The 60,948-nt window shown below is 37.9% G+C and overlaps 1 protein-coding gene across 1 annotated transcript; it reads right to left on the reverse strand.

Annotated features, from left to right (window-relative positions):
* Window positions 1-39,334: 39,334 nt before the first annotated feature.
* Window positions 39,335-58,690, reverse strand: RAB38 (RAB38, member RAS oncogene family). Its single transcript, XM_041414112.1, has 3 exons — window positions 58,426-58,690; window positions 50,538-50,818; window positions 39,335-40,716 (listed from the first exon to the last, which is right to left on the reverse strand). The coding sequence occupies exons 1-3, from the start codon at window positions 58,628-58,630 to the stop codon at window positions 40,564-40,566; spliced, it is 639 nt and encodes a 212-aa protein (XP_041270046.1). The 5' UTR covers window positions 58,631-58,690; the 3' UTR covers window positions 39,335-40,563.
* Between the last annotated feature and the right edge of the window lie 2,258 nt (window positions 58,691-60,948).

Consider the following 60,948-nt stretch of genomic DNA (forward strand, 5'->3'; position numbering starts at 1 on the left):
AGGCTGCTTATAGAGGACTAGTTCTGAAACTGCACCTAATTTTCTCCCAAAGAGTTCTGCTGGAGAAATTTTTTGTGCTACAGTGAAAAGAATCAGGTGATATATTTAAAAACGGTGTGTCCATGCCTTTGGCATTTTTCATTAACACTGCAAAAATTCTTGTTGCTATTTGCACGTCTTATGCTTTGAAGAAAGATGCTTTTGTGATTTAGATCAAAGCACTTAAAAAGGTTACAAAAGTCTGAGCAGACACCAGCAAACACCCTGATCAGTTTAACCAAGAGCAAGCTATACAGCAAGGTATTCCATTTCTCCAGACATTTTAACACAAGGAACCAGAAATTTTGTAAAAATCATATAATAATTCCCATATTTTATTAACTTTTTGTAAAATATAGAATTTATATATGGTATATGAGGTCATTGACCCTATTATTACAGTAGTGGGCTTTTGTTGATGTTTCATGTAGGGCTGAAGGGCTGCAGTATTGATAAACTTTCTGAATTTTCATCATTGTTCCTGCTCTCTGAATGATTGTTCTGTAACATGTTTATATCAGAGTATCATGTGAAATGCTGAAATTGTGCACAAAAGGGTTTATATTAAATCCTTTCTTTTTCTTTTGGACAAAGACTGCATAGATACAGGATTAACACAGTACAATGTTAGCACCATTTTAATTTTTTTTTCTGGATGGTTATGATATTACAGAAATCTAATTTATTATGAACTCTTTCCACCCATTGTAAAATGTCCATCCAATAATTATTTTTATTTAAAAATGTAGGAGTAAGTATTCCTCTTTTCCAAAGAGAACTCTGTATGTATCTGGGGCCAAGGGCAAAGACAGGCCATGTGTACTTCCTCACCTGTTGTGTTCATCCTAATTTTCCTTTCCTGCAAGCATTTGGATGGCAAAAACTGGCTTCTGCTTAAATTTATATTATGAATTTTTCATCGCTGGGTTCTGTCCTTTGATCTTCATCGTAACAGAATAAATATAAATACTAACCGGACGGTTTCATTTGAAAGCAAATATTAAATTTAATTTAATCAGCTACAATTTTAGGATCTCTGATTAGCAAATCACTATTCCAAATAATTTCTCTGATTATCAAATTGTCTAAACATATATTTTTTTCTCTTTGCTAAACCTAATATATATTATCAGTAAAGAAATAATCTGCTTTCTCTTTCAGAATTCTTTTCCTTTTCACCTGATACAGACTATTTACAGCAGGTGTCGGCAAATAGAGAAATATTTTTTGACTTTTTGACTGAGCATTGATTTTGCTGGCTTTTCAGTATACACATTTTCTCTTAGGTCAAACCATTTAGAAACATTTCTGTTTGTGATCTCCTATACACAATCTGGAAGCCACAAAGTTATATCATCTGTCTTTGGAATGGTGATTTCCAGGATTGAAAGACTCCAGACTATGTCTTGCATCACAGACTATGTCTCTACACACAACCAAGCATTTTCCCCTTCTTAATTCCAGAATAATCAAAAAGCCTTCTCTGATGTTGTTATTTTCCCTAAAACGTATTTTATTTTTTTCAGTGAAGTGCAGTTTTTGCCCCCAAAAGAGGTATTTTTTAATAGAGATGGAGAAAATTGTGTGGGTGGTTTCATAGTAAAATCGCCAGTCATGGATCTGCGCTGTATCACAGCTTTATACATGTGCTATGAAGTTAAATGCCTTACATGCAGGTTAGTACTCTTTTTATGTTTTCAATACGTTCAAGTAATCTTTCCTTTCCTTTATATCTTGAAAAATCAAAGCAAGCTGCCTCTTTGATTTGTTTCTGCTGCAGAATGCCATAAAAATACTTCTTCCTCCAGCTTGTCCTGTATGTGTCATTCCAGAACAGGTGGAGCAGTTTGCTCTTGGATGAATTCCAAGAGATTATCTTGATTTGTGCATCTGACAGCTGTTCATTTCTCATAGTCTTCTTAATTCCATGCGGGAAATCTTAAAATTGTAGAAAAATCTAAACCCATGGGCTTTTTGGTTAGTTTTGTTAGGTCAAATCCTAGCTGTTTTCAAGCAAAGTGTGTGTCTGAAACCTGATTTTGCTTTGCTGATGTATGTCACGTGCCCAGCATTTACCACATTCCTGCCTGTGGTTGGGATTTTCATAGTTCCATGCTTCAGACAGGGCATGTAGAGGGATTCCATTGGACATCCTGCACCACTGCTGCATTATCAAGCTCACAACTTCCCCTTTGGCTAACTCTCAAGTTCTTTACAGAACTCTCAAGGAGCGCCCCTGGGAAGAATTTATGGACATCTCTCCCATTGCTCCAGGACCTTCCTGTTCAATCACCATTGGCTTGTGTGGGTCATGTAATCAGGAGGTAGCTGTACTTGATTCTTGAATGATGTGGCTAATTGGGGGTTTATGCTGTCCTTATGAATGCCTGTCACTGGAGATAGGCTGGAGATCAGCATGTAACAATTTCAGTAAGAGGTATCAGCCTTTTCTCTAAGCTCTTTTCTTTGTGCATTGTAATTATGCTATGTATATTTTTCTTGGTGCAGATGAAATCTCTGCAGATAAGAAGCAGGTGTCAAAATAAAGACCTCAGTTTGTCTGAAAATAGTACAGCTGAACATATTTTATACTATCATTTGATAGTCAAGTCTTTAGCTTCATAATTAAGCTGAATATCCTGCTATCCTGATTAGTGTATTTTTATAAAAAGAAACCATATACTTTTAAAATTTTTCTTGGTTTTGTTTGACTTATTTCATAGAAGATAACTGCAAAACTTATGGAAAGCAGAGCAGAATATTTTTGTCTGCAAGTTCTTTTTCTGCATTTTTCTATCAGGTTCTTAATATTGCTGGACTATGTTAAATGACTGGAAGGTCTCTATCAATTTTTAATCCCTGTTGGTTAATGTGTCATGAAACCAAATATTAGCTAGTTCTTACGATATAATGAAGATTCCACCTACCTCACTTTTTTGTGGGCTATTTTTCAACATTTAAAATGGTTTATTAATAATGCCTCAAGATATTTCTGATTTGTTTTGCCAAAATTTGAACCTTTGCTGTGTGTAATGCAATCAATACAGTCAAACATCTGCCTTTAAAATAATTATGACTCCATTATTCATTTTGTGCAAAGTCAGCATGCATTGGAAGTAAATTCTCAAAAACATATTTTTCTCTAAAAAGAATAATTTTTCTACATCATGAAAAAGTGATGCAGTTTCCTTATACATATTTTACAGTTATCAAAGGGTATTTGTTCTTAAAAGATGGGTGCAAATGTTTGGACATGTGGGAGAAAATCTCCAGCCTCCTGTTGCCCAGCACGTTCTTGTAGTTATTTTATTCAAAAACTGTCTGTGAAAATAATGTCAGTCAAAGCTCCTGTGATGGTATGGTAGAGATCTTTACATCCAAACAATAAAGCTGAATGTCTTGACCTGCCACTGACTGTTTCTTTTCAATTATGTTTCTATCACTGTTTTCCATTTGCTAGAGTTTGTGTTGCTGACATATTTTCTCCTTATTTCCAAATTCTTTGCTTTAGCCACAGTAACAGCACACACCATAGTTATTCTTCTCTAAGGATTATTATTCTTCTCTATTTATTAACTTTTTAAAAACAGCAGTACTAGGCCAGAATAATAACATGGCATTTTATTCCAGAATTCTGTTTGCAGAAGCTGCTATTTGTCCTAAGTCTGTATTTCAGTAAAGTACTGAATCAACAAGTTGCCTGTTCCTTTATTTGTAGTCTCTTTTGAAGACCTTGAATAAGCATATTGAATAGTCTGATACCTCTTATGCATGTTCAGATGTCTGCTGTCAGGAGTAGTTCATTTAGACTTACAACTTGTCACCAATTTGTCATAAATTGGCAATGTGCTTTTCAAAATTCTGTTTCCTTTAAAAGCAGCATTATGTAAATCTTCCTTGACATATAAAATGTATTTGAAGAGAAAACAATGGTCTTAAATATTTCTCATTCCAGTGACTATCTCTGTGTGCAGTCAACACAAATTGTGAGATATGTCTAGTTTTTCCAGATTTTTTAGTTCTAGCACTGCAAACACATAGAAAATCTAGATATGCAGAAGATTTATAAGTCCTGCACTGTGATCTTGTGCTGCTTTATTGGTACCTAGGATTGTTCCCCAAAGCATAAACTGAATATCCACTTTGGGCAAACATTGCTAGTATTTCCCTTGAACACCATCACCGTCGCTTTTATGGCTGACTGTGGAGTTTTCTTTGCTGTCTTGCTTTGTCACCCTAAAGCTGTTTCAGAAATTTGTTTCAATTTTGTTATTGGTCCCATTAAAAATACACCACCTTACTTCCAAGAAATTGTAACTTTTCTTCCAGTCATACGAGAGATTTGTTCCTCCAAACACCTGACCATACTAGGTCAGTTGTCTCAAAGTCAGGACAATATTCTTGGAAGATTTCGCTTGAGCTCATGACAAAAGAGGTGCCATCATGAACCAGACCAGAAGGATATATTGATCATTGTAATGCTGAAACCACACAGTGGCATTTGGGGACATGGTTTGGTGCTCAATATTGTGTTGTTGGGTTAACCATACATTAGTTGGACTCAATGATCTTAGAGGTTTTTTCTAACTTAATGATTTAATGATCCTGGATTGAAGATTCAACGCCCCTTTTCTAGTTGTTTCCAAATAATTCAGCATATGCTTAATTAGTCTTAAACAGGAATCTGGAGGCACCCAAACTTTCCATGCCTGCTTTGATTTATGATCTGTCTAGATCGCAGAACTCTGAAGGAAGTAGGCTGTCACCCTCTGTATTTTCTATAGAAAGCCAAACCATTTTCACTTGCAATTAGAGTGTGTCCTTTCCACTGTGCCACTTCTCACCAAGATCAGCCAGGAATGTGCCTGGTTTTGCTGACACCTTACAACAAACTGGCTCTGCCTATGGGTGAAGAGAATCTTATTCCTGCCTCTGTGTCTGACAGGTGGCACTTTCATATCCAACCACATCCCAGTGCTTAAGTAACACAGAGATTTCCCATGAAAATGGAGATTTAAAAATAAAAAAAAAAGGAAAACAACAAACCAACAAACTAACCTCTTAACACATTCCTGCCCTATATTTTTGGTCGCTCCTGAGTGAGGCCTAAAAGGAAGTAGAGGGTCAGGAGAGATGACTATAGCAGAGATCCTAAGTGCCCCTTCTGAACACACCTTATGAAATTTCCATGTAAATATCTTTATACAAAATCAGGACCCTGAAATCTGTTTATAGATGATGCAGTACAGTTTATACACCTAAGATGTGACTTCTTAAATCCCACAGCTGGTCAGATGACTCACATAAGTGACCATATCTATTGCCTAAAAAGGAATTCAAAGGAGACATGTTTGAATGCAGACATTTACACTATAGACATCACTAGACAGCTAAATTCACTCCAAATATCTTGATACCACCACAAATATTCCAATGAAGTGGTCAGATGCTGCTTTCCTGCTTGTATGCAGAAATGCCAGTGAACATTTTGTAAGGGAAGCTACAAAGGAACAGTTACTGGGAACAGTATATCAGTGAGGAAATTCCACCACCATCCCCTTTGAAGAAAAGATATTTAAACGCATTTCATTAATATTTTACAGTTTATTTCAGACCTCAAGCTTTAGATGAGAGTGTTTTGAAATGTTAAGCACTTTTTAGTTTTAATAAGTGAGTATGCCTCTAGCTGTTCTGTAAATAACCAGGAAATGAAGGCCAACTGGTTCCCATTTGAAGTCTGAAGCTGGATGAGGTCTGCTTGCACGCTTCACAGTTAGATATGAACTTGCAACATCTTTAACACATTTCCCTCTTATTTCTGGATACACATAGTTTTTTCAGTGGTCTCATGCTTTATAGAAAGTAGACTATAACTTTTTTTCTTAGGTGTGCCTCATCCTTTAGTCTTATTGTCAAATTGAAATACTTTTGGTGTTTGGCAATTAAATTGATTAAATTTTCTTTTCTTTCCCCTTCATTTTTTGTGAGATGCTAACTTATCATCAGAACAGACCGTATCTCATTATTCTCTGGCAGATAAATTTTTTTTCATTCCATAGATATGAGAAATTCTGATACTACATTTCTTATGTACCAGAACATGATTTTGATTAATTACTAATCTTCACAGAAAAGACCAGTTTCTTTTGTCATAGTACAAATAGGTCTATTACATTGCTTTCTGTGAGATATTAAATCAACAAAAAAAAATTCTCCATATTTTTTTTCTGTTTTGAAAAATCTGGGTAGTCACAGACTTGTATGATTTTCCTTTCCCTTGAATCACAATTATCTGCTAAAATTGGATTATGTGGGACAAAAGCTGCAGTCTATATGCATGTGAAATTTTGATAATCCTGTTCTCCTTCTGAGAGAGCAATAATATTGTCAGTATCTTTCTTGGCACTTGTGGCACCATTGAAGATAAAACTTAAGCATCAGAACACAAATCTGTCACCAACAACGTGTGCTCACAGCCCAGAAAGCCAAGCATGTCCTGGGCTGCATCAGTGAGGTCACCAGAGAGGGGTCTCTGCTCTCGTGAGACCCCACCTGGAACACTACATCCAGCTCTGGGGCTCTGCACAGGAAAGGCAACGCTTGGAGTGGGTCCAGGGGAGGCCACAAAGATCAGAGGGTTGGAACACCTCTCCTATGAAGTCAGGTTGAGACATCTGGGATTGTTCAACCTGGAGAAGGAAATGCTCAAGAAAGACCTCACTGTGGCCTTTCAGTACCTAAAGGGAGCTTGTAAAAAGCGGGGAGAATGTTTTTTTATACATGCAGTAGTGACAGGACATGGGACAACAGTTTTAAACTGAAAGAGTGCAGGTTTATGTTAGATGTTAGGAAGAAATTCTTTGCCAGAGGGTGGCGAAACACTGGAATAAATTGCCCAGAGATGTTGTGGATGCTCCTTATCTGGAAGTGTTCAAGGTTAAATGGGACTTTATGGAGCCCCGAGAGTGGGCATCTGGAGAGTGGAATCCCTAACAGTGGTAGGAAGATTGGAGCCAAATGATCTTTAACATCTCTTCCAACCCTAACCATTTTATGATTCTTTTTCATTGTGAAAGGCAGAATTCCATTCCCTTTTATCTGTGGAAGTAACAGCAATGCAGACTGAACTCCTAATCCCTGGATAGATGACTAAAAGCATATGGCTTTGGAAGACAAAAGTCCTCTGGTACTGTAGTAGTATTTCCAATGAGTATTTGTGATATTATGACAGTGTCTTTGCAATAAAACTTTTAGCAGAATAAAGCATTATTTAGAAATGTTTTATTCCTTCTTCAGGAAGTTTATGGAACTCCAATGTGGCCCATTAGGCATCAGGAGACAAATGACTGATTGTCATTCTTGGGCTTTCAGCATTTGTTTGGGCCATTTGACATCAAGTGTCTGGTTCATTTTGTACTTCATCCCTCATTTTTCTCTAGAGTAGAAAGAAGTTTTATTCTGATGTTTAACTTGCATGAGTTTGTTCAAGTGTTTTTTCAGGTATATGAATCTCTACTGTAGACTGCTTGTTAATCTTGACACTGCAGATTCAGAGGGGCTTGTTAGAACCCAGAGGTTTTGTATCATCTCTGTTTTGTTTTAGTATTTGATATAATGGGGGTGACTCAGTGTAGGCTGAAAGAAATTTTCCAACATTACACTTTAATAGTTCAGACTCTTGTCCATTGGTGAAGATGACCATCTGCCCTGGACATCTGGTTTCTCACTGCCAAAATGATCTTTCTATTGTTTTCATGCCCCACTTGGAAGAAAATTATGCACTGGATTTTCTCCCTCAGTTTCAATAGCTACTTACCAAGAAAGGTTGTGATGTAGTCTAATCCACACTGTATCGTGTTTTGCATTGTTTGAACATAAAACAATAGAGCAAACATTTCTGGTTCAAGTATTCAAAAGTTCTTGAATAATGTGTGAAGTCACATTTTGGCAATGTCTGTGTTTACAGTAATTCACTGTAAGGTCTGAATGCAGATTTGAAGATATTTTGTCACACATTCAACACCAGTTGGACTAATTTCACAAAGCCCTTTACTTTCTAGAAAGGAAAATTAGAGTTGTCAAAATCTTTATTGCAATTTAAACTATCATTAGAAGTGAAACACAGGTGTCAAAGATATCTTCAGACAGCAAGTTCAGCCAAGAATTTCTGTGGAAAAATAAAAAATCAATTGGTATTGCCAAATTCCCTGACATGTTTGGTACAGTTGGTATTATGTGTGTTTTCTTCTTTACCCAGTATGTTCACAACTCTGCTTTCTCTGGGAGGCTGTAGTGACTAAACTCTCTTTTTTGTTTTCAGGCTACTTTAGAAAAACCTCCAGGCTGTATGAGTCATCCAGCTTCTCTTTAGGTATTTTATTTGTCTTCTGTAGAAATCAGACAGCACCATTATCCATTTCATACTGCTTTCCCGAGACTGCCTATTCACAGGGACAAAAGCTTCAGCCCTTGAAATCATTATTTTACTCATAAAATATCTTTAATTCACATTGAAAAATGGTAATACATTTTGTTTTGGGAAGATGCCAGTCCTTATTAATTCTCTTTTGTACCCTGAAATGAGAAAAACCTGTGTACCAAGAAATGGTGCACCAGTTTTCCAAATAACCTTTACTAAGAAAAACAGGGGAATTCTCATTTAAACCATCCAACAAGACATTGTATAAAAAATGTCCGTCCTCCCCTCTTATCAACCAAGCTAGTCACCTCATCATAGAAGGTTATCATGTACCCTGCTAAATGCAAAAAGCATGCATTATATTCTGCTTTCCTTACAACATTTCCCTTTCATCCTGAACTCTGCTGCTATCTGTTGTGATTGGAAATCATTGTAGTCCTGGGCAGGGCTTCAGGTGGCCCTGCCAGAGCAGTGAGATTTGAGCAGATGACCTCCAGAGGCCCCTTCCAGCCTCAGCTATTGTGTGATTCTATAATTCTGTGAAAGTCAGAGTATTTTAGATCTTCCATGGTGTTGCATGCACTTCTACTCATTTCTCAAAATCTTTTTTTCCCCTTGGATTCATTATTATTGTCAGATAAGTTTAGGTTACACTTTGTTTGTTACTTGTTATTTTGTCTTTGTGGGACGAGGGAGATAAGAGCTACTATTTCCCTGTAGCTTGCCCCATTTTGGATAGTGAACCTTCTTTTTTAACTATTTGTCTTCAACAAAGGAATAAAAACTTTCCTCAATACTGGTGCTCTGGGGAAGCCAGATTGCACAAAAACCCCTGTGACTGTAGTTTTCATACACAGAGCTGTTTCTCTCTTAGCAATGTCTGCAGGGCCGTACAAAGCTACTCATGGATCTTCTGGCTTCTTTGCTCTTTCACAGAGATAAAGATTTGACATTCCAACACAGCCTATTTTCTTGCACACACTGTTCTCTTTTATGTTGGTATTTCCAATTTTCAACATCCTGAATAGGGGAAAGCATTTTTCTACTGTCTCAGGAAGGCAGGACTAAAGCAACAATGCTGTGGTGGTAACAATTGCTTTCTTTTATCTGCAGGGAGAAAATAATTATTTTTCCCTCCTCCTTTAAGTCATGTCATTGTCTCCATAGTGAGACTTATCTTAGTCCTAAAGCCTTGAATTTTCTACTGTGATCCTACTAGTGCTTGCTCTCCTTCTCTTCTGCTTTACAATGTCCCATTCAAATTTGTTATAGCTAATTTCCACCTAATTCCCAGTTTCTCTATAATGGCATCAGAGTTGCTGCACCTCTGCCTCTCCATTATACCCACCCACCCTTCCCTCCAACACTCATGCTTGCTTCCTTCCTTCCTTCCATGTTTCCCCTTCCAAATCCTTCCCATGACTCATGCAGGCTGACTGACCATGCCTTCTCATTCAGGATCGGAGTGAGAAGTTGACTCCTCTTTGGTCCTTAAGGTACAGATAGAAGTATTTTCCAGTGTTATTTCCTAGAAAAGCAGAATGGCAAACAGACAATGATGAGGCAGATGTCAGCTTTATCTTTCTCTTACGGCTATTAGAGTGCCTTCTCTCTCCTGATCCAAAGCAACTCTGCATGCTGCTGTGATTGGAAGAACTCTCAGGCCCAAAGTCTTTTCATAAGATATTGTTACACCATAAGACTACAGAATGAGATTAATTACACATTGCAAAATATTCCCTTTCTCATTCAGTTCAAATATCCCAAATACTTGTTTAGGTTCTTTTGTCAGGTATTTTGCTGTATGTGTTTGCACATGCATACATTCACAAAGAGGTTTTCTGCAATTAGTGAACTACAGGTCAGATCCATTATATCTCTTTTCTAACCTCAATATAATAACTTTAACTTTATAAATGAGCTTGTTTCCTGAAGTCTACAATTTTAATGTAGGTGCACTAATGACTGTTTTAGATATAGTCTCTGACTGTCATGTGGTACAACTACATCATTATATAGATAGCAGTAGCAAGCAGTTGCTCTGGGTAGAATGAGATATTTATGACTCTAAACAATAATCAATACAGAAAAATTCTGGCAGGCAGATAATGGGGCAAAAACTGGCAATGTAGACTCCACACTATAAACTACTGTGTAATAATCAGTTTTAAAAAATTGTATCTGGAATTGGATGAAACTGGGTTTAGGGTAATGAAGAGAACAAAGAAATAACATAGGTAAAATGCACCTTATATGGTGCATTTGGGTGCAACCTGGTGTTACAGACCAATGAAGAGAGAAAAGTGTAAATACCTGATATGTGAAAAGTGTTTTCTTTTAGACTGATATATTCAGTTTCTAAATATCTTCATGTGAATATAATATAAGGATCTGTAATATCTGATCCATGTTGGAATGAGTTAAAGATGTGGTAGGAGTCTTAGAATGGAAGAAAAGTGTGTCATTTCAATAAGAATGGGATAACAGATTCCACCAGCCTCAATTTTTTCTGTTGTTCACTTCTTAACACAATTGAATGTAGATTGTTTGCTGTATTAATTCTCATTATGAAATAAATCCCAGTTTGTATGAATTACTATGAACATTTTATCCAGATACACTGTGCATTCTGTGCTGCTCTCTGTGTTTATACCAAATAATTCATTTCCTTACGCGCGTTCAATAAAGATGCATTATTATCATGAACTAATTTGAAAATAGAATGTTTATTGCTTGCATTTATTTTGGAACATCAAGATAGAAGCTTTTCTGATTGATTCTCTCAATTTTATACACACCCAAGTTGGGTTGCATTTTGCCGTAATTTCTTCACATTATTTGTATATATGAAATGCTGTATTTTATCGTGCTGACAAGATTGAAAGGAATTTCCTATCATTTTTTCTTCCCAAGGGAAACTGCAACCCATAGAAATTTTCCACTGCTCAATTTTCATAAAAGCACTTGTCAAAAAAGTTTTTATATAATGGTCTATTATAGTAGATTGTTTTATTGCCAGAGAAACAGAAGCAGTAAAGTTATTCAAAGCTCATAACGGCACACTCGTTCTATCTCCCTTCAAATAAGCTGAGTAGAAAGTATTTTTTATTCCCTTTTTAAAAAAGTGAGGAGCCAAGCAATACACACAGAACAAAAGAAATGATCTTTCCACTGGTGTATAGTGCTCTAACTCATAAATAGCTTGTACTAATTCACAGAAGGTATATCAGTCCTGTGTAATTATTTTCTTTCTTGTGATACCTGAACAATGGGAGTGCTCCATTAACCTGTCTGTGTTGGGATGTTTCTTACTGCTGTACAATATGCGATCATGAACTGAGCTACAAAAACAAAACAAAACAAAACAAAACAAAACAAAACAAACCCTCAGGTCAGTTTCACAAGTAGTTGTATGTGTTTGTGTGAATCTGCAAATTATGTGTATATTTTTTATTTCCATATGTCTTCAGTAAGAATGACTATACTTAAATTCTATATGAAATTTCAATTTCAGATAGAATTCCTTCTGGAAAAACTTTCTTTGAAAAATATTACTCTTGTTTCAGATGTAAGCTCAGACATTCCTAATGAATGTGACCAGCTTTCATTTTCCTGGTGATGAAAAACCAACAGCCAACACTCACAGAATGGTTTGTGCTGGAAGGGACCTTCCAGATCATGCAGTTCCACCACTGCCATTGTCAGGGACCCCTTCCACTAGAAGAGGTTTCTCAAGGCCCCATTCAACCTGTCCTCCCTCTGGAATTCTGAAGAAAGCCATCAAGGAAAGAGGTGGGTTTTTTTTGTTTGTTTTTTGTTCTTTTGTTTGTTTGTTTGTTTGAAAAAGCTGACAGTTAAGTATTGTGACATAAACTTGAATATCACTTGAGTTTTGGGTTAAGTTATGCTTAACAGTGACAGAATTTCACAAGATTAAGTGTGAGATTAAAACACTGACCTTTAGGCTACGTTAATATTAGCAAGTAGGTTGTCATAGCAGGAGTGGATCAGCAGTAAGAAATATGTCATACCCAGCTACAAGAAGGGCCCAGCAGAGGACCCAGGAAACTACTGACCCATCAGCCTAACTTCAATTCCTGTGAAAGTACTAGAATGAGTCCTCTAAAAAGTACTGCTAACCAAAGGAAGCAGATTATTGGGAAAAAACCAGGAGGGATTTGGCAAGTACAAATCAAGCCAGACTGACCTGGCTCCCTTTTTACACCAAAATAACATCTTGTACTTCTATGGGAAGTGCAGTGGATGTTGTTTATCTGGCTTCAAGCAAAGGTAGAGACATGATCATTTGACTCTACTCATCATTTTTCAGGCCATACCTGGAGTATTGTCTCTGATTCTGGACCCCAAAAGTCAAGAGAGACAAGGACAAACTGGAGAAGATCTAAAGGAGAGCTACAAAGATGATCAAAGGTCTGAAGAACAGCCCTTTGAGGAAAGACTGAAGATGTTTGATCCCTCCTCTCTGGAGGAGGATCAGGAAGGATCTCATCATGGTTTCCAGTGCTTCAAGGGGAGCTAAAAAGAGAATAGAGGCTCTGTTTTCCCAAGGCAGAAGACAAGGGACAATGGGTAGAAATTGCACCAGTAGTTTTACCTTGGTGTAAGAAAGATATTTTTTGCAGTAAGAACAGTCACTAACTGGACCAAGGGAATGACCATCACCAAGGATGTAGTAGAGCCTCCATCACTGAAAGTTTTGAGCTGCCATTGGACAGAGCCTAGATCATCTCATACAGATTCTCTTTCCCATGAAAAGCTGAACCAAAGGATCTTTTGAGGTCCCTTCCAGCCTCAGCTATTCTATCATTCTACAATATGGTGATGCTACCTCTGTACCTACAGTATTTGCCACTTGATGGGATTAGAACAGACAATTTCAGTCATGCAGTTCAGCTGCTGGTTCAGAACCTATGGTTTATTACAATTTTCATGCTGTCATGTCATTTACATATTTAGAAAAAAGTAAATCTGTTACCCATTGGTCACATCTATAAAGAATTTATTAATTTTCTGCACCAAGTAAAAATAATGTAGTCAAAATGTTACACATCAATTAGACTACTGTACATTTGCAAAAATAGGTAAATAAACCAATAAAATCCATGAACCATGAGATGGCATAATCCTTTTATATCTCCACTGTTATGTATCTCCAGAAAATGGTCACATCCTCTCTATATCTGTCTTTGGTTTGTTTACACTCTAGAAACACAGTTATTCACTCTACGAGACATTAAAAATTGTGTGGTCATCCGACAGCTGCTCTGCCTATATGAGGTCATGTCTTAAATCTACTGAAGTTAATTAGCACATCTGTGGAGAAATTCTGGGAATAAACTTTCTGTCATTGTTATTTAACTTCATTGTCTTAGGCAGCCCTGTCTACGTACATTGAGGACAGTTAACTCTAGCAAAAGAGTTCAAGTACACCATTTTTTAAATGCATGAGACCAGCTGGCAAGAGATAAAATCATCGCTGATTGTGGAAAATTTCTTGATATCCTTTCAAAACAAAGTTGCAGTTATTTTGGCACAGTACCAAATTATATTTTTCAGCTGTCAGTGATACTTCAAATGGAGAAGGAAAATAGTTGAGACAATCATTATCATCGAATCACTGCAGTTTTGCAACTTCACCAACAATAGTTTATTTCATAATATCTATTACTACAAATGAAACATTTGTGAAAGAATCTTTTTCTATCTGACTTCCTGGCTCTTCATTATCTATTTACAAAAGGAAAGGGAAAAACATTCTGAAAGCAGATTTTTTCTATAGCAGCAAAGCATTCTTTCTGAAAATATTGCACATCCACATGTTGTAACTTTTCCCTGAAGACCTTCATATTGCCTAAGGTAACCTGTTGATCAGTAATGAGGATTACTTGGCAAATTGGCATCACTGTTAGACCTTTTGCCAGATGGAGGTGACTCAATTCTCACCTATGAGGAATAAAAACTCTACTGAGAGCACTATCTCAAATTCTCATCGTCCTTTGCAAAGTTGGATGAATCATAAACAGATGTCCTCTGTCTTTTGAACTGCCATCTGCTGCAACTCATTGGAAGATCTCTGGCTATTTCTGTCAAAGTATTCTAACTTTTTTCTGAAAAGACTATTCTTTAGACAGCATGTTTTGAAGAGTAACCCTGGAAAGACAGCAGCTGTTTTTTCAGAGCCTAGCAAGGCTCTGATTCTGTTAATTATTTTCTTTTTCTCCTTTCCTTTTAGAATGGGAACTGGTTGCTAATCTCATTCATCCTGAAAGTTTTAAAAACTTTCCAGGCTGTAAAATTAGGATTTCTTCACAAGCATCTTCTGCTGAATGGTTTGCTACCTGAATCACTGGAATCGTAGCAGATTGAATCATAACAGTTTCCTGAGCCATTATTAAGCTGGTCCAATGACACCAATGAATTTTTGTATGTGTTTGATATGGCTTTTTTAATCCAAGGGTCATAACTTTCTAATTGAAGGAGAACGTATTCTAGCCTATAAAATGAGTTTCATAAGCATTATAGTAGGTATGCACTTTTTTGTGAATGATATACATTCTATGTTAATAAGTCTGTCCACATTATTTCAAACTTTAAAACAAGACTTTCTAAGTGTCACTAACTTTCTAACTTGCAGAGAAGACAGCACAATTTTAGCCCATACCTGAAATATTTTTTAGATCTCAGAACTTTTTGTCTCATATCATTCTGTGTGAAGCTTGTTACCAATGACAGTGCTCTTATTCCACCCAATCTGGGAGACATCAAGATTAAGATGCACCCCTGCTACTGGTTTTCCCTCTACACAGGGAAAGTGATTTTTGTAGTCTCCACTCTTCTTTCTTCCTCTGCTTGAACACCATAAATTACATGACAGGGAAAGACAAATTACAGTGGTTCTTTAATTATGAGTAAGATCACTTGTCATAAAAATTGCCAGTCACTTAAAAAAATTAGTGAGTGATGAAAGTGATGAAAGAAATTACACCTTAACTGCTACTTATTCTCAGCTTTCAAGTAACAGATGCTATGAATACCATATGTCCTCTGTTTTTTTAACCGTTCACAAAAGTATTGCCCTGTGGTCCAATGACTTTGCAGAGCTGCCTGTTTCATTTTCTGAGCTCGGGGAATTACAGGTTATCACTTGCAAAAGCACAGCTTCACACCATTTCCCTACATCAAGTGGGACTACTCAGAAAAAAGGCTGATTCTTTACACCAGGAGAATACTTCAAGGAGCTTGAAGCTCACTTTGTTACTAATTTCTAGCCCAGTGCCTTATCCTGCCTCACTGTACCTACTTTTCTTCTTTTTCATTTTAATTTCAAGTCTGTGTATACCAGAACATTTATGTGACATATATTAATATGCAAAACTGAAAGGTTTTTAATGTGATATGCTAATGTGTATTCTGCAGTGGTCCACATATCTATGGATCTGTTAGTCTGTCCATCCATCCACGCATTCTTCTATCCATGATAGAAGAAAATACAAACAACTTGGAAAGAGAAAGTTGTTTCTTTCCTACACTTACATAATATTTGAGATAACTTACATAGCATTTGACATAACAACAGTAAATGTAAAAGTAAAGACATGAACATGTGAAACAGAGATATGACCCAATAGTGAAAAATGAAGAAAAAAGAAGGCAGAGATTTAAAATGAAGTAAAAAAGGTGTTGTGAATTCATGATGAATTCATTCATGACCAATGGAAAGAAAACGTTGTGCAATTTTATAGTATTCTTTCCTCCTACTCACACTCCTGTGTTAGCAAGGTGAATCACTTACTCCAGGACCAAAATCAATTTGTTTTTCCATTGACAAAGCATGATTGCAGACTTCTAGTTTAAACAATTTTGGATAATTTGTTCAAAGGAAACAACAACAAAGAAGGAAGATAAACATCTGCAAGAGATCACAATTATGTGTTTAACTTTTTGTACCTCCTTCAGGAACCCTGCTTAACTAATGCCTAGAAATGACTGAAAAAAAAAAAAAACCCAAAAAAACACTAGAAAGAAAACTAAAATACCAACACTAAGGTCTTCCCAGCAGCTAATGAAAATATTTGCTTCTGACTCAATAGATTTGAGAAAAGAAAAGAAGAATAAGAACATGGTACACATGATGACAGAATTGAATGGTCTTTGAAAGCAAACCATGCTAGTACAGCAAGAAAGAAAATTGAAGCAGTGACCAGAAGCAATGAAAAGTAGAAATGCTGTTTTGTAACCTAACTCTAGCAATCTAACCAAACCCCTTTTCTCACTGTCCTTACTTATAGGGCAGAGGAGAAGTTTCTCCAAAAGCTCAGATTCTTCCTCATTTCCTGAGACCTCAGGAAGTGTTCTGAGTCTATGAACTACAGGAAGCTGTTATTGGGCCTAAGGTATTTTTTTGCAAGCCTCATCAAAGTTAGGAGGACCTAACAACCCCCAACCAGCTGCTTGAATTTACTGAGGATGCTCCAATGAACTTCAGCCAAACAAATATTATTGAAGTTATTATTAGTTAATGATACACTCACCATCAGCCCACAGCACATATAAGCAGATGTGAGAGCTTTTTTTTTTGTTGGAGGAAAACATGACTGTAGAGATATAACCAGCAGAAATAAGTTTAGAATTTAGGGCTTCACAGTGAGTATATCCATCTTTCTGCTCACTTACTGTTGCTACTAAAGAAAGAGAGAAAATAAATGTTCCGCCTTCAGGTCAAACAGCTCAAGACTTTTCCCAGCCTCCCGGCACTTTCTCACCTGCCTTTGATATGGCACTGTCTCTGAGGCACAAAATGTCAAGTACAGTTGTAACTCTTCAACCAGTCAAGTCTAGAGTTTATTGGTGTTGATGATCAACACAGGTTAAGAAAAACATCCTGTTGCTCCTTCTGAAAGTCTTGCTGAATTCCATGAGTATCTAGAGAATTGTTTAAAACAGCAGGTTTTTTGTAGTTTCAATGTTATCAGAGCATCCTGACAGAATGGAGAGAAGTGGACCGGGGACAAAGCCTCACTTTAGCAACTCCTGTTGTGTCACAGCAGTTTCTAAAGCTTCAAGAAGATTAATGTTTTTTCATAAGTATTCATTTCTTCCACTCAAATGCTGTGTTGATAAGCTTTTTAGAGCAGCAGATAATGTAAAGGACTTCAAAGGCTTATGCAGGCATTCCCACTTGGCTTCCTGAATACAGCTGGGAGTCAAACTAATTGGCAGTCTGCGGTGAGGTAATTAACTACAGGGTGAAGTAAATTGGAAACAGAGACCTAACATTAAATATGCGTCATTACTTGAATATGTGCTTTGTTTTGTGTGAGAGGAGCTACTATCAGAGTATTGAGATAGTTTCAATACAGAAATAACTGAAATTCATCTGTGGGGCGCAGGTCTGAACACCACCTGCTGTATCCTGTAGACAAACTGGCCAACCAAGTAGGGTAAAACCATTACTTAAAAATTTTAAACTGTTATTTTAAATTATTTTAAAAGTGTGTGTTCTGACTGCAGATTTTGTACCTGGTAAACCAGTACTAAAAAGTGACCTGAGGTAGGTCCTGACCTGTACCACACAGTAAAATGCAAATTAACTATTGGCTTCAATTACATTTTTCTGGTTTACTTCAGATATTAAAATCTAATTCAGCTCAATTATAATCACATCATACAGAAAAGAGTGTTTAAATTTTTCTTGGGTAGATACTGGCAGTAAAATAATGAGATTGACTTCTTTTGTGTTCCTCTGAGATCATGGAGACTGCAGCAAATGTTCAAAGATAATAATCTTTTATAAATAAGAAAATGAAGTAGTGCCATTCATTGTGACAGATTCAATGATTTGAAAATATCATAGAATCATGTAGACCTGGTTGTTCAGAGCCCCAACCAGCCTGACTGAACACCTCCAAGGATGGGGAGCCTACAACTTCTCTGGGCAATCAGTTCCAGTGTTTCACCACCATTATAGTAAAGAATTTCTTCCTTATATCTGTAAACCCAGAAAAGGAAATCTGAAAATAGCTTACACCTGGGAGTAGGAGGATTGAGAATCTGCTCAGGTGAGTAAACACTACATCAGGAGCAAGAACCCTCTACTGTCTCAATTCTGAGTTACCATACCAAATGTATTTCTCTCTTGATGTTTCTCTTGCAACCTTTCAGCGGTTCACCTTGAAAAGATGGGGCATAAGCCATATTCTACCTGCTTGGCAAACAGAAATATGCAGCTGAATCTGTGTTTCTAAGCTCTGGGCTATGATACAGAGCAAGATCACTGCTGCTTCTCTTCCTTTTCCTTCTTATCCTAAACCAAAATTCAGTGTTCTGTTTGACCGCTTACTAAAACCTCTTGATTTCTTGGCATATCCTTTGATTGTATCTTTACTCTCTCTTTCAAAACCCTTTTGGATTTTAATACCATAAATTTTCTGCAAGTCTTTTTAACTAACTCCCTAAAAGGTGGCTGTAGTAACTAGGGCTGGATAGATACATGTGAACCTTGTTTAGGTGAGGAAGAAATAGTACCATAAACACAGTGAAATCTAGTTTATGAGGTTATTTGGCATTTCATGGTGGCAAGTGATACTATGACCTTGTCATCACCAGAAACTTAGCTAGGTTCATTAGGTGTTCACATCTGCTTTGGAATTGCCCTCAAGTGGCCGCTGCATTCTGAAATCAAAGTGGTGTAATCCTAAAATAGGATTCTTGTCATGAAGTGGCTTTGTGCATTTCTGAATTAATTACTTTTATTTCAAAGCAGAAAGTCTACAGGGGTTACACACAGGGAGCAAAGTTGGTTGCATTCCACCGTGTATCATTAATATCCTCATTGCATTTTTCCTCTCACTTCTCCCTCTTGAACTGAATTTCATCTGTTTTGAAGAGTTGCTATGGAAGTTTGGAAAATCTGGTGGAGATTGGCACAGTCTTGCTGCCAAGGACAGGCAGTCAGTTCCTCAATTTGTGGCTTGTCAGATGGACTAAACTTATCTAGGACAGGGCAATTCAGAAGAACCACATTGGAGGATCTGATGAAGACAGAGTGCAATCCTATAAAAAGAAAATAAGTTTAAAAATGCAGAACTCTTTATGCATAAATTACTCCAGAAACAGAAAGAGTTCTTTGCAGCATTTTATGGCTTCATATTAAATTATGTCTTCCTTGGTTGCTATTTGTACTAGGGCCCAACAGGACATTTAATGGATCTATACAGAAGCTAGAAAGAAACCCTTCATCAGGAACTGTAATGATAAGGAACAGGACTATTGGGTTCAAACTGAAAGAAGGGAAATTTAGGTTAGGTATAAGGAAGAAATTATTTACTGTGAAGGTGGTGAGGCATTGGAACAGGCTCCCCAGAGAAGATGTGGGTGCCCCAGCCCTGGAAATGTTCAAGTCCAGTTTGGATGGGGACCTGAGTAATCTGGTCTAGTGGAAGGTGTCCCTGCCCATGGCAGGGGGCTTGGAACAAGATGGTCTTTAAGGTAGTTTTCCAACCTAAACCCTTCTATGATTCTATGACTATGCAGGCTGAAAGCTGAAAGGCATTGACAAAAAAATCCCGTAATAAAATAACAAAAAGAGCAGAGACAACATTCTAATGAAATTAAATTGTCATCATCGTTACAGTTCTGAGGCACCTGCTGTTTAAACCCCCCAGTTTTGTCATTAATCACACAAGAAAGACATCAGTTGTGCCACCTCACTGGCTTTTCAATAACAGCTCAAGGGCTCTGACTCTCCAAACTCAGACAGTTGGAGACTTGTACAGGAAATAACTTCAAAACATATCTACTTTTGCTCAAATTTTAATTGCACCAAAGACAATTGTTGATAGGAATTTTCAACCTGCTGCAATGTTGATGAATTACATTGCTGGCAAAATTCTTTATTCAACAGATAATGCCTCATGCTGCCACACAACTATGCTTTCTTTTACAGTGAATTGCACCTTTCTAGATTTATGCTTCTCCTAAACTCTCAATGCAAAACGTGTAACACCAGCACACGTTGCTATCTAAGTCAGTCTACCGTACCAGTTAGATCCCTTCCCATTATGTCTAATTGCATGCATTAAAAAGGCAAGTATGCTGTTTTCTTTGTGCCTTTGAAAATATTTTATTGCCCTCTGAACACAAATATGCCATATATGGAGTTCCGCACATTGAAGTTTCCAGTAGCAGATTAACTCGTTCTCCATTTCCCCATTTAGCTTTTTAAATATTTGCTTGGATGTTTGTTGCTGCAGTGAACAGGATTTAAAATTATATAAAAGCAATAATGAAGCAATAAAGTGCTCCCCTGTGTAGAGTTCATATTGCATTTAATTGGCACAATGGAGTAGTTTACAGCAAGTATTCTTAGGTGTGTGATGGTTTACTGTTATTGTGCTGCAGATGTTTCTAGGTAACCTTTAAAGGGAATGGGAAATATAGAAATTTCAGGTTGCTGCTTGAGTTTTATGAGCATATTTTATAGAAATCTATAGAGACGAGAATGACAAAAAATAATAGTGACATTATTATGTGAGAATAGACCACCATTAATATGTCTCAATAGGGGTTCAATAAACCCCACAGTCATGGTGCAGCTTAGTGTGAAAATCAAGGTTGGTTTTTCCAGGCATAGAGATCTGCAGAAAATCAGCAGGGGCAAAAACTTACAGGAAAAATCTTATAGCCAAGGTTGAAAGAAGGAATACCAAAGCTAATTTAGTAAGAATACATTATATATAATATTATCCCAAAGCATAAAACAGCTATATATATTTTGGTATGTACACATACATAGGGCATACACATCTAAATACCTTCTAAATTATTACAGGGTTATGCCCTCCCTGGCAATACCTGACAGATGCTTAAAATCAGCTCTGGAATCAAATGAATGAAGATTTTGCAACACTCTATTTTTCTTTCTGTTGTAGTGTGCTCTGAACTGTTAGTAATACCAATTTAACCTGTCTGAAGTCCCTAGGAGTCACTAAGCCTGAAGGGATTAACAGTAGCTAATCTGCAAGTAGAATTGTCTGGGTGTTATACAAGAGCTGTAAAACTCTTCAGGTTTTGTGGGTCTTATCTCCTCATGCCTTTTTCTCCTATGATGTTACATGTCCTTGCTAGTCCTCTTTTCCCTATCATTAGTGAAACTCTTTACCAACACAGAATTCAAGAAAGCTTGCTGGCCCAAAGGCAGGAAGTTGAACTCAAACCCAAAGGACTTCAGTACAAAGGACTGTAGGCTTGGAGAACAGGTATGCATATGTTCTCCCAGGAAAAAACATAAAAGCCAACAACAAAATCCAAAGCGAAATAAATGAGATCCTAAGCAAAGAAACAAGGGAGAAAAACCAAAAAAAAAATCCCAACCCCCTCCCCCCACACACCAAGCAGAAGGCATGGGGGATATCACCAATTAAAATTCCACACATGTGGTAAATTACACACAAATACAGGCTGAGCAGAGGATAGGTCAAGATTAGTCCTGGTTAGAAAGACTTGGGGGTGTTGGTGTACCAAAAGATAACATGATGCAGCAATGTGCTCTTGCAGCCTGTAAATCCAATTGTGTCCTGGGCTGCATCAAAAGAAGGGAGATCATCAGGTCAAAGGAGTTGATTCTTCCCCTCTTTGCTCTAGTGAGACCCCACTTGGAGTGTTGCATCCAGCTCTAGCTCCCACAGTACAAAAGGAATGTGAAAATGTATTGGATTTTACTGTCCACAGATTATATAACAAGTTTAATATATGAGCAAAATAATTGCTTTACTGTGATGAATTTGCAGAAGTAAATTACCATCTTAGTTACAGACATCCTCCACTTGAGTCAGTTTTCCTGTAGAAATGAAGTTCAAAAGTTTGGGTTTGGATGCATTCCCATTTGGACTCGAGAATACTGGCAATAAAATTACATTTAATTTAAATCCATTTAATAGCTATCATCTTATTTGATGCTGCCTAAACTGAAGGCATTTTTCATTGCATTTAAAAGTGACAGCCATCCTTAATTGTTTTCACGGAGTGTTTGAAACAAGATGAGAAATATATTTTCTGCACGACTAGAGAGACTACTGCTTTTAAAATCCTATCTCCCTGCAATGACATTTTTGTTTCTGTTCATAGTTTGCTTCTGGAAAGTTGAGTTAAATTTGCTGCCTGAACTGGTCACAAAGGTGTGTCAGAATCTCTGCAGAATAATTCAGGAGATTATACCCTGAATGTATCCTAAACTGTCTTAAGGGTAGTAGTGAAAATAGCACCAGATCCTTCTCCAAGGTGCACAATCAAAGACAAGCAGCAAGAAACACAACTCACAGATTTCCAGCAAGGAAAATATCTAAGTTAGGTGGTGGAATTGTTATCAAAGGTTTTCAAAATTCGACCAGTAAATACTTTGAGAATCCTTTTGAAGTTTGAAATCAGACCTTTGAGGAGACAGGTTGACTAAATGGGATACAAAGGCCACTTCCCACCTAAATTTTTCCAAGTAGGAATTCAAACCTTGACACAATGAAAGCATTTACTTTGAACAGTGTTGGGCCAATTAGTTTCCTGTTGTCATTCCCTTCAGAATTTCATAGACATGCACAGTCTCTGTCCATATTTTGAGCAATGTCATACAAATTTAATAGAGATTATTAACAAACAACCCTGTTCTACTCATTTTTCAAAAGTTATCATTAAAAGAAGTAACTTTATTCATAATATTCTGTTCATTTTCTGCAATATTATACTAGCTGAAAGACTGTAAAAGGTTTCACACACACATATATATAACCTATACACAGGTTGCAATGACAAATTTGAATATACAACTTGATTAGTAAATGGACTGAATATGCTTAGGTAGTAGGAATTACATTTTCCCTCAACACTGAAATTCAGGACTGAACCTTGCTCCTGCATCATTTTGATTCTGCAGGACCATGCGTAATCCAGCTAGATCAATTCAGTGCTCAGAGAAACATCATGGCTTCATAATCTTCCTTTTTTTTACAAAGTTGAAGGATGCTTTATTTCAGTCTCTTGAACACTTGCAGTAGCTACCTCTAGAATGAACAGTGAAGAGTTGTTACACACTGCTGGCTCACTTGATTAGTGCAGCAATTAATGCTGTATATTCTCTGGTGCCTGTTTTGGTTTTCTATTTTGTCAGAGATGAACACATCCTCTCATGATGAATGTTTTCTTCCCCCAAGTTCTATAGTACCCTCCCAAATTTTTCTCCCTAAGATCTCCAACATTTAAATCATTTCACATACATTCGTTTCCATGGGGAAAAAATAGTCATTTTTAGATAAAAATTTGTCTAGCTCTCCATGCCTTCATAAATTGGCACATCCTATATTTAGTATGTTCAGTGAATTACACTCCATGTATTCTAGATAGAACAGCACTTTCTGGCCAAGGACTGTGACTTAGAGGTAGGGTCCCTGGACTGGATTGACAATAATTAGATGTGACAGCCACCCAACACTCAGGCTCAGAGCAGATCCTGAAAGTGTCAGGAGCTCAGCACATTTCAGCAGGAGCTTCTGTCCTTGACAGGAGAGAGTTGTGAGTGCGAGTCTAACCTGCTTGAAAAGGGAGTTTGCAATATCCATTGCTTAAAATTGATGGGAGAAGTACCGTCTCATTAAGAGTGGGATTCTTTAATTGTTCCTTGCATTTTTAATGTGATAAGTAAGGCTCTTCCCCACAGTGAAGCAAGAACAGAGTAGGGTAATGCAGGAGTGATAAATGTCTGTCTCTGAGAGTCTGTCAGATCCAACTATGCAGCACAGGCAATGCAGACAAACCTTAAAAATGCCTCTGCAGGAGCACAGATAGAAATGCCTCAGCAGGAACTGCAAGTGCAGAATCCCTTTAAGGCACAGTAAGCCTGACTCAGTGAAGTGTTGGGGCAAATGATGTCTGGGGATGTCTCTAGATTAAGTGCCTGCTCTGGGTCTTCATAAAATCACTGAGTTTTAAAGTGTGGTTTTCAAGGTAAACACCTTTGAGGGCACTGAAATCTGGGTTTGGGGGGAATGGGAGGAGGAAATGAATGTCCGAGAGTATAAATCCTGGAATCCTGATTTAGGAAAACACTCAAATTTAAACACAAGCCCAAAGCACTTTTCTGCACAGGATGTGTGGGATGAATCCATGCATTACAAAGTATGGCATAATGCTTAGTAGAGTATGACATTAATAAGAGAACATGACTACTTATCACTCAAAACGAGTGTTTTAATCTTTTAATTCCAGCATTACTAATGGTCTAAATCTTTTTAGGTTGAAATGTTTTCTTGCACTCTAGCTTCTTTTGTTTTCCTGCCTAAGATAAGGAAAGCAAAAAATTGCTACAGGGAAAACAGAAGCACACCTTCTTCTGTTAATATTGGCCAAAACACCTAAACTTGTGTTAATGACCCTGGTAAGAATAAATATACACAAAAAAACATGACCAGGTGGACATCACACAGGGTGGAAGTCTGCTAGTGCAGAACTACTGAGCATCTGTTTTTTCCATGAAGTAATGTATGATTAGGCAAATGAAGGAACACTGAGAAAAAAAAAAGGCTAGACACATCTTCCTGTGGGACAGGCAATGGAAGATTTGTTTTTTCTGTATTAAAATATAAGGCATTAGGAATGAGGCCCCTTGGCAAGCCTTGGTTGTCTCTTCTGGCAGTAATGCCTGTATTATAATGTTTACCTGCTGATCTAGATGGCTATCCTTCTTCTCAGGAAATTTGTTTCTTTCTTGAAGGTTTATCATCCCCAAAAATTCAAATGTAATATGCTCCCAGGAAGATTCTTGGGGCAGTGACAGAACCCAGATAGATCTCAAGGCAATTGTACTGTTTCCATCCCTTCCTCTTGCAGCTCAGAAGCACTGCAGTACAGGAGAGAAGTATATTCAGCGCATTGTGAAAGAGAAAACATTGCACTTGTTAAAACCTGTGGTGAATGTAACTGAGTTCAACACTGCTGTGTGTCCTAGAAAAATCTCTCTTGCATGCCAAAATATGGCTTCTCAGGAGGGAAATTGGAGAGAGATTTCTCTGAGACTTCACCCTAAACAGACTTGCTACTCTGTCATATGAAGAGATTTCTCTTTCAGGTTGCTCTTTGTTGACCAGAAAAGGCATAGACTCCCTGTCCCTGGAAGTGTTCAAAGACAGGTTGGATTGTGCTCTGAATAACCTGGTCTAGTGGGAGGTTTCCTGCTCATGGTAGGGTGTTTAGACATGGATGATCTTTAATGTTCCTTCCAACCCAAATTTTTCTATGATTCTATGATTCTGTGACCTAGTGGGATCCAGACGTTGCAAGCTGTGTGAGTAGATCGAGCCCCAAGGGTAGACAATGAGGCAGCAGCATCCTTTACAGTATAACGAGGGCAAAAAGGAAAACCTTATGAAGTAATCAATGTGATGAATGTCATGAGAATGCCTTTCGAAAAATCCCACAATGTTTCTTGCTTCTAAGGCACAGTGGGAGTTAAAGTCAGCATTTTAAGGTAGTGGGGTAGATCACTTACAGTGTCAGCATTTCTTTTGTTTACATGCTTTGTATAGGGATGTTTTTCCATCAGCATGATTTATTGAGAAAACCACTGTATTTTACAGCAGTAGGTTAAATTGTTCACTTGCCTAGGTGCACAAGTACATCCTGAAACACATTTCATAATCTTCTGATTCAGTGCACACAACATATATGCATACTAGATAGTTCATTATCAGAAAATACCCTAATCTAACAATTTAATGTTAGATTAATGATTCTGGTTTTTCATTTTAATGATTCTGGTAGGTGGAATAATAGAACTAAATAATCTCAGAGAACTGTCCATAGAAACTGCAAAAAAAATTTCCACTACAACATCTAAAAAATACTTTAACATACTGAATTATTCCTGTTATTTCAAATGCTCATGTAAGAGTAGCTCCATGATGAGAACTGTAATACAGAGTGAAAAGTATTAAAGCCACTTATAATTGAAATAGAATCCAGCAATAAAGTAGATATGTAATCTTAGTGCTATCACACTTTTGTGGCCTCATACTTGAGTGCAGTCAGTAAATATATTTCAAATCTGTTGAGACAAGACCTGTAACTTTTGATTAACCCCTGTTACGGCTACTTTCACTGCACAAAGATAAATAATAACAGAGATTTTATCCCACCTAAGCAGGCTGTTGGTTCACCTACTGAGTAGTACTCTTGTGTTTGGGCAATAGCAACCCTTGGGTCTGTGAAGCATTGGCAGATTTGTGAGCTTTAAAACTCTATTGCAATTGAATTCTTAAAACTGCCCTAAAGAAATCAGTACTTTTGCCACTTCTTTCTAATTCACTTAACATCTGACTGGTGGAGTGAGATGAGTAGTTTTCACTAGTTACAACCCAATTCTTTCTAAATCTCTCCTTAATGAGTCTATTTCTAGGACTTCCTGTCAGGCAGATCTCTGAGCACTGGAGAAACTACAAAGAAGGGATGGACTTAAATATTCCAAGTCATTTTATGCACATTGGAGAAAGAAAGAACAGTGAAGCTTTTCAAGATAGCAAGCTGCTGTTATGTACTTGCAATTCAAATCATTTGACAGTTTCTGTGTTAATTCCATTTGCCTGTACTAAAATGACTGTTCTTTGTGCATGAAGTGTTCATATATACTTTGATGATAACCTGGTGGAAAAAAGGCTAAGTTGCTAGAAATTAAGAGACTGATTTCTAAAGAAAAGAAATGTATTTTGGTGGCTAAGGCTTTAGCAGGACTGATTGTTCAGAGGAGCTTAACATGTGGGTAAAATTTGCTAAAGGATTTCCCGGAGGGCTAAAGTGGTAGAAGAAGTCAGATGTGTTACATGATTGATACAGCTGCTTTGTTATCAACATTCAAGTGTCATCAATTAGATCAATGCAATGGGGTCAACCACAAACTGTCAAAACTATACAGATCACAAATGGAACAACCATTGAGACAAAGATGGGGAAAAACAGAATGCAACAAAGACAAAACTTATATTAATTTGTTGCCTGATAGAATGTGTTATTATAGATAATTAGCTGAAACCTCAAAAATGAGTTATGAAAATCATTTAGAAATGGCAGTACATCTTCTACAAAATGACCTGGAGGGGTCTATTTGTTGCAGCATGAATATTGGCTGAAATTGGGTAAAATCTCAGCTGGAAAGGAAAACATCATCTTCATTACCTGCTACTGTCTTTGATGAAAGATAAAATAAACAAAGAATTGACTCCTAATTAAAAAAAAAAAAACAAAAAAAAAAAACAAACATAAACTGATGTCTCACTTTGTCTTGCAAAAGGGCATCAAAGAAGATGCAGGGAAGACAAACCATTTCAAATAACAAAGGAAACTAAGAATATATGGACAAGAAAAGAGAAATCTAAACTCATTTTCCTCAGAAAAGCTATAGTTCCTGACAAAAACCAAGACATTTTCAAAATATTAAATATAGATATAAAATTAAAATTTCCTTACAGGAGTTACTGTTAACTTCAGGATTATTAGAAGAAAGAGAATTGTTACATGTTATCTGATTTTCCATATTTATGGCACACTCCTTACCTTTTTTCAATTAGACTTTTCTAGGTTTCAGTTTTATTTGTTGTAGGCAGACTTACTAGAACACTTGGTAATGTATCTCACCCAAATTTTTGCTATAGGTCAGCCAGGTATCTGTACTGGTCATGTGTTTCTGCCACATCCAGTGTCAAATCATATCTAAAGACGGTTCCTGTCTTCCTAAGACAGATACCTAAACAATGCATCCTTCTCTTGGATGTCTTGTTCTCCATAGTCCAAAGGCAGAAAAGGAAAGAAGCTCAGCGTAGATATTGGCATCTTTGGAAGAGCTGGGAGTGGCAGACATGAAGTGTTATGAACTGACTGCAAATTCCAATCCCCATCCCCCTGCACTGCTTGAGGGGAGAAAGTAAAAATTTTTAAAGTGAAGTTGAGCCTGGGAAGAAGAGAGAAGGTGGGCAGAAAGTTTTTTAAGATTTTTTTCTTACTTACCACTATCCTAATTTAGTATTAACTGGCAATAAATATAGCTTCCCCAATTATAATTAACTTCCTGTTTTGCTTGTGACAGTAACTTCTGGGTGATGTTCCTGCCCTTATCTTGATCACTGAGATTTTCTGTCGTATTTTCTCCCCCACGCCATGCAGCTGAGGAGTGATAGAGTGGGTTGGTGAGCACCTGGCAGTCAGCCAGTGTCAACCCACCACAACATGTTATGCATAGGAGTATTTTACATCATGCTAAGAATTACAATATAAATACTTAGATTGTCAAACTAACAAACTCCAAAGGGTTAGTGGAGAACAATTTTCCTAACACACAGTACCTCATTATCTCTGAAGGCCAAAAAGTTGGTGCCCAATTACCCTGGATTCCTATTGGTTGAAGGCTTGTTATCCCCCAACACCAAAATATTTCGGCTGTCTTCATTTCACTTACTGCATAACATAAAAAGGTCCATCAGGACTCAGACTAAGGGTCCAGAGCCCGATTTTCACTAACTATCAAAAAAGCAACAGAGGGAGACTAAGAAAAGTGCAAGTCCTTGATATTGCCTCAGCTGCTAACTATTCTTATCTCAAGAACACCTAAAGCTGCTTGTGGTTCTTCAGTAGATTCTGCTCCCTCTAGTTTTTCTGGTCTCTGAATGCAGATGAAGTCTTCTCTGCCTTGCTGCCCTGAGATTCTTTTTTTGTTAGAGCTTATTTTTGTTGTCATTGCTACAAGAAAATGAGAAGATTTCCTATTAATGACTGAAATCTTAACCTAATGACTCAATCAATGGCAATGATTTCTGTGGCTGCCAGACCACCTCAGGTTTTAGTGAAAATTTCTTTCACTGGTGCATGTGTGTCACTGCAAAAAATGGGCACAAGAAAAGGTGTGAAAAAGCAATTCAGCTGTTGGTTTGAAGTGTGGCCTCTGGGAAATGGATATTTAAATGCCTTACTGGGTAATTCTTACAGAATTGGTTCATGTGCTGAATGATGGGTGCACTTCAGCAGCTCAGCTGCTGAATGTTTCCCCTTGGTATTTCTATCTTCCTTACCTAGGAAAGAAAGATACACTTGAGACTTAATCTGAGAGGGTGGTTTTCACTGATCTTCAGCCTATAGCTTTTGTATAACTGGCGCCAAGAAACAGGGAAGAATCACTCTTTCTGCAGCATGCTAAGACTGGTACTTCTCAAGAGACTACAATGAGCTATCCTTTCTTATATTTTATGAAGATACTTTAATCAGCGAGTTATGATGTAAAACACCACCTTCCACTGAGCCATCTGCTTTCCATTTCCTGGATCTGTCCTAGTTTTCTGACTTTATAGGTCTGTCTGAGGGGACCCTCTTTTGTGAGAAGACACCACAAGCTGCCCCCATGTCACACACACACACCCAGTTCCAGCTGCTGCCAAGGTGGACACACAACTGGCCAAAACTGGACCCATAACGATGTTAGTGATGCCTCTGTAATAAGATATTTGAGGAAAGGGATAAAATTCTGCACAGAAGCTGGGAGAGAGGAGTGAGAACATGTGAGAGGAACAACTGCAGGCACCAAGGTGAGTGCAGAAGGAGGGGCAGGAGGTGCTCCAGGCACCAGAGCACAGATTCCCCTGCAGCCCCTGGTGCAGACCATGGGGAGGCAGCTGTGCCCCTGCAGCCCATGGAGGTGCAGGTTGGAGCCCCTGGAGGATCCCAGAGCAACGAAAGAAGCTATGGAAAGTTAGGGACAGAGCAGGTTTTCTGGCAGGAGCTTTCTCTTAGGAAATTTAGCATCCCTACAACCACAGTTGCATACAAATTGGCTATATTTGTACTAAGCAAGCTATACAGATAATACCACAAGTGCATACTACGTATATACAGAGTATTACTACTGCAAATTATATATAAGTATACATATATATATATATATATGTATAGTACAGTATGTTGTACTAAAGCCAATGTTTTCAGAAATGGCAGTTGAATTTGGACAGTCACCGAAAGCCACTAATTAACACAAGTTAGTGGCAATGCTTTTGCTGGGCCTCCAGTTTCTGGAATCATATGGGTCTGTGGGAATTTTCATTGCCTTTTTCAGAAAAAAGATATTCCAGATTTTGTTTGATGAGAAAAGCTGGAAGCAAAAAAATTGTATGAAGTCTTCAGTGTTAAGAAATCAGAAAAGAAGGGTGTATATTTTTTTAATAAAAATCTTACAAATCTGAAACCAGCAGGCTTGTATTTGAGCACATTTTTTCCTCATGACCTTTGAATACTTGAAAAACATTGTTGATGATTTTGTATTTTCTGTGTCTCCCTTGTATAACAATAACACACCCACCAACAGCTCAGGGGACCCTGCAGGGCTTCCTCAGTTCCAGAATTCAGTCTATTTTTACTTCAGTTCTTGGAACCAGATGCATCATGTGTATCCATTCTGTGGACAACGAGCATATACACATCTGAGACATGGTTTTTGAGTCTATGATTTTTGGTGCCATTTGCACAAATGTACGACACAATAATTTCCCCTCTTATAAATGTCATCTGCCTGGGAAAATGTGGTATTTCTGATGCAAGTTTGTTCAAAGAGTCATAAGAAGAGCTACAATCCCTTCTTGTTTCCCTTGTAAGTTTGAGATGTTGTTTTTCTTCCCCGTGTAATTTAAAAAAAATTCATCATGTTATTTCCTATATTCCATGTTCTTTCTTTAATCACCTCAACAAATGGCTCCACCATGTTCTTGCTGATAGTCCCATCCATTTGACATATGTACTTGTTCTGATTTCCAATTATTTACTTAATACTTAAGTATTACTTAAGTAATACTTAAGAGTATTAATAGTGTTTAAGACTATCCTTTTATTAATCTCCATTGCAAGATTATCCCTTATACCTTCATTAACACTCAAGGAATATTTCAAAATTAATTTCTCCCTGTTAATATTTTTAAATTTTTTTTGTCCTCCTTAATTTCTTTATTAGATGGTAGATTATATCACAAATGATTTTATTGCTTTCAGAGCAGAGGACCAATGTGCATCCAGATGTACTTAGAGTTTTTGTATCTCTTAAATCAAACTTGGCTTTACAGAAATGCAAATTGAAGCTATTTCATTTCTATTGAAAGTTTACTTAAGATGCATAAACACACAGAGGCCATATATAAAAATTAAAAGAGACAGCATTTATAAAACCACAGACTATATTTCATGGATTTTAGAGACCTTGTACCTCTCAATCTTAAGCTTGATTCTTAGCTGTACTTCCACAGCAAGAAGTACCAGATCACCGGGCCATGGGATTCTTGACCTGAGGTATGAGGTTCATAAAACCTGTGATGAAGCTTTCACCCTACATCTTGCAGTTCAGGATTTATTAGGAAACAGTAAACCTTTGGCCATGTGCATTTGTACAGTGTTGGTTATTGCAGCAGGCCAGGAATGGGAGACATAAGATCCTGTGCTTTTTCTCCTTTTTATAAAGCCACAAGGATGTCTTGGTTCAGCCCCAGCCAGCAGCCAAACACCACACAGCCACTTGCTCACTGCCCCTACAACAGGAGGGGAGGGGAGAAGAGAGCAGTGAGCGGATCAGTGAGAAAAAGAACTGTGTTGGGGAGGAAAACTGAGCATTAGTTGGGTACTAAACTGCTCAGTCCTGTCAGCACAGGGGCATCCATGGACATGCCAGGAGGCAGAGCTGAGGCAGCTGGAGCACTGCTGCTGCCAGGAGCTGAGGCGCTGCAGAGCTGGACACCTCAGGGCTGGCAGCTGCCTCCACATTTTGAAGACCACAAGGCTGGATATTAAGCTTTGTCATCCACTAAGTGTTTACATGGAATTTTAGATCTTGCTTTCCTTAAAGAGTTCAATCAGTGGTGGGTAAATCTGCATTTCGAGTTGTGTGGAGCTGTGCTATCAAAGATCATGTGAGGCTTTGTAGGAAGCCTGACTGCTGCTTTGTGTGTCAGGTTGGACCCATTCCCATGTGCTGGCTTTATCAGGAGATAGGACTTATATCCTCTTCAACTGCATACTTGGGCTAAGGCTATGTGGCTGCAGCCCTTGTCTCCACTTGGCAGGAACCCAAAGCAGTGCCTGGGGCTTGTATTTCCCTTGACCAAGCAGAGAATGTGAGCTCCAGCAGAGACAATTTGCCACAACATTGCAAGCCCCCAGCTGCCCCAAGACAGGCAGTTTGACCTGGTGTTTCCAGGTATGCTGCTCTTCATTCCCACACCAAACTGTAGCTAAGGGTGTGACGATGGAGGGTGACCCAAGCAAACAGTGCACATGAGCTTATTGAGGTGGAAACCCTAAAATGATTGCCATTTATATGTATACAGACAGCCAGATTAATAAACACTGCAGGAAGAGGCATATAAAATGGGAAGATGGAGAATTAGGTCTAGTGAACATGATAAATATTCATATTGTTTTATTATGCTGGTCATAGAGTTTGCTATATTTCCAATCACTATCTATATCTTTCTGAGTGTTTTGATTCTAAGCCTCTTTTGGACAGAGCATTTCACTTTTTTCCATTAGTCTAATGTCTGCACTTGGATAGAGATAGATACAGGAGGAGGAAGCATAATTCTTGGCCTTGGAGACCTTAGAACATCAAAGGCATCTACTGTAATGTCAGATTCTTAATGTTAATAACTATGAGACCTATGAAAGGGCAGACTCTTACCCCTACTTCTGCCAATTTGCTCAATTTGTGTAGTTTTCATTAATCTCATGCAATCCCACTCATCACTTTCCCTGAAGGCTTTCTGCTGGCTGGATTTGTTACAGTCTGAACTAACTGAAGTAAAGACCTTTTATAATCTATTTGGGGTAACCATCTCTAGAGACTGGCTCCCTTTCCTCTCAGCTCAGCTCCTTTCTCAATTTCATCAGCAAGGCTGCTCACAGAATTCCTCCTCTTTCCGTTCCACTGTGACTATATGTTGAGGGCGTCTCAATTTTGTCATCTTTCCCAGGCAGTGAATCTTTTCTGATAGACTGAAATTGAAAAGACAAGTTGAGACATAATGATAAATCACTTTTGGGTAGTTATCCAGAACCACTGGTGCAAAATAAAAATTTTGATCAGACTCTAACATTAATCCTTATTGTGTGGACATAAAAAAATGTTACACAACAATTTCTCCATGTGTGAGCATATACCCAGCAAACAGTCTGACATTACTATTAAGCAAAGGTTAAAAACCCCACAATGTTGAGGTTTTTTGCTTTATTGCCCTTATTGCCTCTGTTTTCCTAACTCATTGGTGCCTCCAGATCAACAACAACGACAATAACTTGTAATGAAAGAAAGAGAAAATAACAGAGTGAAATAAAAGTTAAAAAAACAAGTGGTAGAAATGAAAACAATTTCTCACCACCAATCAATCAATGCCAAGAAAGTCATGGAGCAGTGACCCCCCACACCAGTAACCTTCTCGCTAGTTCATTGCTGAGCGAGAGGTCACATGGTATGGAATATAGAATCACAGGATCAGAGAAACATAGAATGCTTTGGGTTGGAAGGGACCTTCAAGACATCTTGTTCCAGTCCTTCACCACGTGCAGGTGAACCTGGTCTGGGACACTTTTAGGGATGGGGTGTTCACAGCTTCTCTAGTCAACCTTCGCCAGTGGCTCACCGTCCTCACAGTAAAGAATTTCTTCCTAATAGCTATGTAAACCTGCTCTTTTTCAGTTTGAAGTCATTGCCTCTTGTATTGTCACTACACTTCCTTGTAAAAAGTCCTTCTCCAGCTTTCTTGTAACCCTCTTTAGGTGCTGACAGGCCACTAAAAAGTCACCTTAGAGCCTTCTCTTCTCCAGAATAAGCAACACCAATTTTCTTGGTCTCTGTGATCTGGATGCACCTCCATTCTGGTTTTGCCTGGGATAGAATTAATTTTCTTCACAGTAGCTAGTATGAGGCTATGTGTCCTTTGAGCATACCTGGCATTTAAATAAATTAAAAAACAGAAACCTGACAGAAACTAAAAAGTAACAGTCTCAATGACTCTGATAAAAGCTCCTCACCAAGTGTCAAGTCAAGGAGACAAGATGGCACCAAAGGCCAAAGAGAGAAAATTCCTGAAATAAACTAGATGTCTTTGGCAAGGCAGCCAGTAAAGAAGCAAAATTCAAGTCACACAAGGCACAAGGTGAAAGCAGCCATTTGCGCCCTAGAAAATTCATATACCTCTAAGTCATAAAAACTTCATGCTGTATCAGATTTTCATAAAACTTGCTGAGGAAGTTGTCAAGCATCAATGCTTCTTGAATTGGTCCTGGATGAGTCCCAGATGTTTCTGTTCACTCTGACCCTGGTTGCTTGCTATTCCTTGCTTCCTCAGTCATTATGTTCTTCTCCTTTGCAGGATTTTGGATGTGGCTGAAGCATGATTGTTAAAGGAACATCTTCCTGTGACCCTTTCCTTGCATGATTTGTGAAGACTAAACACATGGATTCATGGAAACAGAAGATACATGGATAGATTTGTATGGAATTTGCATGGTACAGCAAATTAACCTCTATGTACCACTGGTTAGGCACCACTGACTTTTAAACCTTTAATAAAGATGCTATTTCTGAAATCACAACTTTCAAAACTACATAAACTCTGTAGATGCCAGGTGCAACTAGTACCAGTTGCTGTGGAATTGAGCTGCTGTAGCTTAATAGAAAGCTTATTTCCTGGAAGAAACTAGGCAAATACCAGACTAGAAGAACTTTCTGTTGTTGACCTGCAGAGGAGCCTACAGGGAAATTTTCATTTTCTTAGCTTCCACTCCTTGGAGTAGTGTGCTGTGGCTTTTCTCAGTTTAATATCTCATATTTGTAAACTATTATTGCTGAATTTGAAACATTAAGAGGTTCCACTCTTAATAAGGCATCTGATGTGCTGCAACTGTAAAGGGGATCATTTTCAGGAAATTAACATTCCCAAATAGCGCAGTCAAATATATTTCCTTGTTGAGAGATGTAGTCAGTATAGCAACTGTGCCACCAAGTACTGGGGACTTGCTGAGGGTCTTGTAGCACCCTCAGCCACGGGGAGTGAGAGTGTCAGGTTCATCATTGAAAAAATAAATGAAACCAGAATGTTAATACTTTTGCTTTTGTGGCAGAAAAGCTGAAAACTGTAAAATAAATACTAGACCCACATTGCATGCAATCTCCTCTTTTTTTTTTTAATTAATAATACAATCTAATATTTCTAAGGAATCATTTAAAGTCAAGTGTGTAACACTGCTGCGGGTAACAGCTTGTCCTCAAAGCTGAAGAAGAGGCACCAGCTTGTCCTCACAGCCGAAGAAAAATGAACTTACCATCTCCTAGACATGCAGGTGCCCATTTTACATATTTAGGCCATTTTTGACCCAGTCAGACTTTCAAGAACTGAGCCTGTGGTTACTAATGAGCCTCCAAATTGATGATGCATCTGTTTGTAAGCCAAAAATTTGCCTGTAAAATCAAACTTTGAACTGAGATTCTTTGAAGAGCTGGAACCATAAAAGTTGCATCTGGAATTGGATATAAAATAGGGAGAAAAGGCGGAAGGTTTCTGTCTCAGATAGGTAACCCTTTAACCAAAGTCAAACATTTACCTGGATGGTTTAAAAGAGAAGTTGTACAGAAAGTAAGCAGTTTAAATTAAATTATTAAAATGGACTTTTATATATGTCATAAATTGGCTACATATGAGGAAAGCTGAATTAACTTATGGTTACTTGTATGTGCCTATTTTGATTAATGAATGAATTTCACAAATTACTCATATTCCATGTTTTGTCAGAAATACCATCTTTTATTACAATAGAACCTGCGGTCACATGCATAAATATCGGTGCAGTAAAAGATATTTTGATTGACTGTTTCCCGACAATTGACACTAAATTCATTTCTCACATCTGTTTACCAGTTTCACTTCATCCAGCTACAAAAGGTGTTTCAAGAAGTAAAACAACATTGCTGTTTAAAGGTGCACATTTTCCTTCCCTCTCTCCCACCCTCTCCATTTTATAGAATCAGGTAGCTTAAAACAGAAAAAAAATTAAAAAGAGTACAACAATTTAAGCTGAATGCATAAAGTACTGTTGGAACAGCTATTCCTGAATAGAAAAAATATTGAAAATACATTAACTAAAAAAAAAGGTGTGTAGGAATAACAAAACCCAATTTTCAGATTTCCAAATGTCTTTCTCTTGAAAGATGAACATGGTCAAATAAGTTATGGTCTTTTTGAAATAACTGAATAATTATCTTTCACTCCATCCATTTTCCTGTCACCAATATGTCTATGCTGTCCAAAGTATTTAGGGTCATGAGGGGTTTTTTTGTATGAAGCTCCAGTACAGAAAATGAAAGACATTCTGTCATTACTGCTGTTGCAGATGATGTCTGGGGGTGAAATTGTTCAACCACTGTTCTCTTTGAGTGTTTTGGGGTGATCTTTCATGTCCAGCACCTCCCTTGCTCATCAACCTGTGGTTTGAGGTGCTGTGATATCCAGAGGGGCATATTTGGAGAGCTAGAATGAAAATTAATTTTAATTCCACTTTGCAGTACCTTTGCCCATTTGCAAGGCAATAGAGACTCACCGTTCATTACTTATTGCAAACAGAAAGGGAAAATGTTTAATTTTGAAATGGACGTGTGATTAAGATGCCTGGTCCCTGGTGACCAGCAAAGAGGACATAGCTCAGAGTGCATCAAAAACCTAAGGAAATCCAAGATGTTAGGGACTGACACAGTATAACTAAACTTTACATTTCCTGAAAGGGTATTGGCACAAACTGAGCTCATTAATTCTAAATTAAAGCTTTTATTCTGGCCTGCCTACAACAACAACAACCTCCTCTAAAAAGGCTCTGTTCAGGCCTTCATGTTGCATTCACACATTTATTGTGTTATAGAAAAAGACTTGACAGATTTTTATCACTTTAGTATAAATAAAAATTAACATATGTAATTATGTAACCTCCTAAGGAGGCCTGATTCTTTGTGATATTCTTCTAATTCTCATGGTGTAGATATGTATGACTTTAGAACTTATATCTTGTATAGTCCTTAGTCTAACAGTTGGCCACACTCTGTCCTCCATCTACCAGAGGTGGAAAATCTGCCCAAGAAGTGACTGCAGTGGAATCTGACATGACAGAAACATTATGGAACAGATAATGAGCCATACTTTAAAGCTGGTTTATACAAGAGTGTGGAACAAAAATATCGCTATATGTCATTTAAGTGTTTTATTTATGCAGGGTTGTTTTAATTACTGTTATACCAGATCTTTAGCCATAGTCTCAAAGTCTTGTGGAATTTCCCATTATACTTAGTGTGTATTGCTAGAAGCCACCAAATAAAGGTGATAGGAAGATAAGCAAAACACATTAGGAACTGCTGGGTTTGTTGCGAGTTGAGCATAAAAGCATTTTTGGATGAAATGGCAATTTCCTCTGCTTCAACTGACACCCACAGATTCATAAGTGAAGTATGGGGCTCAACTCATGAAAAATTAGCCCTTTAGAAGCTATCTGAAATATCTAGTTCCTTGTATTCTCCACAGTGTTGGCTCAGGATGTGAATTGTTATCCTTAACAATGTGCCCATATGACTTGATTTAAATGATGCTTTATATTTGAAATAACTGATGTGGCACTAGCTCTGAATTGCAGCTTTGTTTCTGAGATTATTAAACTAGTGCCATGACATCTGTGCAGCCAGAGTTTCCTTTTGCAGACCATCTGCAGCCAGTCTGATCAGCCCATGCAGTCACACGTTGCTTTATAACCTCGACCAGCTTAACTGAGGTGGAATAATTGAAGCTAATTTTTGCAGCACAGGCAAGACTTTGATAAATTTATAGCACTAAGGCTTTACAGCACCATGTATTTATGCTAGGGGGCACTCATATTTCGTTCTGAGCAGTATCAAAGCTTGGCATTTGTAGAACATGTATCCCAAAAGCACAGTGCCAACAGTAACTTTCAGGGAGTGCTGTGAGGTAGGTGTGTACATAGATCCCTGTTTTACAGAGGAGGAAACTGAGGCAGGAAGCTTAAGGTATTTGATACAGATCACTGTAGGAGTTAAAGAATGTTTAACACAGGTATTAAAGGATGACACAGCATCCAAGACAACTTGAAAATTACTCTCAAAAAAGCCAGCTCATTATACGTATATGTATCCATACATCTATATCTATGCAGATTAATTGTGGATGTGAATTTTTATTTTTAAAACTAGAGACCTTGCTTTCTTATTCCAAAATTCTGTGAGAAAAATGGAAGGCTTTAGAAAGAGCACATAAAGAGCTATGTCTCTGTCCCTGGCTCTCCAGGGAGAGAGACATAGCTCTTGTCTGCAGTGCCTATATAGTAACAGAGCATTTAGTGACAGAGGCACAGTCATAGAATCATTTAGGTTGGAAAAGAACTTTGAGCCCAAACATACACCTTACGTTGCCAAGTAGGATGAATTTTACAGGCACATAAACCTCATAGGTCCCACAGTATAAGGTCAGCTTGAGGAATTTTTTTTTTTCATTTGTGCTATGCAGCAGGTATTCACTAGACTGAGAATTTCACTCCTTCATTTCCAACTAAGTGTTCAGTGGTGTATCGCAGTGACATCTGCAAACTTAAGGCAGCATGTGATTTTGTCTCCTCCCTTCCACGCTGTTGCACCTCTCTAAGAGGAACTCATCGCTGAACTCAGCTCCTGCAACTGAGAGTTCACAGCTTAGGAAGGAAAGTCTGAGTAAGAACAGAAAACGCAAGTGATTCGTCTATGGCAGGATAGAGGCAAAGTTGTCTTGAAGGGGCTTGCAGCCAGATGCCAAGACTTCTTTTCTAGACACACATCTCTGAATGACTCCACCAACATGCATTTTTTTTGTGAGATGCTGAAAATCAACAATTTCATTTCCACAGTATGGCTCAATAAATTCTTCACATCTTCCAGAAGTGTCTCTTAAGCCTGTTTCATTTTGCTTGCTTATTGTGATGATTCATATACATTTTGGAAGAATGTTTTCAGAAAGCAAATACCCTTCTACTCAACACAGATGGATTCCTGAAAAGTTCTGCTGGTATCTTAGAGTGTGGATAGTGAATTTTCCCATGAGAATAAACATAATGAAGGGATGCATGTTAGGACTGATAGAATACACACAGTTTAAACACTCGGGGATATCTGTGACATGAGGAATGAGAGGGAGGGAAAAAATCAATATGGGCTTTCCAGAGGAAATGCTGGCTTTATAGAATAGATAATCCTTTCAAAAACCCTGATCTGCTTCACCCAGGAGACTGTACCCCTGATTTCCTGTTTTGTCACCCCTCACCCTTGACTTGTTCTATTTTGCTTCATCTAAGATAAGGCTATCAACTATGAGAATGCAACTCCTCAGAAAGAGGGAGCCAATTCTTCATCAGTCTTGGAAGATCAGATCTTCTGGAGAACTGAATGATGTGAAATGTTCCTGCATGTTTAGTCCTGTCACTACATCCAGGAGACTGAACTTGCAAGGGGAAGTATTTAATTGTAAGCATTCTTGGTGTCTCTTTTTGAACAGCTCAATTTTCATCTTTGTCATAATCTTCCTTATATGAAACAAGATCATTCAAGTTTGAGGGGTGACAGAGCACAATGATGACCTTTGCCTGGTCAAGGTATTGAGAAAACATCCTGGAAATCAAAGGACAAGTAGGGTGCTGCTGCAGTCCCATCACAAATACGAATTTGCAAAAACCACATGGCAAAGAAATGGGTTTTGATATCACTGGTGCCACTCAAATAAGAAAGCACAGCCATCACCATGAGTCTTACTTGAACAATAGCCATAGGGAGTTTTGAATAGTTGCTATCAATTAACACCTCATAATAAATTTTAGCTGAAAAAAAGAGAGAAAAATTTAAATATATTTTTGAGAAAATTACAATCTGCTTAGGGACAATGTGGGCAGGCTGGTTTCGTTGAATAAAGTATAAATTGTGAATCATAGTTGTTCAGCTCTTGTAATAGTCTGGAAGTCTCTTAGGATTTAAAGCAAGCTGAACAACTGACAATCTTGGAGGAATTCAAGTGTGGTTTTACAATATCTGGTTCAACCGACTGAACTGGATCACTCTCACTAGCAATTATGTGTTTCACCAAGCATCTGGAAGCTTCATTGATGTTTATATTTTCCTGCAAATGAAAGAGAAAGAGAGGTTGATTAGTAAATAATAATAAAAACATGCTGCATATTTCCTGTGCATAATTAAATTTTTCTCTCAGCAACATCAAAAGTTTACTTACCGTAATAAACTGTTTTCAAAAATTTACTGTGTTAAATAGTGCTTATTGGAGTTTTGAAGTTGGTTAAGTTTTATATATATTATGATTCATATATCTTTTAAAATGTATGCAGAGCTGATTTTAAATTACCTTAATCTCTTGGTGATTTGATTGCTTCAACAAACTAAAAAAACAAATGCCAGAGGGGTGTTGAAAATCAATGCCTGAAGTAAAGCTCCAAAGACCATATTTCACTGATTGAATAATAGTTGCTCATTTCCAAATAGTTATTTACCGACCAGTAATTACAGCCATGCATTACACTCATTTTTTGAAGCTTTTCCCACAATTTCAAGAAGATTTCTGTATGTAATGCTCACAATGAAACCTGTGATGGACCCGTTTCACTGAATAAATGATACAATCTCAAATTACTCACGAAACAGTAAAACAGTAAAACAGTTCTGTATGATTTGATGTCCTCCCTTATTTCTTGTTGAGGCTGACTGCAATGCACTTCATCTCCAATGCACTGATTCAGAAGAAATATATCACCACTGGTTTCATTTGTAGGACAGAAATCCTCACTCTAGGGGCTTAAAATGAAAGCTAAAGGATGAATTTTCCTGCATGTGCTGATATCAATTGCACATCTAACTTGCAGCAGTTCTCACCCTGTTTGTAAAATAAATAAAGCTGAAACAGCTTGATCAGTGAGACACAGCTCAACACAACATAGAAAATAAGCAGTAGTACTGAGTCAAGTTTTTTTTTTTTCTTTTTTGTAAATAACAGCCACCAATATGTTTGGAATGAAAATTCAGGCTTCCTGACATAAAAGGCACTCTTCTAGTGTAACTTGGCATTGATTACTTATTTTACAAGGCAGGAGATAGAAACTTCACTGTAGCTTCAATCTTCTAGGAAATTGTATCACACAGCCACGTATATCCACATGGAAATGCATACCAATATATAGGCATACATTTGTGTATGTGCACACACTACTCTGGCTCAGTAAAGATAATGTTCCATTTGCAGCCTAAGATTACCCAGGTTTTCAAGTTGAATCTTTGAGTCATAGACTAGTTTTGACTGGAAGGGACATTTAAATGCCATCTAGTCCCAATTCTCGAGCATGTCCATGACCCTCTGGATGGCAATCTGGAACCTGCTGTACTGAGGCCATAAACTAGTTATAAAAGAGAGAATTTCAGTAGAATATTTCAGTAGAGAAGACATGTTTATAGGAAAACCAAAAGCTAAACGAATAGATTCTTTGTCCTTTATGCTATCTCCCACTTTCCAACTAGCCCTCACATGCTGGACCATGACTTTGTCTAACCCCCTTAAAATCAATGTCAAAACTCCAAACAAATTCCATTGTCCGTCCCTTTGCATCACAGTAAAGGACTGAAATCTGTGGATCTAACTGAAAATGTTAATTAGTGCAAGATTTCACAGGTTTCTTCAATGACAAACATGAACTTAAATATTCTGTCTATAAAGAATATCAGTAAGTTGTAAACCCCCAATACTTTAGAAAAGTACATATTAATGTACATAGTAACTATTAGAAAGTAATATGGGATTGGGAATCGTCTCTCTACTGAGATGTTAAAATTCTGCTGTATCAACATGGCTCTGTCAGACCAGACTAGAAAATTCCTCAAGCAGGCACTGAAAACCCTTTTCAGAGCACAGTGAAATTTTATTAAAAGAACCGCCAGACAATGAAAAATAACTCTCAGCACTGCTTAGAAAACTGAAGCCAAAACAGAATTGTTAAATGCACAAAACCAGAAATGTAAAAACCTTTTGTGTTGTGTTTGTCTTTACTGATGGACTGGTGAGCATTTCAATCATCCATGTGCTGCTTCTGTGTTGAAATGGCAGCATGTGTCTACTCAATAAGGTCTTAGGGACTATCTAAGATTCTGCCCAAACTGATTAATGTTCAGATGTATTAACAGCAGCTGTCTTTGTCAGAGGCTACCATTTTACAGCATTGGGAAAGGGGGAAGGAACCAAGCCCACAATAGCATAAAATGGGTATATGTGGACATCCTTCATCCCTGCTGGTGATAGATGGAAATCCATGTGGCAGACATGAGCCTAAAAATGCAGAAGAAAAAAAATTCTCCAGCCAGTACTCAAACAAGGAAAGAAAAAAAGAGTCTACAGAGGCAGTTTCTCATTTTAAACATTTATATGAACTGTTTAAGCTGTGTGGATGACAATTTCAGCTGGGGTACAAGGGGAGGAAGAGGAAGGGTGACCCTGACAGACAACACAGCTGGTTTTGAGTTTGTGTCTAGCTCCATCCTGCTCCCATGGTTCAGATGACAACTGGCACACAGTATGGATGAGAAGTAATGTTAAGTCACCTGCTGCAAGGAGCCTGTGGTCATGCCAACAAAGCAACTGCTGCTGTCCCAGATCCCTGCCTTGACCACTTCCTTTCTGATGCTACTGCTGCCTTTTGTTACAACTTCAATCCTGTGGCGTCCTAGACCTGCAGATCAGATATTGCTGTATTCTGGTCTGACTAATGAAATATTGATTTCTCCACCTCTCTTCCTATAGTGTGTTTTGCAAGAGAAAAATCTATTCTGCTAGGCAGTGAAAAATCTACAGAAGGTAGAAGGTGATCTGCTATCCAAACGCAGACATCCAGAGGCCTGGTGATTTTAGGGCCCATGAAGTGTTGAGAGGCAATCAAGGGGAAGAAATAGAAAACAGAGAAAGTGAAAATCCATTCAAACACAAAGAAACCAACAATCAGAGTGTAAGACTGGACAGAGAGGAATAATCACAGACACCCTACTAATGGTATTGAGATATGGAAACTGCCTCAATTATACCTGAAAATAAAATTAATTATGTTTCAAAAAAACAAGAAAATATAGGTGAGACAGTGGAGTGAAAAAATATTTTTCAATGGGTCTCTATGTTGAAATGCCATAACTGCACCTGCCATATGACTTTGTCCTACAAAAGAACATCACAGAAATTGTGATGATTGCTGAAGTTCATACTTTTATTTTTTCTCCTTCTCTTCTCTTCTCTTCTCTTCTCTTCTCTTCTCTTCTCTTCTCTTCTCTTCTCTTCTCTTCTCTTCTCTTCTCTTCTCTTCTCTTCTCTTCTCTTCTCTTCCACCTGTAGTGCTTGTTATCCAGCCTCCTCTGAGGCCACTTTTACCATCACATTCTCCAAACACAGGAGACACTCTGTCTCCCTATATTGCTTTTAAGGCTGGTATTACACAGCATTGCATCTGTAATGTGTTTATCTGGACAGCAGCTTTCTGTGATAGGGAAGTGCTGCTATGGTCATTTGTCAAAAGGAGAAAATGCAGAGCCACATGAATCCTGGTCCAGCATGCACTGGCTAGTTGGAAAGTGGGAGTTAGAATAGGATGAAGTCTTCACATGATAAGGTAAGAATGCAACAATTTCCTATTTCAAGAAAAGCTCTTTCCCAAGACAGAGCTTTTACTGCAAGGCCAAAAAGGATCTTACCCACATTAGGGTGTCTTTATCAGTCATGTATTCCTGATTCAGCATGCCAGGCTTCATAAAAGTCTTTACTAAGCACCTTGCCTTGCCCTGTCCCCTGAGGTGCCTAGCCCATTTCTGTGTGGCTCAGTAAGTCCCAGCACCTGATACACTATCCAAGTCAGTGCAAGAGCTGAGCTGTGAATCCATCCCTAAGTGATTTATCCTGCATCAACCTACCAAAATCTGCCAGAGCAAGGACCTGAACCCTGCTTCTGTGAAAATGCCTGCCTGACTACTTGTGTGAGTTTTTCTTCTGGCCTTATCAAAAAGGAATGGAAAGGTGAAAATCAGAACACGCTACTCTTTATTCTATTACCAAACAAAAGGCAAAGAAAATAACTCCGACTGATCTCTGAAATCCAGAAAGGAACACTGGAGGACATAAATGAAATTAGCATTTGCTTTGTAGATCAATCTTATTAAAATACATCCTTTCAAAGGGCACTTTTATGGAAGGGATAGCAACCGAGCACAGGGAAAGAGCTGCATTATTTAAAACACTTGAACTGATTGCTATTGGAAATAATGTCTTGTAAGCAACAATCAACTAAAGGGAAAATAAATGCATTATTGAATGTGACTCAAAGCAGTACACAAGCTCAGCAATCGTTTTTGCATTCTGGATTACCTTCCCCCTTATCTGCCATCTCTGCCGCAGATGCAGAACATTAACATTTAGAGCATTCCTTTTTAATAAATTAAATAAATTCCCACAGATTATACTAGCTCTTAGCTCTTTGTAGAAGAATAAAGGACCTGACAAGTTTTAAGAGCCTGCCTCACTTTCAGATGAAAGGACATTTTGTTTCTTTACCATGCACATATCTTAGATTTGACTATCTGGTTGTTTTCTGATGGAATGCTTTTCCCTTTTGATATGGACAGTTTTTTCCTCTTACTGATTCTGACACTTCTGAGCCTTACCTTGAAACCCTGGGTGAAGAACAGTGTGTATGCAGGCACAGAGTGCTTGGGGAGCTCTAAATCAGCGCTGCCTAGAGACGTGACCTTAGACTACCGCTGCAGTTAAAGGAAATTGACTTCCCATAAGCAAACATTTACAAATTGTGAAATATTCAGGTATTAGATGGGGGCCTAGTGAGAAGCTCATAGCTTCCACATTTTATTTCCACACTGCACTAAAATCCAGGAGCAAGGAAATTACTTGAAAAATGCTTTAACCTGAACTACCCTCGAGCTAGCACTCTGAGGGAATGGCACCACATGCTCCCTTAGCAGAACACACTGGAAACTGCTAGGAACAGAGCCTTATTAAGATGGTGTGTTGTACTCCTGCAGTGGTGTTTCTAAGAAAATGCAGCCAAACAAGTTAAAAGCCATCTGGATGCAGGAACATGAAATTCATAGACGTGAACTGCTGTGACTGCAATTCTGACAACAAGGTCATTTCTGTGCTTGAATTCTTACATCTGGTTGTATATCCTGCCACAAAATTATTTCACTTAATGAGTTTCTGATTTCAACAATTTTGTGTTTCTCTGAATTTCCATATTTGGGACAGCACTAAATAATACATTTCATAAAAGTGATCCAGAGAGCTACAGGACAGCTCTAATACACACAGGACAATCTGAATCAACTCCTTTTAATTACAGGAAACAAACTCTGCAGAGGATTCTGTGCAGAGTAATTGTACATCTGAAATGAAATTTCCTGCCTTAAGTGTCAGCTTTATTTCTTGCTTTATGTCAGAATCTGAAATATTTTCTAAGACTGTACCATGAGATTGGTTAGACCTTTTTTGAGTGAATTAAATAGACAATCTAGGGAGCCACACATCCCTAACTGGGTCTGGAAGTCTCAAATGGATTGCTTGGATTTAAGTTACCAGACCAGCAGATTAGTTTAGAGTGCCAGCTTAATTCAGATACATGTCCAAAGCTTGTTTTTCTTTATGGAAATCAAAACTGCTTATCCACTTCCTCTGCAAATCTACTGCATAACTTGCTTTTTCCATCTTTCTTAATAATTGTCCAGTCAAAAGAACTGAAGAATCTGTGATTTAAACAAGGGCTAGTAGAGCTTGGATTATTCAAAGAATTCCCTGGTAAGATAGGAAGAATTAATGTCTTTGCTTTTTGAAAGAAAGATTGAAACAGAGGAGAGAATGACTTTCTGAAGGTAACACAGCAACGGCAAAGAGGACTTTTGATTGCTAGTCCAGCATTTGGGCCCTGTAAGGGGTTGGAACTAGATGATTTTTAAGGTCTCTTCCAACACAACTCACTCTGAATCCATGGTGACACACCATGGACTCCCTGTCAAACAAAAGCTGAATAAAGGACATATTATCCACATTTCTTAGATGCAGAACTATAACAGTGTCCTGGTCCAAATAGGATGTATCCAAATAGCCCAGAGACTCGGACTGCTCATCAGTCTCCAGGTCACGATGCTCAGGAGACACGGAGCCGTGTGCTTAACCTAGTTTTGTAAGGATCTGAAGAGCACAGCAACCAGCCTTTCTGGGTAATTTGGACAAAACATGAATGTCTTTTCATCTAATTCTATATTGCTAACAGCAGAATTACAGCAGGGAAAAGAGGAACTCGGGCATAATAACAGCACAGCCATGGCCAGTTGTAAGGTATTTCAAGATATTTCTGAATTAGATACATTCAAGCACATTTAGTTTTGCCTGACTTATCTGTTTTGTTGCACAAGTTCCATTTTCATTATAAAGTGATAATAAGCTTAAAATTGCTCCTTTTCTAGTCCAAGTCAAAAGCTCACCTCTTTGAACTAGGCATGGTGGTGAAAACAGTTTAAAGGCTTGGAAATGTGAGCAGAGCTCTCAGCTGCTCTGACCATGTGCTGGATAATTTAATGCGTGACAGGAAGAAGAAATTTCCTTCCTTTAAAAGAATGAATCTTTCACAATAGTTGTGGTCATTAAATTTATTAAAGAATTTACTATTAAGGGTTATTTGGTGACTATCTGGGGATGTGCCTCTTAGACTGCAATCAATATGAGCAAAGCAAATATACAGATATAAAAGACACCAGGCTCACCACCGGATATAGGGCAACAGTGGAACTTGTGACTACACTGTGAGGTGGTGTTGCCCAATAAGGCCCTTCTCACATGAAAACTATCCAAACAAAATATTCTGTCTTTGTTGGGAGAAGACTGAAAGAGGGTAAATTCCTTCAGATTGATGTAAGAATCAAAACTGATACATAAGACTGCATTAGGTGGTTCAAATGTTTTATACTGGAGGTCTTAGCTTGCAAAAATAGCACCAGGAAATAATACAGTGATCTTTTTTTTTTTTTGGTGTAATCTCCCAGTGAACAGACAAAAGCTTAAAACCATTGACAGCTTGAAATATAGTAGATACATATATAGCATGCTATTTCTGCAAGGCAACCAGAACAAAAAGATGTTCTTTTTACAAGTAATCACCTTTGTTTTCCCAAAATGCATAAATCATATTCAGTTTGCTCTCAAGGCCTTAGCATTTCCAAGCACATCTCCAGAAAACCTCTGGAGATCTAATTATTCCAGGGTACCACAAAAAGAGACTTATTACTTATTTGAACTGCTAAAACTGATAGCTGCAATATGATGACTCTGTCCATGCTATTCTGCTTCAAAAGAGTTTCTACTCTCTGCAGCAAACAGAGTTAGTTGTTTGGTTTTTTTTTTTTCTCTTGGACCCAATTTCAATTACTTATGATGCCCTAGGCTAAAAGAATACCAGGTAAGTACAATATCCAGAATTCTAAAATAGCAGTAATATTAACTTTTGTTTAGAAAGAAAGTGTAAAGTTTAGTTTAGACCTTAGATCAAGTGGGGAAATTATTTTGATCTAACTTAGTTTAAATGTTGTGATTCTACCACCTTTACTGGAATGACTCTCTGCATAATTTTAAAGTCAGAAGCCTCCAGTTCTGGATGTAAATCAGGTGTGTGGATTGCAGAACAACAGGTCATATCCTCTGGTGTATAGCAGCAGAGAATAGTCTGGTAACAGCTGTATGCCCTCAACTCTCATCATTCCCTTCAGAGTGGCTTTTGAAAGCAAGTTTTGTCATAGCTGGATTTTTTTTTCTGTTCCTACATGATTGCATTGTTAATCTGGGGACTGCTTGGTTTTTGGAGTTAAATAACATAAGAAAAATCTAGATATTTACCATATATAAAATAAGAGAAATTCTTAATTCTATGCAGCTTGGAGAAACTTGGAAAAATTTCCTCTGTTATGACTTAAAAAAAAATTATGTCCTCTATACATCTTTTATACTTCCATAGTCTGCCCCAGACTGGCTCCATCATCATCATAAAACCTCTCTACGATCTTTGAAATTGTTTGCATATTCATTTTCCGTCATGATCTGCAACAGCCCTTGACACAATAAAGTGGTTGCCCTTTTTGAGTGGTGGACATGTGCTTGCTGGGGACTGATGTATGGAATTCATGGTACAGATTCCATTCTCATAGTGAAATGTAGTTTATCATAAAGTGGACACTGGATTCTCTTGGTCTCACCCAACACAAATCAGCAGATGAACCACAGACCTGAATACAAACCAGGTGCTGCACATGAAGGAATAGAAAATACCCTGTTGTGGAGCAAGACAGTTTACACACTTACCTAGACCAAAATTTCTCCCTATAAATGGCATCTTAAGAAACAGTGGCTGGATTTGAGACCCATTCAGTAGAGAAGCAAATGCATTAATTACAAAGACATAGAATCATAGAATAATAGAATGTTTTGGGTTGGAAGGGACCTCTTCAAGTCTAACCCGCCTGCCAAGGCAGGGACATCCTCAGCTAGATTGGGTTGCTCAGGGCCAAATCCAATACAGCCTTGACTGTTTCCAGGGATGGAAGATCCACCATGTCCGGGTGATTTGTTCCAGTGTTTCACCATCCTTTGTCAGAAAAAAAGATTTTTTTATCTCTAGTGTAAGTCTACTTTCTTTTAGTTTAAAACCACTACCCCTTGTCCTATGACAACAGGCTCCTACGACAGGTTTGTTCCCATCTTTGTTATAAGCCCCATTAAGTACTGAAAAGCTACAATCTCAGCCCAGAGTTCATTAAATGCTTGAGGCAGTCTGGGATATGCTGCTATTCCTCCGCTGTTACTTCTGCTGATTACTAGTGAAATATCTTTTAAATATTAATACTTAAAGAAGGTGTCAAGACCAGAAAAGTAAAACACAAATATACACCCTAAAAGTTCTTAAGTACCTTACATAAAGTGTTTAAAAGGAATTAAACAATCAAATGTAGCATTTTGGCTTCCAGACTACTAGAAATCTAGGTTAAACCAGATTTTAATGTTTACATTTCAGACATCCAAAAGTTCCCCAAGGCTGTCAATGATAACACCAACTTTCCTAATAGAAGGATACAATCAACAAAATAGCCACTGAATTGTTGTGTTCAAATCAATATTTCACATGCCAGCTTCCAAATCCTGCATGAACTGAAATTATCTGAGACATCTCAAATTGATCTACAGTACCAATGTACTTTTGGCCTTTGTAATTTGAAAGCCTCGGTGCCCTATGTGATTTTTATCTCAATATCCCATACACTCAGGAAATCTGTACCAAGGCAAAGAATTTAACCTCAGAGCAGCTCATTCAGCACTTTGACCATTGATATTTCCGTCCATCCCAGTTATGCAATTTTTTTGAAAAGGCTTTTGAGAATGAGAGCTTATAACAGTGAACATTGTACAAGCACTACAATAGACTGACTTTATTTGTGGACTCTAAGGCAATGAAGCTATTGTCTCAAATCAGCATTTTCCAGGCAAAGTGGTTATAATAAACATTTAGAGATAACAGTCAATGTTAAGAATGATGAAAAACATCTTAATATCATTCACAAGAGGTAGCTTTTATGCCTTGCCTAAGGTCATCCTCCTCCCCAGGCTGTTGAGCGGTAACCTGGAATATCTGGGTACATACTTTACTGCTGGCCTATCATATCACGCAGCTGCATTTCAGAATGTTGCAATAAAAGACCTAAAAGAAATAGAATTGCATACTATATATATACAAATCTATCTTTAATTAATACTACCCAGAGAGGAGCTTTTCAAGGTGTACATTTAGACCAAATGAACTATTTTAGGAACTGGTTTCTCTGTCCTTAGAAACATTTGAAAAGAAATGGAAATATTACCTTGGCTGATGTTTCAAACCAGCCCACGAACCCGTTCTCTTTGCAGAACTGATCCATCTTGATGCCGTTGTTCATAAGAACATCTATTCCCTGGTCACATTTGTTTGCTAATAGGACTGCTGGCACAGGTTTGCCATTTGGAAGAACCAACTTAGAGTCCAAATCCTCTTTCCATTTTGTCACTGCTTCAAACGTCGCAGGTCTTGTAACATCAAAGACAATAAATGCCCCCATAGCCTCTCTGTAATACACCCTGGTCATGTTTCCAAATCTTTCCTGTCCTGTAATGAAGAAATTAGGAGGGAAAAAACCCATTAGCTTGTAAAAATCAGTGTTTCCGGTCTAGATCAGTACTTCACACAGCAGGTTTTCTAAGATAACATTACTGAAGGCAGGACTTAATTTTAAAAGTCCCTGGGAAACTACTCCTTGCCTAAATAGTTACAAGTACCATGCTAGAATAATTTGTATGAAAATGCAGGAGAGTGTTGCATGAAAAAGGAATTTTCAAGCCAACACCCAAGGAAATTCAATGAAGCTCATTATAAGTGAATAATAAGTGTGATAAGTGAATAATAAGTGTATGGTCTTATTAGGCTACCAGATTTCTCAGTCTGTGAACAGTGCCAAGAGTGTTTGGGTACATCATAGGACTTTCAACAACAGTCACAAAAAAATATAGGTACCCGATTGGAAACTCCTTGGCACCATGGTATTTTATTTAAAACATCTAACATAACTGAACTGCTCAAGCATGAAGAGGATCCTGCATATTCTCATGCAAATGATAATAACCAGCAGTACCATAATATAGCTCTAGAGCCATACCAGACATCAGTATAATTACAAGTTTACTTTTATTGGCAAACTGAGAAGTGGGGAAGGTGAATTTAAAGTTTTACAAACATGGAAATTGCTCTAAGAAATATCAGAGCAGTAGTAATATGAAGAGCTGCATTGCTCCACTGAAAAGATCTGCAAGGAGAGTTTCATATCAGTTTTGTTCAGAAGCTTCATGGTTTTATTTGCTGAATTCAAAGTCCTTTCTGGGAAAGGACAGAATTTTTTGTGAGTTAACAGTACATTAGTACATTCAAACATGGACATTTGTAAATATCTTTCATTTTATCTGATTAAAAGTATGAACAAATTAACACATGACACCAGGATGTGGTATGTTGATCAGCTGTGGATTTGTTAATATATCTGCTGTTTTCATGGGAACTCTGGAAAAATACATTACACAGGACTTTTCTTGAAAATAAAAAATAGATTTTCTACTAATGTCTGCAGCAGAGCTGTGATCCAAGCAAGAATTATAAGCTCCTGAAGCATTTCACAACAATAGGAGTTTTTAAGCAAGACAACTCCTGTACATGCTTCCATAGCTGGGAAAAAGTGCTATGGAAATAGAAGGATTGAATGCAGACCTCTTTCTAGCCTTATTTTCTCAACATTAGTAATTTTGAGTAGGTTAGGAAGACAAGAAGATTAGCAGTCTGCCTCTGACCCCAGGAAGGTTATCTATGGAGAATTTGTCTGGTGGAAATTTTGCTGTCAAATGTAAGGGAGGGCTGAGAAGGGAAAAGTACCAATTGCTTGGCTTCTAGACCATGCACTTTTCATTTAATGGAAATAGCACTGAACCCACTTAGGGGGTCAACACCATCAGTTTGTGATGTTTGTCTTTGGTTTAAGCACTGTGGCAGCAAGGAGACAGTCATTCACATGATACAGAAACCAAAGAAGAAGCCTGTCTTCTCTAAATTCATGTCAATTTTTTTATGTTAAAGAAACACAGTGTCCTATTGATGAAACAAGAGAGGAATAGGTTATTTCTGGGAAAGAAGAGGTCATATTCAAAATTTCTTTCGTCTATATTTTTATTCAAATGTCTTATGATTTCTATCAGTGAGCTAATCAGATGAATGGCTAAGTCATGTGCTATTCAATAATCTCCTTGTTGGGAAATTCTTTTTTCATCTGCAAGAAGGTGCCTTCCACCAAAAGCCAAGGTCTGATTAGAAACATGAGGTAAGCAACAACATATACAAATAGTTTTGATGGATATTGTATTTCACTGATACTTTACACTTCTCATACAAAGTTCTTGAGATGCTTACACTATAGGTGATATGAAAGCAGCTCAACTCAGGCCTCACACATATTTATTAGGACACAGATCACTGAAATAGGTGGTCACAGAACATTAACTAAATTATTCATTTGCAGCATGAAATCATTCACCATGAAGGAAGTTACTAAAAGAATAAAACCCTCCTAAGTTGTGATCTTCTGCTTAGTAGTGGCTCACAAATTTCTGACAAATTGTATGACACTGGTTCTTCCTCTGTCTTCCAGCTGCTTTTTCAGATACACAGGATTTTCACTGCACAGAAAAGCCAGTGTATTTGAAAAAGCAACATTTTGCAGGAAGATGGAGATAACTAATTTCCATCACCAACCACTTCAAAGAAAGACAAAGAATGGAGCTGCATGATTAACTGTCTAAACTGGTTTGGAAATGGTCTTTTTCTCCATAAGTTATAATTAATGTATCAATATACAGAAAGGCATTTGGCCAGTTTGAATGGAAAAAGAGGTGCTTTATAAATCAAAGTTTTAGTTCTATTACCTTTGCATAATGACTTTCATTTAATTTAAATTGTGGAAAAAGTGATCTCAAGTATTTACATTGAGCTTGGAGAACTAATTAATATGTCTAAAGATGCAGAAGTACTCTTTTTTCCGCAGATTCTCATTTATGTGAACAAAATCCTATATTAATAGATGAGGTTCCTAAAACCTTTAAGTTTAGCAGAATTGCTCATAATAATAGGCACTGCTTGATGTATTAAAGATGTCAGAATCAGGCCTTAGGTTTTCAGCAACACAATGTGTTAAGCAGGAAATGGGCTAGAAAATAGATCCACAATTCAGTGCTATCTCCCAGGCAGCCTTGAACATTAGAATCTGCTTTACTGCAAGTGTGACTGGAGAATATTGGTTTTGCTTTTCACTGGAAGGGTCAGAACCTTGGGAAATATTTGATCTGGCCCATGGTACTTTACTGCATCACTCACAAGACCACTGGCATTTGGCATCAAACCCCACAATTCCAAGGGTCTTTGCCCACTGAGATGGTGTTTTATGTTGGGGATTATCAGCCCTAAATTAGATTAAAAAATTAAATGGGATACTGAAGGTTAGGATCCCTTTGTAGTTGGAGACTGAGCAGAAATGTCTAATTGTTAATTCAGATGAATCCTACTCTACTTCGAAGTGAACCCAGTGAGACCAAGGTGATAAAACAGCAAGATTTCTACTAAAGGGAAGCATTCCCTGTCTGAAGGGCAGCTGCCTGCACATTTATCCTAATCTCAGTGGCATCTCTGCAGCAGGCCAAGCTATCAGTTCATGGGTTTAAAGCAACCATCAGCTGAACTTTCATAACTTATAAAAATTTGCCCCAAATAAATTTGTACAGTAATCTAAAATTTTCACTAACCACTATCATCTCTAAAAAAAGTATAAAAAGTAATGATAAAGGGATGAAACTCAGATAATTTCCATAATCTTGACTACAGCATCTGAAATGTGGCACAAAATTTTAAATTAAAAATTTATTGTAACTGCCCAATGCTGAGTTTTATGATGCATTCTACTTCTTGCCACTGTCCTAAGCGACAATGCTTTTGGGAACCGCCTTGCTTTACAGACTGGCTTTAGCCAACACTGAAAAGCTGGAAACTGTGGAGAAGATTTAAACATCTTTTACCTTTCACTTCAAAATATCTTTCAGAATATTCACAATTGAATTCAAATAATTGTCTTTATGGACTGAAATTTAAGCAGCCCTTGAGCTGATGTTCACCACCCCAGAATGAGGAAAAGCAGGCTGCCAGCAGGATCTGGCCCACAGACTCCAGCACCAATCTCTACTGAAATAAAACCCTCACAGCAAGAGACTTATTTATGTTTGCAGAACAGTAATTTCAAGGTAACTTAGCCTAGAAATCACCATGACTATCTTATTTATTCATATGTGCTGCAATGCTTAGCAGCTGCCGAAAGCCTAAAACGCTGAGGACGTGCTGTGCCTGGCATTAGTGAACAGGTTTGCACTTACTCCCTCTGCAGCATAACAATCCTAAAAACTTTACAACTGCAGAGATACTCATCTATATCTGCGGGAATTCTGCTGCTTCTGAAGGTGAAAGTGACTGGGAAAGGAAATGGAACTGTTCTTTCCCCAAAGCATTGGTCCAACTGTTTATGAGATGAGAACCAGACTTTTAAACACAAAGCAATATCTTTTTGGTAGCAATGAATAACCCAGCCCACTCAAATGCAGAAGGAGTGATAAAGAGGATACTGAGATGGCTGTGGAAAAGGAGCAGGGAGCAGGTTTTGATGCACTGCTCTCTGCTCTCTGATGTTCAAAGCTTCTCCCTGCAGTAAATCTACAGCTAAACCTGGTCTTCAGGGAAATCCCTGGGCTGTTTGGTCACAAAACACAGACAGTAGCACAGAGAACAGCCTTGCAGAGAAGGGAGTAGCAAACACACCCAGATCTACAGCTGTTTCCTTCAGAAGCGATGCGCCAGCCTGCATCTGCAGGGCCAATCCCATCCACAGTAACCTTCTGCAAAATATGACTCAGACTTTCTTTAAAGCTTTCCTTCTAAGAATTGGTTAATGAATTTAAAGGATATGCACACAAAGACAGCAGGAAAGATAAAGAAATAAAGACAGAAATTGATTGACGAGCAAGATTTAATGTTGTATGACACAGCAGTGGAGGTGATGGCACACTTTTAACAGGAACATCAAAACTAATAATTTGTGAAACAAAATGGAATTGTTGTGAAGAAATTAAAGAAAAGGAGAATTTTATCATGTGTATCTCCTCCCACACTCAATACTAAACATTCAGTCACCTCCAACTTAGGCACTTCACTGAGTCAGACATAAGTTCATAGATTTTAATGACAGCATGTTGTTACAAACACCATAACATCATATAGCAATAAGGTTAATCCTACTATTCCTGCCTAACACCCACACCCAGTTTCAGGAAAACAGTATGTGTTAAAACCACTGTCTTAAAGTAACAACAACAATGCAGAGCCTACATTATCCCTGAATTAATTTTTGTGATACTTAGTTATCCTTGTTTTTTGGCATTTGTCTCTCATCTAAATAAATGCATTTTCAGCATTTAGCTGTTAGATCTTATTATAGTTTTGTTTACAAAATTAAAAAACACAGAAAAATACCTTACACAAATATTAACTACATTTAATTAGATGGCACCAGATGAACCAAATTTACTTTTTCTTCTTATGTACGGTAGGGGTAAACCAGGCCAAACTGCTTGGTCCTACCAGAGCTGGAATGTGTCACTCCTCAAATGAAGTCACTATGTACATAAACCTTACTAATAATGTAGATAATCTTGACACTAATTTTACTCACAATATTTTAAAGAAAATTATTTCTAGATTGTTAAACTATTTACTACCCAAGAAAAGCAAGGAAGAGTACACATATGCTTGGTACTGGGTTCACTGCCTGTATAATGTAGAGGGGTGAGGATATAAGATCTAAAATAATACCTGATATGCATATATGCATACATATACAAATATATATTCATATATTATTACTGATATGAAATATTATCAAGGTATTTGTACAATTTTCTTCAGTTCAAGGTGTCCTGCATGCTAAGCCAACATCTTTCAGCTTGGTCAGGGACTGAAAGTTTATTTCCTTACCCAAAAGATAAGCCTGACTTGATAACAGAGAGTTCATAAAAAGAGAAAGGATGTTCTTAGACCAGAGATTTTATTTTCCTCCCTCTTCTCATTGCCCATTTGCATTTTGCAAATGATTTTACATGACCAGCCACAGCCAGGAGAAACTAATTCCATTCTCTCCATATTTCCAATCAGTTTTACTTCTCTTTCGTTTTTGAACCTTTTTTTCTCTCACCAGCCAGATGCCTCATGCGTGATAACTTTTATGCCTGCGCCATGATCATCTAAATTCAGCGAATTCCTTACAGAACTTGCTCTCTATGTACAGCCAGCAACAGCTAAAGCTCCTTAAGCAGAAGTCATTAAAACTAAGACAGCAACTCTTTTTTATTACTGACCACCGTCTTGACCTTCACAATGATGCTTTGAATTGGCAATTCATACGAAATTTAGTGCTGTGCTGTAATTCTCTCTGTCATGTGTGATAACTCAGAAAGCATGCTAGTCATTCAGTACTACAACTAGGTGTAATTGCTTTTGCAGCCTGACTGAAAGCTACATCATATGATCCACCAGCACATGATTAGTAGTGTAATAAATCTCTGAAACAAGGCATGCAAAATACATTCTTTAAGTACCTGATACATTCAGAATTTACTATTAAATGCTTTTTTTCTCATGCAGAAACATTTTTCTGGCAGTGTATGTATTTGTTGGTGCAATCAGCCACTGGTGAACAGTAAAATAAATGTTTGCCATATTACTCCATCTTTTAATAAAGAAAACTGAGCACATAGTTATTTAAAACCATAAAACCACAAGACTCCATTAGTGTGTGAAAAAGTGAAGTTTATACGTTTTACATAAAGCAGTGTTGTTGCGTAAGTTTTAGTACCTCAGTGACAAATTCAGAGCTCAGACATGAGACAGCTCAGTGCAGCAGAAAAGCACTCCCTCCACCGATAAGAATGTCAAGAATTTTTTCATTTCACCAGTTTTACCCGGTGCTGTTCCAGACTAGATCAATGGGCCTGAGTGGGCTCACAATTCAGATCAGAGGCTGGTACAGTTGCCTAACAGTTGATATGATGTTCACCTTTATTCCCTATTTAATGAAAGTAACTTCTTAATTTAATTGAGTTTTTAAATGCCTTCCTTTATGCTGTAATCTATTGTTTCAGTTGTATTTGATTCCTGCATTCACGAAATTAAAGATTATTACTTATAGCAGGGGATATACGCCACCATGATAAACTTATTTTGTGGACTGAAACAAAAATGATTGATTTTCAGAAAGGGGGTGGCAAAAAAAAAGTTGCCTGCTTAATTTGAAGCCAAGTCAAAAATGTCTGAAGCAATGACAGCAACAATGTCAAATTCTGTGGGTTTTAATGATGTAACGATGTGGGGATATCTGGACTTCTTTACTCTTTATCCCCTTGCAGAGGGTAAATTGTCTTTTGTTTTGCTTGATGTTGGAATAAGGGTATTTAAATATGAGTATTTATATTTTTAACAACCAGAATCATTGCCAAATAAAAACATTTCTCTTCTTCTTTCCAAAACACATACTAAGTTGCTTTCATTGGACTGAAGGAGGGCAGGTATGAGAGAGAGGAAGAAGGAAGGTATTTTGATAAACTAACTCATATACATTTTCTTTACTTTTTAAACTATACAAGTAATTTTAATCATCTTACTGAATGCCTCATCTATTCCACCAAATGAAAAAGACTTAACAGGACATTCTTGTTATTCTTCCTCCTGTCATAGAGGTCTGTTAGTTCAAGGAGGCAAAACTGAACATTGTCAGCTGCAGGGAAAACAACTGGGGCATTTGGAGAGAGGTGCCTGAGTCCCTTAGTATGTCCAAGGGCTTGGGAGAAAAATCAGCTAGCACAGGCTCCACTCTGACTCTCTGGCTTCCCTAGTTTGGGAGTCTGCTGGTTTTAGGGAATCTCCAAAATGTCAAGCTGCCCTTAAAGTTTTCTCTCCTCAATCTGCTCTCCCCCACTGCCCAGGCAGTGGTGGTTCCCAGCTTACAGATCAGTACCAATTAATCAGGGTCTGTATTTTGTATTGTTTTTTGACAGATTATGGGGCAAAGGGTTCTCCTCTGTACTCACCCGCAATATCCCAGAGCTGCAGCCGTACCACAGTCTCAGCATCCCAGTTCAGCACCTTCAAAGCAAAGTCCACGCCGATGGTGGCCCGGTAGTGGAGGGAGAAGTTCTGGTGGACATAACGCTTGATGATGCTGGTTTTGCCCACTCCCAGGTCCCCGATCACCAGCAGCTTGTAGAGGTGCTCCTTCTGGTTGTGCTTCTGCATCTTTCCTGTGGCTGCGGCTGCTCCCTGCAAACTGATTGCATGCTCTGCCCGAGGAATCCTGCCAGCCTGAGGGGAAGAGAGGGGGTGAGGGACTGGGAGGGAAGGAAGAAGAGCAGAGTAGGTGGAGGCTCTCTCCCTTCCTACGGAAGCAGGATCACCAGGTCTAGCAGGCAGCCCTGCTGGGAGACGAAGTAAGGACGAACTGGGGGAAGGAAATCTCCCAGAAAGTTTTGTGCGTATGTGTGTAAAGGTCAGCACGAGCTGTGTCTGGGATTAGTCTGGCTGCTAAAGGCTTTGCAGGAAAATTCATGCAACAGTTTTTACTCTGGCTCCTTGCTGAAAGGACAGTGTTTCTGTTGTGCACTAGTTTTACACACAGTAAATTTTGAATCCCTGCCTTAGTGACAATAAATCACCCTATGCTTGTTTCCAGATGTCTTTAAGATGCCAGTCACTGCAAAAAATCCCCTGAAAACTCCCTTCAGAGGTTTCTTCAGAGGTTCCATTTTTGCACTAAAGTGGAAAAATTAAACCAGTGTGACTTCAGCTTTGGATGACATTTGGTTCTAATCTGTGTAAGCAGTTACATCACTAGAAGTGGCAGTTATAGCAATATACAGCAGCTCTACTTGTGTCCATACTAGGAGGGCTGTGCAAATTTAATTGCAGCAGATACATATTTTTAAATTTTGTTACTATAATTGTGATTGTTTCTCTATACCTATAAGCATGCTTCCATCTGAATGCAGTGTGCAGCCTGTGCTTTGTTTTTTCATACAACTGGACTCTAAAATGCAAAAAATGCAGGTTTATCTCAAGACTCCGATAATCAGAAGTTATGAAAGCGTAACAGTATTCGAGCATATGAATGCCAGTGTCTCAGCAGTCATTTGTTTTCCAAAACAAGTGATACCAAACTTGCAAACAACTGAACCCATTTGAGTAAATCATTCCACTGACATGACTGTCCCTTTATTTTGAATGAAGAGCACAGTGAATTTTACCTAGGCAGCTTAGTTGGAAACCTCTGCCCATTACCCACAGGTGTTTGATTCTTTTAACAGCTTTGATAGCAAACCTGCAGAATTTTAACATTGTGTGCAGCTTATCAGTGAATAATTTTTATATTTATTAATGTTCTTGGAAATGAAAACATATTTTTTAGTTATTGTAATATTATTTGATGGAGTTCTTATTCAAGTGTGGACTGAAATGGCATTAGAATTTTGTCATCTATCCAAAAAGCTGGATTTTAGTAGACAAAGAATCCAAAACATTCATATTATGCAATCTTTCATAATCGGTCTTTAAACTCAAATTTTAAGTTTGTGTTTGTGTGTGTATATGTACATAAACACACAAAGTGGAAATAGGTAACTTGAGAGGAAAAATGTCTTCTTTTCCTTGAACCTTTTTTTTAATAAGAGGATTTTTTTTTCAATTAGATATATTGTCTTTCCAAAAACAAGCTGTCATTTGTATCCTGTTTGGAGAGAAATTTTAAAGAGCTTTGCCTTGTTAGGTATGGACAACAACTTGGCAGGCAAACCAGTTTGATCAGTAAGCAAATTTGCATGATCCAAGCTTATTATTGCTATTACTGGTAGCGTGTGTGCTATGTCAATTCTTGCCTTTGTGGCACCTCTGTTTCCTGAGAGGATCCAATACTGAGTACTTCTAAGCATTCACCATCACCCTCTAAAGTTGAAGATTTTCCCTTTTAGAGCTTAAACAAAGAACAGGCTGAGAGGATTTAGCAATTTCAGAAATAAAGAAATTAGCGTTTTGGATAAGGTTTAAATTATCTGTGGTGTTTCATCCTTCTTTGATGATGGCCATTGCTCAAGAGAGCAGCGTGTGGAAGGTCTCTGAAAGCAGGTGTTTGGTAACTGGAGGTCTTAGGCTTTTAGTAAGTGTAGTTAGAGGCTGGCCTGTACCCAGAAGCATAAGGCTTTATCTCTCTTCTAAAGTTTTTGTTAGAATTAGATATAATAGCTCTGGATAATCATGTTACTTGTTTAAATCTCCAATTCTTCTCTGAATGTGGCTAAATTCTTGGCTCCAGAAGCACCCTGGTACAATGAGCCCCTCACAGGCTCAATCAAGGTCACCCTGGGCTGGGAGTAGGGCTACCAGTGAGAGGTTCATGAGGTGTTCAGATGTGGGGTAAGCATGGAGGAGGGATCATTGCAGTTAGAGGGATGATTTGTTGAGCTAAAGGCAAGTATGGACTGAAGCATCTTGTTGAGTGAAAGCTGTACCCAGATCTCCTAACTTCACAGTGAGCTGGCTTTTACAGACACCATCTGCTAAAATGC

This window comes from Onychostruthus taczanowskii, unplaced genomic scaffold, assembly GCF_017590055.1.
Source record: "Onychostruthus taczanowskii isolate IOZ18803 unplaced genomic scaffold, ASM1759005v1 scaffold44, whole genome shotgun sequence".
Taxonomy (NCBI): Eukaryota; Metazoa; Chordata; class Aves; order Passeriformes; family Passeridae; genus Onychostruthus; species Onychostruthus taczanowskii.

Coding starts and splice junctions, on each gene's coding strand:
- RAB38 (XM_041414112.1), bottom strand. CDS start 58,630: ATGCAGAAGCACAACCAGAAGGAGCACCTCTACAAGCTGCTGGTGATC. Junction 50,819..58,425: donor GCAGCTCTGGGATATTGCGG/GTGAGTACAGAG, acceptor TCTTCATTACAG/GACAGGAAAGATTTGGAAAC. Junction 40,717..50,537: donor GGTTTGAAACATCAGCCAAG/GTAATATTTCCA, acceptor TTTCATTTGCAG/GAAAATATAAACATCAATGA.